Genomic DNA, 60948 nt, shown 5'->3' with positions numbered 1-60948 from the left:
GTCTCTACAAAAAAAATATGAAAAATTTAGCAGGGCATGGTGATGCACACCTGTAGTCCCAGCTACTTGGGGGGTTGACGCAGGAGTATAGCTTGAGCCCAGGAGGTCAAGACTGCAGTGAGCTGTGATCGTACCACTGCACTCCAGTAGAGACTGTCTCACTTGAGACCTGTCTCTACAAAAAAAAATTAGCCAGGCATGGTGGCATGAACCTGTAGTGTCATGATGGCATGGACCTATAGTGTCATGGTGGCATGGACCTGTAGTCTCAGTCCCCTTAGGGGGCTGAGGCAGGAGGATCCCTTGGATTTAGGAAGTTGAGGCTGCAGTGAGACACGATTGTGCCACTGCACTTCAGCCTAGAGCAAGACCTTGTCCATCAAAAAGGAAACAGAGGAAAAAGAAAAAAGAAAAGCAGGTGATAACAGGTAGACATTCTGACGACTGGAAAAGACTAGAAACCTGAATGTGATGTATATAGAGAGGAAGGGTGTGTTAGCTGAGAAAGAATAGATTTCAATGAAACAGAAGTTGTATAAGAAGCAGAACTGACATGGGAAAAAATGAGATTCCTGTTGTATGAGGATAAAATTGAGAAGTACTTCCAGACTGTAAAAACAAAACTAAAACTCCAAAGTGGAGATTATAAGAGACGATGATAGATATGGAGAACAAAGGACAGAAATCAAATGCAGGAATAAAAGACCTTTATTGTAGGAATGGGGAGCAACGCCAACAAAAAAGAAGTAATAATGCAAGGTATAAGAGAAGAAAATGTTCCTGAGTGGAAAAAGGAGCTCAGATTATATATTGAAGGAACTTACTGTTTTCCAGCAAACTTAACTTTTAATAAATGCTATATCTACCTATATACTGTTGAGACTTACAATTCCAGGTAAATTTAAACACATCAATTTACCCTGCTATAATGATGTAAAAAAATTTTAAGAGGAAAAAACCCATGATATTAAAGGAAATGGGAGAGAAGATGGAGGAAGGAGATGACACAAATTGTCAACAAAATTTTGGAAGCTGAAAAAAATAGATAGACTAGTAGTAACTGATTTAGGAGACCTGAGAAAGAAAAATGCTAAATGCCTGTGGAGACGCTAGACAAAAATAAAGCCAAATCATTCTAAAGGCTCAGGATTTGGTGGCAGCTACCTCTGAAAGTGGGGTTGAAAGTATGAGAACAGACAACTAAATCTCCTGTTTCTTACAAACTTTTAACACTCCTTCTCCCATAAATGGATAAAACCTCAAGGTTTATGCTCCAGAAAAATTAATGCAGGGAGACCCTAGACTCACCTGAACCAGGCACAGCTAAGGGTGAGGGTACTGTAGCGAAAGCTGAATGCTCCTTGCTGTCTTTACCTACGGTGCTCTGAGAATACCAGAACCAGACCTATACCTTCTAGGTAAGAGATCGGAGGTGTCTTTTCTACCACAAAATCCACAAAACCTAAATTATTTACGCTCTGGCTCTGTGTCAGGGTTTGCTGAACCTTACTTTAGGCCATAGAAATTAAAGGGTTTTTGAAAACTAAATTTTGCTAAGTTTAATTTTAGGATTCCGAATTAGTTCTCTTTATATTGTCTGAAGTTTATGGATAATAAAATGATAGAGTTTCTAAGCAAAAGGTAAAAGATTTTGCAGAGTTCTTTAGTGATGAATTCTGTGAAATTTATTCCCCTGTCAATAGAGTTAAGTTGAAATTTCCAGAAGGAAATTTCCAAGCAAATTTCTTCCCATGTTAGGGCATGGTTTTCCTGAGTTCATTCCTGTTTGAGGGGTCACTGAGCTTTCATATCTGTAACTTTATAACTTTACTAAATTTGAGTAATTCTCAGCCATTATATCATCACATGTATTTTCTACACCAATCTTATTCTCCTCTCCTGGAATTCCACTGATGTGAATTTAATGCTTTTGATATTGTCTCAAAGTCCTCATGATTGTACTCATCTCTTTTTTCCATTTTTTTTTTTCTCTCTGAAGATTGAACATGTCTATTGGCCCAAATACAAGTTCATGGATTGGTCAGTCTTTTCCATTCTGCTCTTAACTGTATCCAGTAAATATTTTATTTCAGATACTGTATTTTTCAGTTTTAAATTTCTAATAGGTTCCTTTTTATAATTTATGTTTCTTTGCTTAGATCTTCTATATTTCTGTTTGTTTCAATAGTGTTTACTTTTACTTTCTGGAAGATACACCCAAAAGCCACTTTAAGGTGTTTGTCTAACAATGTCAACATCTTGGGGTTGACATCTATTGATTATTTTTTCCCCTTAAGAATTGGTCACATTTTCTTAATTCTTAATAGGTTGAATCTTAGACATTTTGCATACTAAATTGTGAACTCTGGCCTATTTAAGTCCTCTGCATAATGTTGGTTGTTTTTATTTTAGTAGGAAGTTAACCCTGTTAGGTTTGGATGGAAAGTTCTGTCACTTTCTGTGGGCAGTAGTTCCAAAGACTTCAGTTTTTGAAGTATTTGCTATGCTCTTTGGGTCTGCTCTTTGCATGCACTATTTAGAGGTTAGTCTGGGACATAGGTGATAGGTTATATGGCAGTTCAGTTCTCAAAGCTTTTGCTATACGTTTTTTCATGTGTTCTGAAAATACACAGCTTGGGAGTGAGTATGGACTTGTGACAATTCACATGGAAGCTGGGGATTCCTTATCCCCCTCTCTTCTCTGCAGGACTTTCAATACATTCTTTGTTTCTCAGGGGCACCTTTTCATCAGTCTTTTCATAGAGAGCTGGAGTTTCTCTTACAGTTGTGGCCATCATAATCATACAGTTCTGTGTGATTGGGTCTACACTCAGGATAGGGTAATTAGAGAAAAGAGAGAGAGAGAAATAACAAGAATTCTTCCATCCACCCACACACACTGAGGAAGACTACTCCAGGGCCATTAGCTCCTCCTTCTGGAGGAACAGGTTTGCTCTCAGGGTTCTGGGTTTCTGCATCACAGCCAACGTGACAGCTCAGCTGTATGATCAGAGCTGGTCCTGGGCATGGTTTGGAAAGGACAGAAAGAGAAAAATAAAATCAAGGATTCTCCTCACACTCTCTAGGTTGCATTGACCATCTTTTCCAGACCTATGGCCAGGAAAAATGGGATTTTTTCTCAGTTTTTGCTATGTGTTCCTGCTATATAGTTCCCCAACTCAGGTTGCCTTTGGATCAAAATTGGTAGGTAAAGGAAGAAAATAACTCATGAAACTCACTGCCTCCATTTGGGTTGTTTTTCAGGTTTTGACTACTTCCCTTCACAGCCAACTGCTATTTCTATTTCTCAGAGTTCCTAGATTGTGGTTTTTTGTATTTTTTCAGACTTTTTGTTACAATCAGTGGGAGAATCAGGCTGCAACATGTCTACGAATGGGCTGGACAGTTTTTTTTTTTTTAATCTTAAATATGATAAAAGAGTTCACATAGGCTTGTATTAACTGAAATTTGGAAAAATTCTAGACAAAACTAATTATTCCTATTGTCCTTCCTTTTATGGGTTGAAGGAACAAATCTCTGTTGTACCTAATGGCCATTTTAGAACACCCTATAAATATAGTTTATTCATAAAAGACACCTTTACAGCTTTTTAAAAAATCTGACTGACTTTTGGATAGGCAAAAGAATAGTTAGGAAGAAGACAAAATAGGCTGGGCATGGTGGCTCACACCTGTAATCCCAGCACTTTGGGAGGCCAAGGTGGGAGGATCACTTGAGTTCAGGAGTTCAAGATCAGTCCAAGCAACATAGCGGGATCTCGTCTCTACTAAAAATCAAAAAATTAGTCAGGTGTGGTGGTGTGTGAGACTGAGGCAGGAGGATTGCTTGAGCCCGGGAGATGGAGGCTGCAGTGAGCTATGACCCTGCTACTGCACTTCAGCCTGGGTGGCAGAGTGAGACTCTGTCTCAATTGAAAAAGAAAAAAGACAAGATATAAGTCATATCTATCTAAAGATAAATATGCCATTATTGTTTATATGATAAACTAAAATTTAGAGACTCTGAATCATGACAAAATCTCTTAGTCTTTAAATCTATTTCTTCTTATCTCATAACTTAGTAACATAGGCTAAATGTAGATACCTTTTTAAGTGTTCATAAAAAGAAACCCTAACAGCCTAATAAAGATTTCCTTTAGACTTTAAAAACATTTATTTAATTATTTTAATTGACAAACAGAATATATTTATCATGTATGTTGTTTTGAAATGTACATTATGAAATGGCTAATTTGAGCTAATTAACATTTGTATTACCTCACATACTTATTTTTTATGTATGTAGAGCAAACACTTAAAATCTACTCTCTTAGCCATTTTCAAGATCTTTTAGACATTTTTGGCTGCTTATCTGGACTAGTTATTCCTAGAGTGTGCACATAATAACAGAATAACTTATTTCTCAGTTAATTTTCAATGTTTTCCAGGAGACAGGAAAAAAGGAGGGAACGGAACAGAACAAAACAGAGGAGATCCTCATTGGAATAGTGGTGAGTAAAAAAAAAAAAGGCAAAACTGGCTTCAGACAAATATGAATACTGTAGCAGCCTATTAATATTCCTTCTGCAAGGAGAGGAGAGAAAGCTTAGATGCAGAAAAACCCATTTTCACATATAGATATACAGCAGAGAGTTATTATAGCTGGTTGAAACAGTAGCTCTGACCTTTCACAATTTTATAAATGGTACAATTTAAAAGCCAGCATTTATTAACTCCTGAAGTATAGAAATGAAGGAGGGATGTCTTCTACATGAAACAAAACAATCACTCCATCTTAATCGGGCAAGATGAAAAATCTCCTTAAAAGGATTTCTTCTCTTTATGTTCTAAGGTACTTCTCAAAAAAAACAAAGTAGTCTCTGTAAAAAGTTCACCTAAGTGTCGGCTGTCTTGCAAATTGTCCCCAGTAAATTGTGACACAGAGAGAAGCATTCAAATTAATGTGATAGTGAGAAACCACACGGGAATTGAGCATTTGGCTTACATGAGGTTCAGTTTTGAATGAAGAAGAACACATGGAACGTCAATGGTCCATAGGCTGGTGCTTGTCCAGAGCTTGGCCAAAGGCCAGGCTGTCATTGATGATGGGCTGGTTAAACCTCCCAAGTTAGGCAGACAAAACTAAACCAATTTAGTCCCCAAAGACACAAAGATAAGGGAAAAGCCAGGAACAGTGGTGTGGTCTTGCAGTCCCAGCTGTTTAGAAAGCTTGAGCCTAGGAGTTTGACACCAGCCTAGTCAACATAGTGAGCCTCCATCTTTTAAAAAAGAAAAACATGATGAGGTAAGATAAAATAAGATTGAGGAAGAAGTCCTTATAAGGTTTTGAGGTAGTGACCTGAGACAAAGTCTGTCCGAAGGATACCATACTATGGAGGCATTCTGAAGTCCTCAACCTGCCGTGTACTGGCTTGAGGGACTCTTATTGGATCTTTACCTGTCTTCTCCCTATCGATGTTTCCTGTTACCTTTTCCCAGAGACACACATGATTTGCTCCCTCATCTCCTACTGGTCTTTGTTCCAAGATCATCTTCTCAGACCTCCCCTTCCCACCTATTTAAAGTTACAAATCTTGTTCATACTCTTGACTCAGTCTCTGCTTTATTTTTCTCCATTGCACTTATCACCATCTAACATACTACATATTTTGCTATTTGTTTACTTTCTCCTTCCTTCCACTAGAAAGAAACTCCCTGAGGGATTTTTTTTTTTCTGTTTCTGTCATGCCTTTCATATAAACAAAGGTATCCAATTTAAATCTGTACGATCAATGAATGAATTAACTGTGGCAGTGACAGTGAAGACAAAAGCCAAAAATGGAGCCTAAAAAATACTCCTACAACAAGAAGTGCCCCTTCCTCAATGAAAAAAACATTTGTTTCTGAGGTATGCTATTAGTTCCATAAGTTAGAAGAGAAAACTTACATAAGATAAAAACTACAGTGAAGAAAGAAATCAAACTGGAAGGATAAGGAAAAGGGAGAAAAAACTAAACTAAATGAAGGCAATCCAGAAGGAGGATTAAATTCGATGAAAGACTGAACCAATGAAAAGAGATAGACTGCAATGGATGAAAGAAAAGATGGCATTTTGAAGCACTAGCCTTTTATGGATAAATGTTATATTATAAGAAAGGAACATCTGAGATCTATGGGACAATCAATTATCAACTATGTAAGATACTAACAATACGAAACCACACTTGGTCTTAAGAGCAGAGGTTCCCCTTGTACATGGCAAAGGGGAAACTTCCCTTCACCTTTAGAAGGAGCTATGAAAATCAACTGACAAAAAGCAGATTAATAGGTGAAAATTTATTCATCTGTATGAGGGAGGGGATTATTCATAATCAGAGTGATTATTACTGAATAACCCAGTGTAGTACAGAAGCTTACCTATCCTTTTTCATGGAGAGTGGGCGATAAGAAATGTCAACAATTCCTTTAAGGGGCAGTAAGTCATTAGGCAGAATGAATGGACTCAGGAGTTGGGAGGCCTACGTTAAGGGAAGGGGAGCAGCAGAGCTACATGGGAACAAAGGTTGTCCTATGCAGATAAAGTTCCCCAGGTGATCTCTTGGGGCTACCCTCAGAAGAACAGATGAAAAATCTGGGCCAGCAAGGTGGCTCATGCCTGTAGCCTCGCCCTTTGGGAGGCTGAGGATGGAAGATCCCTCGAGGTCAGGAGTTTGGGACCAGCCTGGGCAACATAGTGACATTTCTCACTATATATGAGAGGGAACAAAGACAAAGTTAGGGGTTAGGGTTAGGGATCTTAATTCTGAAGCAGGTTTTAAGGCCTTACCATGTCAAAGGACCAGGAAGGAAGCACCATGTCAAAGCACAAGGAAACTTAAGTAATCTTAACATTCCTTTCTGCTGACTCCAAATTTTTAGACGAAGCTTTACTCCTTTAATCACTTGTAAATTAAAGAATATCTCAATCCATGCATAACCTGTAAGAGCTGCTTCAAGACATCCTGCCTTTTTGGGCTGAACCAATGTATACCCTTCATGTATTGATTTATGACTTTGCCGGTAACTTCTGCCTCCCTAAAATGTATAGAACCAAATTGTAATCCAACTGAGGCGGGCACAGGTTCTCAGGACCTCTTGAGACGGTGTTACCCAGGCCATGGTCACTCATATTGGCTCAGAATAAACCTCTTTAAAATATTTTACAGAGTCTATTTTTTCCATCAACAGCCCCAACACCCTCAACAACTTCTCACCTCCTTTCTCCCCTTGCCGTTTCTCCCCTCTAATCCTTCCTCTCTTTCCTTCTCAACCCTCAGGACTGCATGTGCGCACACCCACAAAGACCAAAAAATCTGTGTAGAGAAATGCACCCACACAGACGTTTATACCTAGAAACACATATGGTCAGGTTCTGAAGACCCATCTCCATAGTTCATGTCCACGTGACACAGAAAAACAAACCCATGAGGAGATAACCACAACCCTAGTTTCCATGCAAAGACAAAATAAAATCTAAAACTCAGTTAATTAAGATCAAATATATACAAAATAAAATGCACCCAGGGTAAAATAAATATTTCAGGAATCCTTCTGTTATTTCTGCATGTTATCGTTACACAGAGACACCAGCAGTTTATGCATGTTGATTCCTGCATTTTGGATCACTCCCTCTTCCAACTCCACATACTAAAATCCTCTCTCGGCTTCAAGCGCCAGCTTGAATGCCATCTTCTACATGAAGCTTCCCAGATCACTTCAGCCAAAAATAATCTCCCCTTTACAAGAGATTTATATAGCAACTTTATATAATATTTATGAGGAGATTATATACCACACACTCTCAGATACCTTGAATATTATTGTATAGATACCCATTATTTCCCACTATGCTGAAACATGTAACTTTTAGGTTATCAGAATTAACTTCTAAATACATTTATATACCCCACAGTGTTTTATTCAACAAATAGGTTTTAATGGACACCACTTTCATCTAACAGGGAAAAAGCTAAAGCATAGGAGAGGAAGGCAGCTTAGGAGAGAAATGGCGGTGCTTGGTCTCCTCTGGTAGGAGGTCAGGTTGTGGTCATGCCAGCAGTCTAGTGTTTAGGATTGTCCTTAGTGCCTCTACAACTGGTCAGGAGGGTGGAGACCAATGAGGAGAATTAGAGAGAACCAGGAGCCAGCATTCAGCTTTACAGGCAGAAAGGCTCCATTTGGTCAACGTTCTCTGTGCCAAGTGGTTTCTTTGGGATGGATCCACTGTAATTAAACTAAAAAGAGACTGAAGCATAAATCAGAATGCTAATTTACTAGTTTATAGTAAGAAATGTAACTCCAAGGAAACTGGCCTACTCCCACCTGCTGGTCAGGACATTCTCTCCTTCTAGGTCTATCTACGTTGCAAGTTCTAGGCTACTCAGAAGTGTCTGATGAATCTGTAACCCAGTCAGGGCTGTGAGTGCATAAACTAGAAAATCTAGAAGAGATTTATAAATTCCTGGAAAAAATACAACTCTCCTAGCTTAAATCAGGAAGAATTAGATACCCTAAACAGGCCAGTAACAAGCAGCGAGATTGAAATGGTAATTGAAAAATTACCAACCAAAAAAAGTCCAGGACCAGATGGATTCACAGCAGAATTCTACCAGACATTCAAAAAATTGGTACCAAACCTTTTGACACTATTCCACAGACAGAGAAAGAAGAAATCCTCCCTAATTCATTCTGTGAAGCCAGCATCACTCTAAGACCAAAGCCAGGAAAGGACATAACCAAAAAAGAAAACTATAGACCAGGTGTCCCCAAACTAAGGCCATTTATCTGACCCCCCCGCCGCACTTCAGGAAGGGGCACCTCTTTCACTGGTGGTCAGTGAGAGGAGCACAGTATGCGGCGGCCCTCCAACAGTCTGAGGGACAGTGAACTGGCCCCCTGTGTAAAAAGTTTGGGGATGCCTGCTACAGACCAATATCCTTCATGAATATAGATACCAAAATCCTTAACAAAATGCTTGCTAACTGAATCAAACAACATATCAAAAAGATAATCCACCATGATCAAGTGGGTTTCATACCAGGGATGCAGGGATGGTTTCACATATGCAAGTCAATAAATGTGAAACACTACATAAACAGAATTAAAAACAAAAATCACAGGATCATCTCAATAGAGGCAGAAAAAGCACTTGGCAAAATCCAGCATTGCTTTATGATTAAAACTGTCAGCAAAATCAGCATACAAGGGACATACCTTAATGTAACAGAAGCCATCTATGACACACCCACAGCCAACAATACTGAATGGGGAAAAGTTAAAGCATTCCCTCTAAGAACTGGAACAAAACAAGGATGTCCACTTTCACCACTCCTCTTCAACACAGTACTGGAAGTCCTAGCCAGAGCAATCAGACGAGAAAGAAAGAAAGGTCATCCTAACTGGTAAAGAGGAAGTCAAATTGCCACTATTTGCTGACAATACGATTGTCTACATGGAAAACCCTTCGTCGTTTGCCGACAATATGATCGTCTACCTTTGAAAACCCTAAGTACTTCCCCAGAAATCTCCCAGAACTGATAGAAAAATTCAGCAAAGTTCCCAAATACAAGATTAATGTACACAAATCAGTAACTCTTCCATACATCAACAGCGATTAAGCAGAGGATCAAATCAAGAACTCAACCCCTCTTTCGATAGCTGCAAAAAATAAAAAATAAAATACTTAGGAATATACATAACAAGGAGTCGAAAGAACTCTACAAGGAAAACTACAGAACACTGCTGAAAAAAATCACAGACAACACAAACAAATGGAAACATACTAATCTCATGGATGAGTAGAATCAATATTGTGAAAATGACCATACTGCCAAATGGGCTATGAGTGGAACAATCTCAGGACTGGGCTGTGACAGTCTGGTGCCTTTCCTGCAGTTGGAGGACACACCTGATGAGAGGAACTAGGTGTGTACCTGGATGACATTGGAGACCTTGGATCCAGCCTTGCTCTTAGGCTCCTGCATTTAAAAAGTTATTTTATTTTATTTTATTTCTGAGACAGGGTTTACACCTCCGTAGTGTGGGCAGCAGCACAGGCCAAATCCTGGGGCCAAGAGAGCCCAGGTGCCGCTTGTGGGAGGCTCAAGTCCTGATGATTCAGGTCCAGCCCGTGGACGGCACGAGGCTGGTAGCGGCACCTGGCACACCTGGCCGGAATTTCCCAACTGCAAGCTTCCTTTGCCCCGCCTCCCTGCCTGGCCTATTTAAGCTGTGAGCTCAGCAACAATAAACGAGACTTGATCAGACTCCTGTCTTGTCTCCATTCTTCGCGTCTCCTGCCCATCCATCCCCACTCCCTCCCTTCGGGCTCCTGTTGTTGTCCTGCAGGTCGGGCCAGTTTGGCGCCCGAACAGGGACCCGAAGTAAGAGGGACACAGTGAGGGACGTCGTCGAAGCCGGCCGGATTGAAGAAAGAAATCCAGAGGAGGAGTCACCGCGGGAACCTGCTGCGGCCTTGCTCTCTGGTAAGTGGACGACGATATTATGGGTCAGGAAATTAGTAAGCATGAGTTGTTTGTAGAAGAACTCAGCATAGCATTAAAGGCGCGAGGAGTAAAGGTGAAAGTAAACCGGTTAATTAAATATTTTGATTATATTAAGGACGTTTGTCCCTGGTTCCCTCAAAAAGAAATCCAATCTAAAATAGAATATCTTAAAACTCAAATAAAGCTTGAAACTGAACATCAGGAACTTATTGAGCAATTAGAAAAAATCAAACTAGGAAAGGTAAAAGGGGATGCGTGCATTTATCAGGTGGCTTCCCGAGAGACTTGTAAAGCAAGTAGATACCAAAAAATCCGAAAAACCAACTCCACCCAGGGACAACATCGAGCCCTGAGGGTCTTCTATCTTTTCCCTTTTTAGGAGTCAACAACATGGTATTATTTATCTTGATTGCTTTCCCTCCTTGTCTTCTTGTCTAATCGGTCTTGTTATACTCAGCAAACTCAGGAGCTTCTCAGGATCACAAATTGAGGCCATAAAGATGCAGCCCATTCAGGTCCATTACCACAGGCTGGAGATGGCAGACCTAGAGATGGAGCTTGATACCTTTCCTCTCAGGTCACCCGGCGAGCTGAACCGGTTAGCCAATGACGGGCAACTGAGGAGCATGAGTAAGGACACTCCGCCTAAGGAGGAAAACGTTTTTCCCCTCCCCATGATGGATAAGGAGTCAATGTTCTCTCATGTGGGGTCCTCTGACCTAAGACAGGCACGGTTCCCGCGGGCATAACTACCACTCAGCCTAATTTCTAAATAAAATAAAGGGGAACCTGTGGGCAGCAGCACAGGCCAAATCCTGGGGCCAAGAGAGCCCAGGTGCCGCTTGTGGGAGGCTCAAGTCCTGATGATTCAGGTCCAGCCCGTGGACGGCACGAGGCTGGTAGCGGCACCTGGCACACCTGGCCGGAATTTCCCAACTGCAAGCTTCCTTTGCCCCGCCTCCCTGCCTGGCCTATTTAAGCTGTGAGCTCAGCAACAATAAACGAGACTTGATCAGACTCCTGTCTTGTCTCCATTCTTCGCGTCTCCTGCCCATCCATCCCCACTCCCTCCCTTCGGGCTCCTGTTGTTGTCCTGCAGGTCGGGCCAGTTTGGCGCCCGAACAGGGACCCGAAGTAAGAGGGACACAGGGACGTCGTCGAAGCTGGCCGGATTGAAGAAAGAAATCCAGAGGAGGAGTCACCGCGGGAACCTGCTGCGGCCTTGCTCTCTGGTAAGTGGACGACGATATTATGGGTCAGGAAATTAGTAAGCATGAGTTGTTTGTAGAAGAACTCAGCATAGCATTAAAGGCGCGAGGAGTAAAGGTGAAAGTAAACCGGTTAATTAAATATTTTGATTATATTAAGGACGTTTGTCCCTGGTTCCCTCAAAAAGAAATCCAATCTAAAATAGAATATCTTAAAACTCAAAGCTTGAAACTGAACATCAGGAACTTATTGAGCAATTAGAAAAAATCAAACTAGGAAAGGTAAAAGGGGATGCGTGCATTTATCAGGTGGCTTCCCGAGAGACTTGTAAAGCAAGTAGATACCAAAAAATCCGAAAAACCAACTCCACCCAGGGACGACATCGAGCCCTGAGGGTCTTCCATCTTTTTCCTTTTTAGGAGTCAACAACATGGTATTATTTATCTTGATTGCTTTCCCTCCTTGTCTTCTTGTCTAATCGGTCTTGTTATACTCAGCAAACTCAGGAGCTTCTCAGGATCACAAATTGAGGCCATAAAGATGCAGCCCATTCAGGTCCATTACCACAGGCTGGAGATGGCAGACCTAGAGATGGAGCTTGATACCTTTCCTCTCAGGTCACCCGGCGAGCTGAACCGGTTAGCCAATGACGGGCAACTGAGGAGCATGAGTAAGGACACTCCGCCTAAGGAGGAAAACGTTTTTCCCCTCCCCATGATGGATAAGGAGTCAATGTTCTCTCATGTGGGGTCCTCTGACCTAAGACAGGCACGGTTCCCGCGGGCATAACTACCACTCAGCCTAATTTCTAAATAAAATAAAGGGGAACCTGTGGGCAGCAGCACAGGCCAAATCCTGGGGCCAAGAGAGCCCAGGTGCCGCTTGTGGGAGGCTCAAGTCCTGATGATTCAGGTCCAGCCCGTGGACGGCACGAGGCTGGTAGCGGCACCTGGCACACCTGGCCGGAATTTCCCAACTGCAAGCTTCCTTTGCCCCGCCTCCCTGCCTGGCCTATTTAAGCTGTGAGCTCAGCAACAATAAACGAGACTTGATCAGACTCCTGTCTTGTCTCCATTCTTCGCGTCTCCTGCCCATCCATCCCCACTCCCTTCGGGCTCCTGTTGTTGTCCTGCAGGTCGGGACACCGTAGCATGGGCTGGATTGCAGTGGCACAATTATGGCTCACTGCAGCTTCAACCTCTTGGGCTCCAGTGATTCTCCTGTCTCAGCTTCCTCAGCCTTCTTCCTTCCACAAGAAACAGGAGCATGCCACCATGACCAGCTAATTTTTTATTTTTTGTAGAGACGGGGTCTTGCTGTGTTGCCCAGGCTGGTCTGGAACTCCTAGCCTCAAGTGTCCTCCTGCCTTGGCCGCCCTGGGTCCTGTTTTAAAATTCCTATTACTGTCCTTCTTTAAAGAAAAAAAACTACTGGATATGTGAATAGTCTGCAATTTCAAACAGCTTACTTATAATCATTCCGAGTATTTATATCTTCTTAACTTGAATGAAATGGAGGTAGCATGGCCTTTAGTGGAGGTTAGAATCAACCTTTTTATCTATCTCTAAGTTGCTGTGATGGGCTAGTTACTTTACTTCTTGGTGATTCAGTTTTCTCTTGTAGAACGTGGGGTAACAATTACTGAGTCTGGCTGGTGGTAAGCACTGAATGAGGTGATGCGTGTAACGGGTCTGGCACTGAGTAATGCTACTCTGTCAGGGTTAATTACCCTTTCTTCCTTGTGTTCCTGAATTCTTTGAGCTTTATAGTTCATCATCTAGGTTAGCTAATCGGCCAAACTCACCTATTATATGAGGACTTCTCATAATATCATCCACAGAGAGTTGCTATCACCCTATTAACTGCCTCCCTTCCCCAAGAAAGCTTTTTTTTTTTTTCTTAATTGAAATCTGTCATAGATAGGAATTAACTTTCAGAACATTTAGAAACATTTTAAATGGTGAAAAAGATGCAGATACTGAAGACATTTTTGAAATAATGACTAAAATTTCATTTCATTTATTTAAATTTTTTTGAGACAGTGTCTCTGTTACCCAGGCTGGAGTGCAATGGCATGATTGTTGTTCACTGTAGCCTTGACCTCCTAGGCTCAAAAGATCTTCCCACTTCAGCCTCCTGAGTAGTGTAGCTGGGACTACAGATGCATGCCACCATGTCTAGCTAACTTTATAATTTTTTGTAGAGACGGGGTCCCACTATATTGCCCAGGCTTGTCTCAAACTCCTGGGCTCAAGTTGTCCTCCTGCTTCAACCTCCCAAAGTGTTGGGATTACAGGCATTTATTTACAGCCATTGTGCCCAGTCTAAAATTTCAGTTTTGTGTGTGTTCTTTTTTAGAAACTTGATGCTTATTTTCCATCAATCTTATTTCCATGTTGCTTAAGAGCTTGTGCAAGAACAGCTGAAGACCGTTCAGTGGTTGCTCCTACCCATTCAGTGGCCTGAGCAGTGGGAGCTGCAGACCAGTCTTCCGTGGCAGGCTGAGTGCTCCTATCTTTAGTAGGGAACTGCTGGATAGGCACAAAGGGCACCTGCATGCCTTCAGACCAGTCTGCAACCTCAAGCTGAGTAGCAGTAAACTCAGGAGCTGGAGCAGTCCACTCAACCTGAAATTCCTTCTTGGTCATAGCCTTTTCAGCAGCAGCCTGCTCTTTTTCAATCTCTTCAGGTTCCCTGTAGAAGTAGAGATCAGGCATGACCTCCCACGGATGTTCACAGGAAATGGTGTCACACATGCACAGAGCTTCCCAAGCTAGCATCCACCACATCAAACCCACTAAGTGAGCTCCCTTGTTGTTGCATGAGATGGCAATGTCCACATAGTGCAGAGCAGAATCTGTGTTACACAGAGCAATGATAGGTAGGTTAACATAGGATGCCTCCGCAAGAGGCTGGTGGTCAGCCCTGGTGTCAATAACCACAAGCAGCCGTAGCTCCCGGAAGGCTGCCTGGATCTGGTTGGTGAAGGTTCCAGGAGTGAAGTAGCTAGCAATTGGAGTGGCTCCAGTAGCAGCAGCAAACTTCAGCACAGCCCTCTGGGCAGTATTCCTGGAGAATATAACACTGACATCAGCAGGGCTTTCAATGGCAACAATGGCACGAGCTGCCAGGAGAAGCTTCTCCCAGGTTCTCTTCAGATTTATGATGTAGATGCCATCACTTTTCCTTTTATAGATGTACTATTCCATCTGGAAGTCAAGGTTGGTGCCACCTATCTGCTGCAAGGAACTTAAGGACATCCTCCTCCTTCATTCACAGGACATCAAGGGCTCTGGACATTGTGAAAGCTTCCCTTTAAGTTACGATGGGAATCCAGAACAACGCCATATGGACCCCTCAGCAGGTAGCACAGAAAAGGTAAAATTTCACTTTTATAGGAGTTTCTTTCGGATGCATTATTGAGGCAGATAGAAATGTAATTATTGTGTTTGGTTGAGTAGTAACTATCAGTAATATTTAATAGGATAACACATTTTATATAAGAATATAAATTCATTTTTGCAATCATAGTAACATGTTTTCAAGGTATAAATAAAATTTAACATTTTGACTATAATATCTTCATGTGCATATTGTTAAACCAAAAGCATTTCTACATACGTTTATTTACACATGATTCTGTCTTGTGTTTTTACTTTATTAGTAAGGTATTTTAAAGCACTTTTGGAAGATTCTGTTTTTAAATATCTTTTTACTAGGGAAAATTTCAAATAACATATCTCCATGTACTTGTCACCCAACTTCAACAACATTTTTGAATGATCTTGTTTCTTCTATACCCCCACACTATTTACCTCCTCATTTTGAAGTAAATTCCAGATATCAGAGAGTTATATCATTAAATATTTCAGTATGCATCTACATCTACACAAACTTTAAAAATGACAGAACTACCATTATTGAACCTAGAAAGTTAATAATAGTTTCTTAATATCATCAAATATCCTATCAGTGCTTTAATTCCCTTGATTGGCTTATACATTTATTTTTATTTTCTCAAACTCTTGACCTCAGGTGATCCACCTGCCTCAGCCTCCCAAAGTGCTAGGATTACAGACATGAGCCACCATCACACCCCACCAGCCATCATGCCTGGACTATTTTTATTTTCTATAATTTGTCTTTTGGAATCAAAATACAAATACAGCCCACAAACTGCAAGTGGTTTAAATGTCTCTTAAGTCTCTTTTAATACATAGATTCTGCTTCATTGCTTTAACTTTTCTCCTTATGATTTTTTTGTGGAAGAAATTAGATCCCTTGTCCATGGTCCTGATTCTGCTGATTGCATCCTTGCGTTCTATCATGTTTGTTTGCCCTCTATATTCATTACGAATTATATGTTGCTGGATCTGATTTGCTAAAATGTTAAGAACTTTTTACATTCATTGTTCATGAAGAATATTGGTCTATAGTTTTCCATTCTTGTAATGTCTTTGGATTTGGTATCAAGGCAATCTTGGCCTCAAACAATGAATTGAGAAGTATTCTCTTTAAATTTTTGAAATAATTTATGTAGAATTGGTATTATTTCTTCCTCAAATATTTGTTAGAATTCACTAGTGAAGAAATATGAACATAAATAAGAATTTCCTTGACAATTTTTTTGAGACAAGATTTAAACTACAAATGCAATTTCTTTAAATGAATTTAAGGCCATTCGGGTTATCTATTTCTTCTTGAGTAAGTTTTGATAGTTTGTGTCTTTCAAATAACTTGTCCAGTCTTAGTCCATTTTGTGCTGTTATAACAGAGTACCACAGAGTGGGTAATTTACAGAGACAGACTTTATTCTCTCACAGTTCTGGAGGCTGGGAAGTTACCAGCATTTGATGAGGGCCTCCTTGCTGTGTCCTCACATGGATGAAGGGCAGAAAAGCAGAATAGAGAGAACCCACTCCTGTAAACCCTTTTTATAGTGGCATTAATCCACCCTGTTCTCATGACCCAAAACACTTCCCCAAAGGCCCCACCTCCCAACACTGTTACATTGGGGATTAAGTTCCCAACACATAAAGTTTGGAAGGAACACATTCAAACTACAGCAGTCCATTTCATCTAAGTTGTCAATTTATAGACATTAAAAATTTCACATTATTATTATTACTTGAGACAGGGTCTTACTCTGTCACCTAGGCTGGAGTGCAGTGGCAAGATCTTGGGTCACTGCAACCTTCACCTCCCAGGCTCAAGCAATCCTCCCACTTCAGCCTCCTGAGTAGCTGGGACTATAACTGCACACCACCGTGCCTGGTTATTTTGTAGAGACTGAGTTTTGCCATATTGCGCAGGCTGTTCTTGAACTCTTGAGCTCAAGTGATCCGCCCACCTCAGCCTCCCAAAGTGCTGGGATTACAGGCATGAGCCACCACGTTTGGCTTTCAAGTTAATTTACTGTCCTTTAAATATATTTGGAATTTTGGTGAGTCACCTCTCTCATTCTCAATATTGGTCATTGGTCTTCTCTCTTTTTTCCTAAGTTCCTATGACTTTTTTTTAAAAAAAATTTTACTTTAAATTCTGGTACATGTGCCCCAGAATTTTGCAGGATTGTTACATAGGTATACACATACCATGGTGGTTTGCTGCCTCCATCCCCTCGTCACCTATATTAGATATTTCTTCTAATGTTATCCCTCCTCAATCTCTCCACCCTCTGCTATCCCTCTCCTAGCCTCCCACTCCCCAACAGACCCCAGTGTGTGATGCTCCCCTCCCTACGTCGATGTGTTCTCATTGTTCAACACCCACTTATGAGTGAGAACATGTAGTGTTTGGTTTTCTGTTCTTGTGTCAGTTTGCTGAGGATGATGGTTTCCAGATTCATACATGTCCTTGCAAAGGACATGAACTCATCCTTTCTTATGGCTGCATAATATTCCATGGTGTATATGTGCCACATTTTCTTTATCCAGTCTATCATTGATGGGCATTTGGGTTGGTTCCAAGTCTTTGCTATTGTTAACAGTGCCACAATGAACATACGTGACATGTGTCTTTATAATAGATCAATGCATAATCCTTTGGGTATATATCCAGTAATGAGATTGCTGGGTCAAATGGTATTTCTATTTCTGGATCCTTGAGGAATCACCACACTGCCTTCTACAATGGTTGAACTAATTTACACTCCCACCAACAGTGTAAAAGCATTCCTATTTCTCCACATCTTCTCCAGCATCTGTTGTCTCCTGATTTTATAATGATAGAGAGAGATCATCTAACTGGCATGAGATGGTATCTCAATGTGGTTTTGATTTGCATTTCTCTAATAACCAGTGATGATGAGCATTTTTTCATGTTTGTAGGTCACATAAATGTCTTCTTTTGAAAAATGTCTGTTCATATCTTCTGCTCACTTTTTGATGGGGTTTTTTCTTGTATATTTGTGTTAGCTCTTTGTAGATTCTGGATGTTAGCCCTTTGTCAGATGGGTAGCTTGCAAAAATTTTTTCCCATTCTGTTGGTTGCAGTTCACTCTAATGATTGTTTCTTTTGCTGTGCAGAAGCTCTTAATTAGATCCCATTTGTCTATTTTGGCTTTTGTGGCATGAAGGACCCTGTCCTTGCTGAGGCTCCCCACCTCTGAGTGATGATAGTCTTTGGCTTGGCATAAATTGTATTCAAATTTCTTAACTAGGCTCTTTGAGTTCTCCACGGTTTTCATAAGTGGAGTCAATGCCTCTGAAATTCAATCAAATTTTGAGTGTGGGGGAGGGACATAGTTTCATTAGAGTCTCAAATACAAATCCATAGCTCAGTGCCTTCTTGCTTAAGGATTATTTTTGATACTTATTTAATATAGAGGTTGCTGGACTCTGCCTCTAGAGATTCTGATTCATTAGTCTGAAGTGAAACCAGGAAATCTATATTTTTAACAAGCCCCCAGTGATTCTAATGTAAGGCCGTGATTGAGAGCCACTGGAGAAGGTAATCATTCAAAGTGCCTACCAGGGCAGAGACGTCACAAGACTAGGAGTATTGGGTGGGCAGGTGCTGCCCTCTAGTGCCTCTAGCTGCCATCTACTGCTACTTGCCAGACTCCCGCTCAGCTGTGTGAGCTCCGGTGGTTTTGCTGCCTGACACTACTCTGGGGCTTCCTAACCAACTCCCTGGAGATTCTAGCTCTTGAGCATCAACAAAGGTGCTCATCTATAGAAGTGTTGCTGCTGAGTCGCAACAACTATGCATCTCTGTCCCCAGCACCTTGGTACATTTAAGGTGTTCACTAATATTTTCTGTGTATGCAACACATCAAAGCTCTTTTGTAAGGCTTGTGTGAAGGGACAAGACTCACATCAGTGGCATGTGTCAGTTACATTTTTCTTTACAAGGCGACAGGATCCATAGTACATACGAATTGGTAGCCATGAACAATTTCTTGAAGAAATTCTATTGCAATCATTCTGGCTCTGCAGCATTATAATGAAAGCAGGGTCTGACTTAAAGCAAGTTTTCTAGAAACACATGAAGAAGAATCCTTGATAGTTGTGTAGCTCTCCAGCACCTGCAGGGACTTTTCATGTACTTCATTTCCCTTGTTTGCTGTTCACTCTCAACCATGAGGCAGGAAGGGCAAATGTGATGACCCATACCCACATCGTGAGAAATGCCAGGCTTAGCTGTGTTCATTACATGAATGTGCCCTTGTTTAGGAAGACACTGATCCCACTGTCCTGTCCCCACAAGCACCCTTGTCAATGAGTCCCAAACCAGTAAATAAACCTATGCTCAAGGCCTAACTTGCAAAAGGGCATGAGACCATTTTTAGCTCAGCCCTTGGCCCTAATTCCTCAGCTCTGAGGCAGAGGAGCAAGGGTCAGGTGAATTGCTGGAGAGGAGTTTGCAGCAGATGGTTTTAATGGCTTGGTGGAAGGTCAGAAGCTGTGGGTTATCTGTGAGGTAAGTAGTGCACTGGCAGGAGCAGGTGCAGGATTTGCAGAATGTGGTGATTCTGCCGTGAGCAAGAGGTCAGGCTAAAGGGTGATAGAACTGTTACAGTGCATAGAGGGCAGCAGCAGTTGGTTAAGTAGGAGTAATAAAAGTAATGAAGGATCTTTGCAGGTATGTTGATGACCTGCTACTAAGGAGCTGACTCAAGCTGCTTGATAACTGATTTTTGTTAACCTTTCATTCAGTGCTCTTTGGTTGAAAAACTTTTCTCATTCCTGTATTATGGAATTTGCAAGTTCAGGAAAGATGTTGAAATAGCTCAAATTCATCCCATTTTCAGGTAGGACTCTTCTTAAATTATCCTTAATATTGAAGATCTATTTTCCTTTTGTAGGTATAAGTAGGACATTTAAGAAAAATGTTCACTAATGCAAATTAAAACTGCAATGCACTTTACTCCTGCAAGAATGGCCATAATAAAAAAATCAAAACACAGTAGATGTTGGCATGGATGTGGTGACCAGGGAACACTTCTACACTGCTGGTGGGAATGTAAACTAGTACAGCCACTACAGAAAAAGTGTGAAGATTCCTTAAATAATTGAAAGTAGAACTACCATATGATCCAGTAATCCCACTACTGAGTATCTACCCAGAGGAAAAGAAGTCATTATTCGAAAAAGATACTTGCACACGCAAGTTTATGGCAGCACAATTCGCAATTGCGAAAACGTGGAAGGAACCAGCCCAAATGCCCAGCAATCAACGAGTGAATAAACTGTAGTATATTTATATTTGATGGAGTACTAGTCAGCCATAAAAAGTAATGAATTAATGGAATTCGCAGTGACCTGGATGAGATTGGAAACTATTATTTAAAGTGAGGTAACTCAGGAATGGAAAACCAAACATTGTATGTTCTCACTGATATGTTGCTGTTAAGCTATGAGGACACAAAGGCGTAAGAAAAATACAATGGACTTTCAGGATTTGGGGGAAGGATGGGAGGGGGGTGAGGGATAAAACTACAAATAGGGTGCAGTGTATACTGCTCGGGGGATGGGTGCATCAAAATCTTACAAATCACTACTAAAGAACTTATGTAATCAAACACCACCTGTTCCCCAATAACCTATGGAAATAAAAAATTTAAAGGAGAGAAAAACGTTCACTAATCCATTTGTTTGTCAAATCATTTTCAGAATATTTTCCCTTATAGCTTAGTTCAAAAAGAAGCCCTTGTGCTAATGAATTTTTTGGTTGTTTTTAAGTTATGGTAAGATATACTTAACATAAAATTTACCATTTTCATTATTTTTAAGTGTACAATTCAGCACCATTAAGGGCATTCACTTATGAATAAGATGGTTGTATTCATCACCCCAAACGGAAGCTTCTGTACCCATTAAACATTAACAATCTATTTCCCTCTTCTCCAGCCCCTTCCCCAGCAAAAGGTTGGCTTTTGCTTCTTGTGAATGCCTTGTCTTTGAAACCAGATTTTCAAGAATCTTGAGAGCAGGTAGGCAACACAACTCAAATGTCTTTGTGCCCTCGACACTGCCCAACTTAGGGTTAAGCACTTACTGAGTGTTCACTATTCCTACCAGGTGGAGGAACAAATGCTGGAGGAAGGATCAAATACCCTTTTCAGAGACTTTGTGAGGCAGAGTCTCCGTCTCCCTGGCTGCAGTATAGTGGTATGATCTTGGCTCACTGCAACCTCCACCTCTTGGGTTCAAGTGATTCTCCTGCCTCAGCCTCCTGAGTATCTGGGATTACAGGCACCTGTCACCACACTTGGCTAATTTTTTGTATTTTTAGTAGGGATGGGGTTTCACCATGTTGGCCAGGCTGGTCTCAAACTCCTGACCTCAGGTGATCGACCCACCACAGCCTCCCAAAGTGCTGGGATTACAGGTGTGAGCCACTGCCCCTTCTCAGAGACTTTGAGCCTAAGACCAACCACTCTTAACAGGGCAAGAACTTCTCAAAGAAATTCAGAAATCCTAGGGTGTTGGAGGCATGCCGTAATATTGTCAGGAGTCATGAAGTTAACATTAATGTGAGAATCAGTGGGCACAGGAGTGATAGGTACCAGGGTTGAATGGGGATAAATCCTGCTCTGCCTAAAGTTATTCAAATTCAGATTTTCATAAAACACTCTTTCAGGCAAACATTCCAACCATGGTGGATTCAACTGAAGAATCACAAGTGTGTGAACCTTAATCAAAAGTCTTCCCAATAATTCATCTCCATGAACAGGATAGATGGTATGACATCTGTAGAAGCAATTCTGGAAAATCAAGCCTTGTATGGAGCTCCAGAAGTAAGCCTCATTCATGTGCCTCCATGAAAGGTAGTGCTTACAATCTCTGCTCACCCGTCTAAGGCTGGACCACACAAACTGGTAGGATTCCTTCTTTAACTCTCAGAAAGTTATTTAAAAGAACAGCTTTGTCCTGTCCTTGATACATCATATACTGTCCTCTTTCTGAACCTCTCAATACTGACCATATATCATTGTTGGTGACATTAAAAATATGTTTCCAAGATTTAACAATATGATGCCTGCCCTATCTATCCTCAGGTTGGTTGGTTTTTGTCATCTTCCCAGTACAGTTCATAGAGTTCCTCTGATCTATCCACTATCTCTCTTATAGGACATATAGTGTGCATAGAGACTCAGTTATCTAGGGATAGGTGTCAGGCCATTGTAGTAAAGGAGAGAGTTGAGCCATAAGGGTATAGAGAGTAGAGAGAACATGGAAAGGTACATGCTGCCCCTGACCTTGGCATCTTTTGCCCCAGGCTCTGTAGCCCATACAGAACACCAGACACCCCCATGTGAACATTGAATCGCCACAGTAAGCCTCTCTAAAAACAGACAAAGGTCTGTGATGCTATCCCTGTCTTGCGGAACAGGAGGGCTTTGTGATGCAATCTGGTGGTTTGGATCCCTCTTCTGTGAGGCAGAAATGACAAGGTGTAGAATCTGGAGGCATTAGGTTTCAAGACAGTGAAAGACTAGGGAGAGGGATGGCTAGTGAGGTTTAGATCATGTTGAGTCCTACCTTTGTTTTGTGGGATGCTGGATATCCCTTATACACCTATGGATCCATCTGCATTATTGCATTAATTATTTGGCAAGTGAAAAAGAGCCGCCAAAAATTAAGGTTGGGACCTAACAGGAGCTGTTGCCGGGTAGGGAACCACTATCGCCATGGCTAAATTGATATGCTTCAAACAAGATTTTATCCCCCAGCTTTCCCTTGTTAGTCTTACTCCTTGCTTTTTTAAGGGGGTTTCCTCACTGGATACCAGAAGAGCTCCCAATCTGGGTAATTATTTCAGTTGGGGTCATTTAGAGCCACTTGATGGCTGAACTCCTTTGGCTTCTAGACCCATCCATTCTTTAATCTGTTCCACTTTTCCTTCTGTCCCATCCTAAAGTCCCCACAGAACTTATCAAAGGAATGGGGGTGGGAGGCATGGAGTATGGAAGAGCCTGAAAGTGAGTCAGAAATAAGCAAATAAGGAAAGTATTGGGGTGAAAAGGATCTAGAAAGGAAAGGTAGAAGAGTATATAAAATTGAAACACAGAAAAAGACTGGGAAATATTGATGAGTTTCGTTTCATTTTAGATATGGGGAAAAATGGGGTAGCAGCTTTATGTTTAATGTTTTTGTCTTTAAGTGTCACCGAAGAGTCAAACAAAAGTCTAGAGATACAACATCAAAAGGTAAAGTCCCAGTCTCTCCTCTGATTCACTTCCACTGTGGATAAGGTTCCCATGGATCCTGGCCCTCTATGACCCCTGTGCTAAGAGCCAGGTGCTCTAACCACTGCAGGCTCTAGTACCCCAATGGGACAGTTTCTCATGAAACACTTCCTTGGGTGGAAAATCAAGGGATTAAAAAAATTCTCTATCTTTTCCTCCTGAGAATTAAGAATGAGGAAGTAGGGCAGAAGTCCTCAACTGAGTCATTTACTAGTTTTACAACCCTGCAGAAGTCACTTCAACTCTCAGTCTTGTTCTCCACAAAATGGGCATCTGATGATCCTTCCTCACTCCCAGTATGATGGTGCAGAACAAATGAGACAAATCTGGAACAACACATTGTAAATGGTTAAGTTGTACACAGATGTGACTTTGTGTTCTGACTCTTGGAGGTTTCAGTATCCTCTCGATAAAAGGCCTTCAACTTTTTATAGGATGTCCCTGAATCCTCTCCTGTTCCACATAACACTATCTCCTGTTTCCTCAGCTAGGAGAACTTCCCAGGAAGAAGCCGAGAAGTTGTGGAAGCTGCTCTTTCTCATGAAAAGGTAATCTCTTGTTCTTTGCAGTCTCCCAGCTGCAAGCCTGGTCTGTGATAATTTCTCAGCTTGCCTTGGGGTAGAGATGAGAAGAGGGATAATGGCTGGGAGGGAGACATACACAGTGGAGGCTGGTTCACTAGTTGACAGAGTTGACAGGACATGGGGGCTGGGCCAGACATCTCAGGAGGGAATAAGAGTCACCCAATTCTGCTTTGGGCTACGGTCACAGTAGTTCTGGAATTCAGGCATGTACTAGTGCATAATTCATAAAAGACTCTACATGGGGTTGCATTCAGCCATGAGATAAGTTATTCAGTCAAGGGGAATTTTGGATAAAGAAGTCATCCCTTTCTTACTCTCTTTGTTCTCTCTCCTCTGAGTCTGACTGGACTCTGCTGACATTACCTCCTCTGGTTCTGTCATTAGGGAGACAGCCCTCAGATGGCAGCCTATCATCTTTTCTTCTTAATAATTCTCGAGAACAGGATTGATTCCCAAAAGTTGTTGGGTACACCAGCAGGGATACCAAATAGCCCTCAGAATGCAGAGGTCCTACATGAACTTCAAGCTCAAATACCAGGCTTTGGCTTTCTTAGCCTCAAATGAAATTGGTCTGGGTTCTAATTGGTGATGTTCCTGGTGATGCACCATCAGCTAACCACCTGGCTCGTTTCTCCTAGTTCAGCTTTTCAACATGATCAACAGAGAACTGACCCCAGGTCCCAGCCCTCTCTGAGGGCTGTGCCCTGCCATGGGTTTTCTGAGGCCTTGCCCAACAAGCTCCAGACCTTCAACCCAGCTCACCTTGCCAAATGGCATTTTTTTTCTTCTCTTTTCTTGCTTTTTATTTTTTATTTTTATTTTATTTTTGAGACAGTTTCACTCTTGTTGCTGGGCTGGAGTGCAATGGCACGATCTCGGCTCACTGCAACCTCCACCTCCCAGGTTCAAGTGATTCTCCTACCTCTGCCTCCTGAGTAGCTAGGACTACAGTTATGTGCCACCATGCCTGGTTAATTTTTATATTTTTAGTGGAGAAAGGGTTTCACAATGTTGGCCAGGCTGATCTCGAACTTCTGACATCAGGTGATCCACCCATCTCAGCCTTCCAAAGTGTTGGGATTACAAGTGTTAGCCACTGTGTCTGGCCTCCAAATGGCATTTTCTTAGGAAGAAAAGCAGAGAGATAGACAATAAGAGAGTGTAGGCCCCAGGATTTTCAGGTCTAGGAAAGGACAGTGCCAACCCTGTCCCACACTCTTCTGAGAAGCCAGATGTCACTCTATCACTAATGTTTGTCATGTTTCTCTTCCCAGTCAGGGCTGGCTTCCTCAGGAAGGAAGTGTGCGGCGAATCCTGTGTGCAGATCCCTGCTGCCAAATCTGCAATGCTATGGCTCTGGAGATTCAGCAATTGCTGGTGAATGAGAACAGCCTGATCTCCCTGACTTCACTGGGGCCATCACAGGGCTCCTCTTGCCTAGAGGCTTTGTCCACATCTAGTGCATCTTTTGAGCAGAGTCAGGATCTGGGTACCGAGAAATCCAAAGAGCATTCACTGGCATCTGTAACAACAACATTGTCACAATTAACAGATCAGAAATCTTTAACCGAGTCAGCAACCCAGTCAGCTGGTACAGACAGCATCCAAGATTCCTGGGCTGATCACTTTCGGCGAGGTCAGAGATCTCAAGTCCCTGCTGTGTCCCAGGGCATGGGATCTCTGTCTTCAAACTTTGAGAAGCATGGAATTCCTCTGAGCCAGCTGGAGAGCAAGAAAAATAACTCCCAATTTGTCCTGGAGAACCAAGGTCAGGACAAATTTGAATACTAGATTCCCTTTCTTTCCCTGAACCCAGAGGTCCCAAACCTAAAACAACACCCTATGACCCTGCATTCCTTTAAACTGCTACTGCAGTGTCCAAAAGGTCCTGAGAAATCTTCAAGCGCAAGGATATTAATGCACATATTTTCACAATTGAGGGCTCCCAAGATCTGTGGAGGAGTTTCTGTGGAAGCTTATGCCACACTGCTTCTAATATTCCAAAGGGTGGAAAACAGACAGACAAACAGCCATTTCTTTCACCCTGAATGCCATCTCTAAGGCCTCTGTTGAAGAGATGAGCTTCCATCCCCTTGACTCTGGGTTTCATGGGAGGCTAGCTGGTCCACTCTAGCTTTCAGGGTTTTTGAAGGATCCACTATGGACTCAGAGCAGAAAAATTCCTGTGAACAAATCCCAAACCCCATGGCTCTAGCTTCACCCTCTCCCCTCTTTGAGCTTCTAAGTGGCCTCTGTCCATTTCCTGGGGGATGCACTGAGGCCTCGGTGTGCCACATCTGTAGCTACCTTACTGTGGTTTCTCTTTCTCGGTAAGTTCCTGGTCTGCCTTTAGAGATTTCCACAACAAGGGAGCCCTTGGCCCTTTCTCTTCAATGATTTCTCCTTCATCTCTATACTGAAAATCCTCCCCTCCTTCCCCACCTTTTTCCCCACATTCTCCATCTGACCACTGAGAAACCTAGATCAACTTCCTGTATCTGACTCAGGCTAAGTGAAAGCCTTGGAGTGGCACCTGCTGTAGAGGCAGCTCCAGGTTCAGTGGAGTTTGCCAGCTGTTGTCCAGAGATCTCTGTAGACACAGGAAATCTTATGATGTAAGCCCTGGGACATGTTGCAGACTTTCCCACTAGATCTAGGACCTCTTTGATTGGGGAAGTCCATGTCAGTCTTCAAGAGGGAGGCAGCATTCTCCTAGCACATGCCCAGAGGCTGCTAGGATTCCATCTCCAGGAGCAATTGAAATAGAGGGTTGATTTACCATTGCTGGGACCTGATCCAAAAGATCCAGCAGTCTATCCAGTTGCTCCTGTGACCCGATGACCTGCCCTGGAACAGCACAGCCCTGACCTATGGACAGTCTCCCCAGCATGGAGCACTAGAGGCCAGTGGGAATAGTGGCCTACCCTAATCCACTGTGGCAGCAGGGCCAGTCCACAATTGTTTCCTCAGGCCAAGGTAATGTCACAGAGCAAACAGATCATGTGTGGGGAGCTACACATAGATTACAAATGTGGGAAGATCTGCTAGGGTATTGTCCCTGCCCACATCTGCCATTGCTGGGACTGCAAATCACTGGATCTGCGGTATTCCAAGGGCCTGGGCAGCAACTTGGTGCCCCTGTCCTCTAGAAAGCAAACACCTGGACCTGGGAATGACACATATCGGCCCCTACACAGATCAGGAAGGGACATTCTCAATACCAACAGGCCCTGACCAGCAGCAACAGGCCTTACCAGATGCTGTTACTGATGATCCTGAGCTGCCCAGAGCCTGTACCACAAAGGGATTGAGAAACTTGAGACAAGTTTTGGCCTTTCTGTCAGGGCTGCGGTCCAGGCAGTCACTCACCAATCCACAATCACAGACTGAGCCCATCAGAGCCACTGATTCAGTCTCATCTGAACAGCAATATATAAACCCTGGGCCATGCTTTCAAGACACCAATGAGGCTTGTGCAGATAATGTACAAGTGTTCTGGACTGAAATACAAGCTGATGGAGATGGTACCACTAGAGAGGCAGACAGATCCTCACAGCCCCTAATCACTCAAGGCACCCATCTTGGCCAAACTCAGTATCTACCTGAAAAAGGAATTCCTTGAGATACATTTGGGAAGTTCCCAAAGACAAGGGAGTCCAGGGAAGAAATTTCGACCATCCCAAAGAATATCTCCACTCAGGGATCCTTTAGGAGTCTAAAGATTGCTAAACCAAGGAAAAGACGTTGCTCCAGAAACTCCCCATCCCACTAGCAAGCTCCAATCCTGTACCCTCTGTTTGGTTGAGCTTATTCAACTTACTCTAACAGTTTTGCAAATTATTCTTACTTGGTCTTTTTGCCCCAAGTAATCCTGGAGGATGCTCTGGAACTGTCATTGCCCCAGATCCAGAATGGGTTGGCCTAAAAGAATAGCTTACAGTTGAACCAAAGACAGTGCCGCAGAGCTACACGCTCTGTTCCAGAGCAGTACCCCATGCCCACTGGGTTTCTGGGATCTCATACCCAGTGGGGGCATGACAGAGGCCCAGGTATTTTGTGTTCAGCTGGAGGCTAGAGTGAACAACCCAGTCTGGAGGGCCCTGAACCTCTTAGACCAGGTATTTGCAAGAGTGAGGACAAGTCCCTACCTCAGGAGAGAAAACAGATGACTCAGTGACATTCGATTATGTTCAAAGCAGCTTGGAATCACAGAGAAGGGGGTACAGCATTGGAGCTCTCCCCAGCCAGAAAGAAAACCCATTCTGCCAAGGTTCAGGGGCAGTAGGGGCACTTCTAAGAACTTCAGAGCTCAAAACTGGCCAAATATATCTCCAGGATCTTTCTCAGGTAAAACTTCAGTTTAGCTAAGATGGCTGCCTTGAGCAGGGACTAGCAAGGATCCGTTTGGATCTGTAGAAACCCATTTCCATCTTTTCAGGGCTGGCTACGGTTATTTCACCAGCTTCCCCCTACCCTGAGTTCTAAGAGCATCCTCCAGGATTACTTGGGGCAAAAGAACCAGATAATAATTTACAAAGCTGTTAGAGTAAGCTGAATAATCTCAACCAAACAAAGATTCCTGAGAATGCCAACTTGGAGCACCCAGAGCTTAAAGGGCCAACTTACTGGGCCAAAATTTTGCAAGTACAGTATTTGAAGGGGTAAATTTTTTCTGATCCAAAGTTTTCAGGGTTAAATAGTTCAGGGCCATATTTTACAGGGCAACCTTTGCAGGGCCACACTTTCTAGGGCCAAGTGTTGCAGGATCTGGTAAGGGCAGTCCATACTCACAAGAGTGCCATCCTTCCAGAAGCTCCAGAAGTTCGCTTGGATAACAAGATGAAGCTGTTTCTGCACTGGATTAACCCTGAAATGAAAGATCGAAGGCATGAGGAATCCATTTTCCTTTCTAAGGCTAAGAGAGTGACCCAAGACAGGACAGAAAACACCGAGAAGAGTCCAACTGTCACCAAAGATCACGTGTGGGTCGCTACAACAGAGAAGACAACAGAGGACCCTGAGGCTCAGCCTCCCTCTACTGAGGAGGAAGGCCTGATCTTCCGTGATGCCCCCCAGTACCTAAATAATCTGTTCTAGTGATACTCCCTTCAGTCCAGCCAATCCTGGGTCCTGTGCCACTCCTACAAATGCTCCAAACTCTGTCCTCAAATTACTTATGCCACTCAACCAGGAAATCTATCCCAGGTCTCAACTCACCTCAGCAGAAGGCACTGGTTTATACAAGAATACTCATTCCAAGAAAAAGGAGTTCATAGGTTTCTGAACCTCCGCAATCCCCTGAAAAAGGCTTTCATTGTCATTTCCATTAACATGCATGTGAAGCAGGGCATTCTCCAAATATACTTTATACCTTTAAGCAAAGAGCCACCTGTTTCTGCCTCTTCATTTTCAATGTGTCATATGAGAGAGAGAGAGAGTAAAGGACCTAAAAAGTACTTCTTATGTGGTACAGAAGCTTAAATCACATTTTATTTCAGATGGGTCAGCATTCCACATGACTCCTCCCAGCCCTGCCCTAGAATGTGGATAAAGGGACTTGAACAGGGGCATTGTTTTAGGGGCATTGAAGGTAAAGGTCAGGCTTGAATTCTTATCACGGTGTCCCATGGTGTGTTGGTCCCAGAGGAGCAATGAGGACATGGTGGTAGTATAAGAAGCAGTGGCCAGGAGTCTAATGCGTTTTTGGCCCACAGGCAAAATTCATTGATGGCTTCTATATAGTGTATGCCCACAACTCTAAAAGGACTGTCTTTTAGAGTGCCATGGTGCCCCTTCCTTTAGGAGTATTTATCAAAAGCACACGGCTAAATATGGCAGATGTCAAAACCAGATGATAGAATCTCCCTGGCTTTTCCCTGTTGTTGTTGAGATCTTTAAGGGTAACCCACCTGAGAGTCTGCTCTAGTCCTGTGGCCTGTTCCAGCCTCCATTGCCTTTCATTTGCATGGAATGAATGCTGCCTGGAATGAAGACTAGTTGATGAGGAGGTCCCTAAAAGGGTCACAATAAAAACAACTTTGAGCTGAGTCTTGCATTCAACAGTTCAAATATTCAAGTACTTACTAAGTGTTGGGCACTATGTCAGGCACTTAGAGAGATAACAGTGAACAATTCACAGGCCTTGTCTCATGAAGCTCATGAACTCTGGGATAGACAGTCATGTAAAAACTCATTAAAAGCAATAAGGTGAAAGTACATAGGAGGGCACTTAATCTGGTTTTGGGGAATGTTCGTGAAAAGCTTCCTAGGAGAGATGATATGTAGGTTGAGTTCCAAAGGATGAGCAGGTGCTAGTCTGGAAGGAGGTAGGGAGTGGACAGGCTTCCCCAGGCTGAGAGTACAACAGGAACAAAGGCACAGCGTCAAACAACAGCATGCCATGTCAGAGAATGCTGACTCACGGGAGAAACCCCTGTATAATTTTTAAAAAGTACATTAAAACGTTTAAAGGATCAGAATGAGGTTGTCAAGCTGGAGAATGAATGGAATTCATTCACCCATTCTTCACTCCTTCAATAAAAACTAAACACCTATGATATGCCAGGCACTTTTATAGGCACTGGGAATACAGCCGTGAACAGAAGAAGAAAAAAAAGATCTGATTTCTCAAGGAGCTTACGTTAGAAGCATGCCTGGGAGGAATAGAAAAGAAGTATAAATAAAAACATAGTATATAGAAGGTGACCAGATATATGCAAAAAATCAGGGTAACAGGATTAGAGAAGACTTGAATGGGAATAGAGTTTTAAATAAGGAGCTCAGGGCAGATCTCACTAAGAAATTAACATGTGAGCAAGGACTACAAGGTGATGAGAATAAACCATGTAGGTAAATGAGGAAGAGCATTCTGGTCAGAAACTATAGCTAATGCAGATGCCTGGAGGTTGGAGGATGCCCAGCCTATCAGAAGGAACAAGGAAGCCAGTGAACCTAAAGCACAGTAATAAAGGAATAAAGGGAGAAAGTGGTAGAGGATGACTCCAGAGTGGTAAAGGGCCACATGGTATAAGGCCTGGTAGCTCAATGCAAGGAAGCTGGCTCTTACTTTGAGTAAGTTGGGGAGCTGTTAGGGGGTCTGCTTAGATCTGACTTATGTCTTTAAAAGGATCACTTAGGTCATGGTGCTAAAAATAGAACACTGGGGGTATAGATTTCGGTAGAAGCAGGGAGATTCATTGTAAGGTTACTCCAGTGATTACAGCAACAGAGATTACAGGCATTTAGGTGCTGGATTCAGTTTGAAGGTAGAGACAATAGGTTTTACCGATAGATTGGATGTGGACAATAAGAAGAAAAAAATGTCAAGGATGACACCAATGTTTTTGCCCTGAACAACTGGCAGGATGAAGTTGGCATTAATTGACATGGGAAATACTGACATTGGAGTAGGTTTGGTCTTACTGGGTGATGGGAGATGGGAAGTCAGGAGTTCACATTTGTATTGTATGAGATGAATATATGTTGCTTAGACAACTGGATCATTTGAGCCTGGAGCTCAGGGAAGAGCCCAGGCTGCAGGCAGATAGACAGCTAGATAAAGATAGGTAGGTAGGTAGGTAGGTAGGTAGATAGGTAGGTAGGTAGGTAGGTAGGTAGGTAGGTAGATAGATAGATAGATAGATAGATAGATAGATAGATAGATATAAAACCATAAGACTAGATATGACCACCAAGGGAGTGAGTGTAAATGAAAGAGATCTAAGGACTGGTCTCTAGGGCTCTTTATTGCTAAAAGATTGAGGAGGAGAAACACATAGGCAGAGGAGACTGAGACACAGCAGCCAGCAAGATAGGAAGAATGCTAGAAGAGTAGTATACTGGAAGCCAAGAAAGGAAAGTGTTTCAGGGAGGTGACCAACAGAATGAGAAGTTGCCAGTCAGTCAGTTAAGATGAGGACTTGTAGTTGACCATTAGATTTAGCAATATAGAGATCATTAATGACCTTGAGAATAACAGCCCCAAGTGAGTGATGGAGGAACAGATGTGACTGGAATGGATTCAAGAGAGAATGGAAGGAGAACAGTTTGTGACTGCAAGTGTAATCAACTCTTTTAAAGGCTTTTGTTTCATAGAGGTGCAGGAGAGCACAGTGGGATCCAGAAAGAGTTTTTGTTTTTTGTTTGTTTGTTTTTGTTATTTATTTAACTTTAAGTTCTCGGGTACATGTGCAGATCATGTAGGTTTGTTACATGTGCCATGGTAGTGGTTTGCTGCATCCATTGCCCCATCATCTATGTTAGGTATTTCTCCTAATGCTATCCCTCCCCAGATCCCCACCCCTTGCTATTCCTCCCCTAACCCCTACCATCCAGACCCAAGTGTGTGATGTTCCCCTCCCTGTGACTGTGTGTTCTCATTGTTCATCTCCCACTTATGAGTGAGAACATGCAGTGTTTTGTTCTGTTCTTGTGTCAGTTTGCTGAGAATGACGGTTTCCAGATTCATCCATGTCCCTGTAAAGGACACGAACTCATCATTTTTTATGGCTGCATAGTATTCCATGGTGTATATGTGCCACATTTTCTTTATCCAGTCTATCATTGATGGGCATTTGGGTTGGTTCCAAGTCTTTGCTATTGTGAACAGTGCCTCAATAAACGTACATGTGCATGTGTCTTTATAATAGAATGATTTATAATACTTTGGGTATATACCCAGTAAGGTTGCTGGGTCAAATGGTATTTCTATTTCTAGATCCTTGAGGAATCGCCACACTGTCTTCCACACTGGTTGAATTAATTTACACTCCCACCAACAGTGTGAAAGTGTTCCTATTTCTTCACATCCTCTCCAGCATCTGTTGTCTCCTGATTTTTTAATGATCACCATTCTAACTGGCGTGAGGTGGCATCTCAATGTGATTTTGATTTGCATTTCTCTTGTTTTTTTTTAAGACAGGAGATGTAGTCTATTGGATGGTTGGATGGTGATAGAAAAGATCCAGTCAAGAGGGATAAGCAAGACAGCAAGGGGAGAATTTCTGGACAAATGTTGTGGTGTGGAAGTGAAGAAGTGAGGGCAAGTACCCAAATCAAAGAGCTGGCTTTTACTAAAAGCAGATATTTTGCTGGTGGTAGAGAGAAGTAGAATTAATGATGGAGGACATCATGGATTAGAAGAAAGAATCTCTCCACATATAAGGGAGTGTGGGCGCAGACCCAGAGGGATGAGTGAGGAGCTGGGAAGGGACACGGCTCTGGGAAGGAGGAATGGTATGGAGAACCAAAGGCCGAAAACTGGGGGTAGAAAGGGATTCTGGAAGTTACCATGGAAAGTTTCTATTAGGGCCCAAGCAGTTGGTGGCAGAGTGAGAGTGTTGGTGGGCAGGAAAAGGCAGTCAAAACTGCTGCTGATATCTATGCAGCAGGTGCTCTTGGAATACTGTGCCATCAGGAGAGATCACAGAGAAAGCTCTAAATGCATGGAGCCTGAGCAAGAGCATGGGGCTGGAGATGAAGAAACAGGGCAGGGGTGGCATCCTAGTGCTCAGTGAGGTGAGGGACCAGGGAGGCTGTATGGGTGGGAGGAAAAAACAGAAGCAGGAAGACAAAGAGGCCTTTGGCCACCTGATATCCCTGAGAGGGTGGCACCTTTGCATTCTACTTCCAACCTATCACAGAAGAGCCAAGAGCTGAAGAAAGGGCAAGACGTAAAATGACTTCTTTATGACATGTTGTGAGGGACAGTTGGGATGCCTCTAGTTCCTAAGGAAATTCAGCATCACTTACCATCCCATCGTGAAAAGGAGGACAATGTGTCCACTTCTAAAAGGATGCAGAAAGCCCAGATAGGAAGAAGCATGGATGTGTCTGTCTTCTGAATGCCGATTCTGTGCCTAAGGGATGGGGGCCCAGTCTCTAGATGGCCTCCAGGCCATGGAGGCACAAGGTCTAGGCCTACTGAGCCAACACTTAACAGGTGTTTGCATAAAGCATCACCAAAGGTCAAAGTAGGTTTTGTGTTAAGCACATCCTGCCTGCCTGGTGGGAGCTGGGTAGAGAGCGATGAAGGAGGAAGACACAGAGTGAAAGAAGGTGACTCAGAAGGGTCACGGCAGCATCAGGTGGGAATCCGGGGCCAACGTGCACACATTTTGGTTTATGGTGGGTGGAGCAGGTCCTTCCCACGGTCCCGCACAGTCTCCTACCTGCCCACAGAGATTCTGATTATGGTCATTTCAGGCAGCAGGCCACCATGATTGCTCGACTTTCGTACCTGGTCACCCCTAGCAGGGAAGTCATAGAATATGCTGAGTGCAGAAGTGAATATAGAAGCATCACCTTGCTTTGTTCAGTCCTGTCATGCCAGTCCCTTGCCAACATGGGACTGGGAGTCCCTGAGCAGGAGCAGAAACTCCTTGTTTTGTTCAAAATTCCATCTTGTTGGAGATCCTCAGACACAAGGGCTCAGTTATTTCCACCATCCACTCAAATTCTAGTCCCTCTCCCCAGTGGGGCTTGGGGTAAAAGTCTAGAGGGACTAGAGGGACTAGAAGACATCCTCTGCCACTAAATGTCCACATGCTCTGAATCTCATCCTCTTTCAACAGCCTCATTATCCCTTAACTAATCTTCCCATTGTCACCCTGTATTTGCCCTTGCCTGTCCAGGCTGAATCCCTGGAAAGACATTAATAATGGATGAACACAGAGTGAAAAAGAGCTGTTATAAAATACTCATATCGTGGTCTTCCTTTTAAAAATTTATTCTTTTTTTCTTTTTTCTTTTTTTTTTTTTTGAGACGGAGTTTCGCTCTTGTTACCCAGGCTGGAGTGCAATGGCGCAATCTCGGCTCACAGCAACTTCCGCCTCCTGGGTTTAAGCAATTCTCCTGCCTCAGCCTCCCAAGTAGCTGGGACTACAGGCGTGTGCCACCATGCCCAGCTAATTTTTTTGTGTGTATTTTTAGTAGAGACGGGGTTTCACCATATTGACCAGTATGGTCTCAATCTCTTGACGTTGTGATCCACCCGCCTCGGCCTCCCAAAGTGCTGGGATTATAGGCGTGAGCCACCACCCGGCCAAAAAAATTATTCTTTAGAGCAGTTTTAGGTTTTCAGAAAAATTGAGTGGAAAATATAGACAGTTCCTATATATTCCCCTCCTACCACTGACCCACATACACACTTTCCCTATTATTAACATCCTGCATTACAGTATACACTTGTTATAGTTGAGGAGCCAATACTGATAGATTATTAACTAAAGCCCATCATTTACATTAGGGTTCACTTTTAGTGTTATACATGCTGTGGGTTTTGACCAATGTATAATGACATGTATCCGCCATTACGGTATCATACAGAATAATTTCACTGGCCTAAAAGTTCTCTGTGCTCTGCCTATTCATCCTTCTCTCCCTTCCCCCAAATCCCTGGTAATCACTGATCATTAAAAAAAAATTGTGGTAAAAAAATATATAACACAAAACATATCATTTTAGCCATTTTTAAGTGTAGAATTTGGTGGCATTAAATACATTCACAATGTTGTGGGACCATCACCACTATGTATTTCAAACACTTTTTCATCATACCAAACAGAAACTCTGTATCTACTAAACAGTAACTCCCTAATCCTTCCAACAAACCCTGAGACCCTGGTAACCTCTATTCTACTTTCTGTCTCTGAGAATTTGTCTATTCTAAGTACCTCATATAAGTGAAATAATACAATATTTGTCCTTTTGTCTCTGGCTTATTTCAGTTGGTGTAATGTTTTCAAGGTTCATCCACATTGTAATGTGTCAGAATTTTTTTTTTTTTTGAAACAAAGTCTGGCTCTGTTGCCCAGGCTGAACTGCAGTGGTGTGATCTCAGCTCACTGCAACCTCTGCCTCCCAAGTTTAAGCAATTCTCCTCCCTCAGCCTCCCAAGTAGCTAGGATTATAGATGTGTGCCAGCCAATTTTTGTATTTTTCATAGAGACAGGGTTTTGTCATGTTGGCCAGGCTGGTCCTGAACTCCTGACCTCAGGTGCTCTGCCCACCTGGGCCTCCCAAAGTGCTGGGATTACAGCAGTGAGCCCCAGTGCCCGGCCTTGTGTCAGAATTTTGTTCATTTTCATAGTTAAATAATATTCAATTTTATGTATATACTACATTTTGTTTATCTATTTCTTCTTTGTTTCCACATCTTGGCTATTGTGAATAATGCCACTAGAAACGTCAGTGTGGAAGTATCTGAGTCCCTGCTTTCTTTTCCTTTGGGTATATACCCAGGAGTGGAATTGCTGGATCATTATGGTAATTAATAGATAAATTGCCAAACTGTTTTCCTCAAATGGCTGCACCATTTTACAATCCCACCAGCAATGCACCAGGGTTTCAATTTCTTTTCATCCTCAAGAACATCTGCGTTCTGGGTTTTTCTTACATTAGTCATTCTAAGGGGTATGGTGTATCACTGTGGTTTTGATTTGCATTTTTATAATGAGTAATGATGTTGAGTATCTTTTCATGTGCTTATTGCTATCTGTGTATCTTCTTTGGAGACTGTCTATTTGAACACATTGCCCATTTTTGAATTGGGCCTTTTGAGTTTTTTTGTTGTTGACTACGGATTTTTAATGTCTCCATAGTTTTGTCCTTTCCAAAACATCACATAGTTGGAATCACATAGTATGTAGACTTTTCAGATTGACTTCTTCACTTAGTAATATGTACTTAAGTTTCTTCCATGTTTTTTCATGGTATGACACCTCATTTCTTTTTAACACTGAATCATATTCCATTGCATGGATATACATACCACAGTTTATCTGTTCATCTACTGAAGGACATATTGGTTGCTTCCAGTTTTGGCAATCATGAATAAAGCTGCTATAAACATCCATGTGCAGGTTTTTGTGTGGATATAGGTTTTCAATTTATTTGGATAAATACAAGAGAACCTAATTGCTAAATCATATGGTAAATGTATTAGATCAGAAGGTCACAGGGATCCCTTTCTGTCATAAACATCTGGAATGCTCATGCTTTCTTTCAAATTCTTTTTAAAAGTCCATGGACCTAACTGGAACATCCAGCTAGGGACTTGAAAGGAGCATGTATTTGTGTGTGTGTGTGTGTGTGTGTGTGTGTGTGTGTGTGTGAGAGAGAGAGAGAGAGAGAGAGAGAGAGAGAGAGAGAGAGAAAGAGAGAGAAAGCTTTTGCTTAGGCTTTGATCTGGGAGGTTCTTTGAAACGAGAGGCTAGGCCTACAAGGCCTCAGATACCGCCCACATGCTTCATGAGCACCAGATGTGCTGTATGCTTAGGTGAGGAAGCATGTCCCCAACTAAGAAGAACAGACACAACTGGTGGGAGAATGCAAAACTGAACACAGTCCTTCACTGCATACATTCCACATGACCAATTCTCATTGTCACGGCTCCAGTGTTTTCCTCAGAAATCTTTCATGGCATGTTTTCCAATTTTTTTCACTGTGACCCACAGTAAGAAATATAGTTTGTGAAGTGACCTGCACATACATTTTTATAAATCTGTAACCAAATTCAAAGTTTTATGAAACAATCCTACTTTTATTACATGTGATGCTCCCTAATATTTTCTATCCTATTTCATTAAAACAACTCCAAAGGTGACTCTAAAATGATTTTGCAACAATAATGGGTCTGGACCTACAATTCGAAAAATACAGCCTTAGGGTCATTTTCCATTTTTTATGAAAGAAATACACTTTTGTTGTTTTATTTAAAGATGGTTACCTTTAAAAGACAAGAAGAATATTGTGGAGTATAGGTAAGCTTTGTCCTTGACTGGAGTGATGGAAGAACATAATTCTCAAGGTTAAGATATGTGATCGCATATTCTCCCTTTTTCATGGAGTCTAAAAATCAAATCAATTGATCTCATGGATGTAGAGTAGAAGGATGGTTCCCACAGGCTGGGAAGGGTAGTAGGGGTTTGAGGGGAAGGTGGGGAATGGTTAATGAATATAAAAAGATAGAATTAATTAATAAGATCAACTATTTGATAACATAATAGAGTAACTATAATCAGTAATAATTGTGTATTTTAAAATAACTTGAAGAATATATTAATAATTGGATTGTTTGTAACTCAAAGGATAAATACTTGAGGGAATGAATGCCCCATTCTCCATGATGTGCTTATTCCATATTGCATACCTGTATCAAAACATTTCAAGTACCCTTTAAATATATACACCTACTATGTACCCACAAAAAATTTTAAAAATAATAAAAACATTTAAGAAGAGTCTATGTGACTGAAAGATCTAGTGAAAACAGACACTATTAACATACTTTTGACTGGATAAAACCCTGTACTATGTGAGAGGGTGATTCATTCCGACCTGCAGGCATATCTAAATGAATGTTTGTTGGAGCATTGTTTATTGTGATTAAGAGGTAAAAACAACTTTAATAGGGGGATTACTAAATAACTTGTAATATGCTCATGCTATAAAAAAAAAAAAGAAAAAAAAACCAGAGTCAATCCAACAGTAATAAAAAGTCTGGAGCAATAAATCTCAAATGGTGAATTGGTTAGATCCCGGGCAGGCAGTAGGGTACATATAAGAAACTCCAGAAAGAGGGGAGAAATGAGTGGATTCAAAAAGCATATCCATTATAACATACATCTTTATGTTTGAAAAACAAACATTAAAAGCTGTTACTTTTTTCTCACTTTGTAATATAGACTACAAAACAGCAGAGCTTCACATTACCTTCTTAGTTCTTAGAGATACACAAAAGACACTAGTGCTTTAAATAAGGGTGTGCCCCTTCCCAGAAGTTACATCAGAAGTTTTAGGGAGCAGTGATAAGACTTATGTTTTAAAAAGGTGAGAAACATTTGTTTGAAGACCTGGTAGAAACACACTAAATTCACTTTTTCAAGAGTTACTCCTTGGAGGAAAGTCAATGGTATGCACATGTTTCTTATTGCTTTTTTCAGATAATATAAAAAGAGTTATTAGACAAAGGAGAGCCAGATAGGAGGGTTATTCTATAAGTAAATGACTCACTAAGAATACCTCAACAAACAAACCACGGGCACCTTGTAACACACTCTAGTCCTGCTATAAACTGTTAATTCTCTGTAAGGATAACAAGAATCACTATTAAGGAATCTCAGCTGTTAATGATTTAATTGCAGTGGTTTGGGGAGTTTGTCGTTAAAGGAATTACAATGAAGACTAAAGCCATTAAAACAAACACAACTCTTCCCACTCTTCCCACAAAAACTCAATAGTTTCCAACCATGACCATCAGCTCTAGGAACACTTCTGTTCCTTTTACCTGAGAGGGCTCAATTTTCTAGGCTTCCTTATGCTTGTAAAGGCAGAAAATGTGTAACAGAACCATTAAAAAGAAAACATCAAAAGTCAAACAAGATCTCAAGTCTTTAAAGACAGGCTTTTACCATGTTGCCCAGGCTGGACTCAAGCTCTTGGGCCCAATGGATCCTCCTACCTTAGTCTCCTGAGTAGCTGGGACTACAGGTGTGCTGTAAGTCATTTTGAATTGACATGACTTTTATTCTCAGAGTAAACTGAGAACACAACAGATTTAGGCTCCATGAATGAGGTTAAAACCTCTAAAGCTTAAGGGAGGAAAGGATCAAGCCTATATATAAAAGACAACTTTAATAAAAGTGAAGGTGGCCAAATAGCTAAGATGTGTGCACGGCATATTTGAGAAATTAACAAATTCAATTCCAACTTCTAGAGAAACAAATGATAGTGGTTAGTGATTGATATGCTTTGGTTGTGTCCCCACCCGAATCTCATCTTGAATCATAGCTCCCATAATTCCCACATGTTGTGGGAGGGAGCTGGTGAGAAATAATTGAATCACATGGGTGGATTCCCCAATGCTGTTCTTGTGGTATGGAATAAGTCTCACGAGGTCTGATGGTTTTATAAGATTCCCCCTTTGTTTGGCTCTCATTCTCTCTTGCCTACCATCATGTAAGATGTGGCTTTGCTCCTCCTTGACTTTCACCATGACTGAGAGGCCTCCCCAGCCATGTGAAACGGTGAGTCAATTAAACCTCTTTCCTTTATAAATTAACCAGTCTCGGGTATGTCATTATTAGCAGCATGAGAACAGGCTAATATAGCAATGGATAAAAACAAGTGCCTAAGTAGTCCTAGCCAATGCAATAAGACACAAAAAGGAAATAAAAGGTATACAGATTGGGAAGGAAAAAATGAAACTATCTTTGTTCACACATGACATAAGCATCTATGTAAAACATTAGCAAGAACAGACAGAAAAATCTTCTGAAACTGATAAGCAATTACAATAAGGTTTCAAGATACAAAGTTAACATACAACAGCCAATTGTTTTCTGTATGCCACTAATGAACAAATGGAAGCTGAATTTAAAAACACATTTGCATCGGCACTCAAAAGAAGAAAAGAAATACATAGGTATAAACCTAACAAACTATGTACCAGATGGTTATGGAGAAAACGAATAAATATATACATGTGCAAAACCCTGATCAAAGATATCAAGGAAGAACTAAATAAATTGAAAGATATTAACATTCATGAATAGGAAGACAATATTGTCAAGATCTCAATTCTTCACAGCAAGCTATTTTATGGATATTGACAAATTGCTTCTAAAGTTTATATGCAGAGGTAAAAGAAGACTGACACTACTCAACGTGAAGACTTATTATAAAGCCACAATAATAAAGACAGTGTGGCAGTGCTGAAGAACAAACAATGGAACACAGTAGAGAGCCCAGAAACAGACCCACGGAAATATAGCTGATCTTTGACAAAGGAGAAAATGGTGCTGCAACAACTGAACATCAATATGCAGAAATGAATCTAGACACAGACCTTACATCCTTCACAAAAATTAATTCAAAATGAATCACAGACCTAAAAATAAAACAGAAACATAAAAAACCCCAAAAGATGACAAAAGAGAAAACCTAATTGACCTTGGGTACAGTGATGACTTTTTAGGTATAACATCAAAGTCATGATCTGTGAAAGAAATAACTGATAAGCTGGACTTCATTAAAATGAAAAATGTCTTCTCTCTGAAAGACAATGTCAAGAGAATGAGAAAACACACCACATACTGGGAGAAAATATTTGCAAAATATACATCTGATAAAGGACTGCTATCCAAAATATACAAAGCACTCTTAAAACTCAACAATAATAAAATAAGAACTGAATTTTAAAATGAGCAAAAGACTTGGACACCTTACCAAAGAAGGTATACAGATGGCAAGTAAGCATATGAAAGATGTTCCACACCACATGTCGTTAGGGAATTGCAAATTAAAACAACAAGATATGACTACATAGCTATTAAAATGGCCAAAACCCAAAACACTGACAATAATAAATGCTGGCAAGGATGTGGAAGCAACAGGAACTCTTGTTCATTGCTGGTGGGAATAGTATAACCACTTTGGAAAACAGGTTGGTAATTTCTTGTAAATCATAAATACATTCTTGCCCTATGATCTAGCAAATGAGCTTCTTTGCATTTACCCAAATGAATTAAAAACTTATAGTCACACAAAAACCACATGGATGTTCATAACAGCTTTACTCACAATTGCCAAAACTTGGAAGCAATCAAGATGTCTTTCTATAGATGAATAAACTTTAGTATGTCCATACAATGCAATATTACTCAGCACTAAAAAGAAATGAGGTATGAAGCCATGAAAAGACACAGAAAGTGGTCTTTGGGTTGATTTCATGTCTTTGCTATTGTGAACAGTGGTGTGCACCTGTAGTCCCAGTTACTCGGGAGGCTAAGGCGAGAGGATTACTTGAGATCAGGAGGTCAAGGCTGAGTGAGCCATGATTATACCACTGCACTTTAGCCTGGGTGGCACAGTGAGACCCTGTCTCGAAAAGAAAAGAAAAGAAAGGAAAAGAAAGGAAAAGAAAAGAAAAGAGAAAAGAAAAGAAAAGAAAGGAAGGAAGGAAGGGAAAGAAAGAAAGAAAGGAAGAAAGAAAGAAAGAAAGAAAAAGACACGAAATAATCTTAAATACATACTGCTAAGTGAAAGAAATCAATCTGAAAAGGCTACATACTGTATGATACGAATTATATGACATTCTGGAAAAGGGTAAAACTATGAAGACAGTAAAAGAGTTGCCAAAGGTTAGGGGGAGGAATTAATGAATAGGTCGAGCACAGAGAATTTTTTTTCTGGACAATGACGCTTTTCTACATGATACTGCAGGGGTCGATTTACACACACACATATACACACTTTATACATTTATGTATAATGACCATACGTTATATACTTATTTTAAAAACCCATAGAATACATACTCCCCAAGAGTGAACTATAATGTAAATGATGGACTTTGGGTGATAATGATGTGTCAATGCAGGTTCATCAGTGGAAACCAGTTAGGACTGTAGTGCAGGATGTTGATAGCAGGGAAGGTTTTGGGGGGTTGGGGGCATATGCAAGTCTTTTGTGCTTTCGACTTAATTTTACTGTGAACCTAAAACTGCTCTAAAAAATAAAGTTTATTAGTTAAAAAACAAAACAAAACAAATACCTCGTGAGAAAGGCCGGCTGGAGGAAGTCCTAGGAAGAAGAAATTGTAAAGAAATAAAGTGACAAAGATGTTACAAATTATGCCTAATGATTACTTATATGATGGAAAACTAGGGATTTCTGCCTTCCTAGCAAGGATGAAAAGTCAGAGAACTTGTGGTGAGTACTCAAAAATAACCTCAAAAAGTGATATAAGAAGGTACAATAGGGTCATCTGGCTATATGAACTTAAAGAAAATTAAGGCAGATTATAGCCTGAATCTTTCCTTGGTACTGTTGCAGCCAAAAACAAAAGAAAACAAATTAAAAGCCTCTCTAGATGTATCTATAAGGTAGTAAGATATATGCAGGCAGTGTGTATATGTGTGTGTATGCATGTAAAACACACACATTTCTCTGCAGAGAAATTGCTTATTTGTAAGGGTAAAGTGGGAGGCAGGGGGAGCTGTTCTGCAGCAGGAGAAGGAGAAGACATTCATATAGCCAAGAAACATGAAAAAAAGCTCAACATCACTAATCATCAGAGAAATGCAAATCAAAACCACAAGGAGATGCCATCTCATGCCAGTCAGAATGGCGATTATTAAAAAGTTAAGAAACAACAGATGCTGGCCAGGTTGTAGAGAAAAAGGAATGTTTTTACACTGTTGATAGGAGTGTAAATTAGTTCAACCATTTTAGAAGACAGTGTGGTGACTCCTCAAAAATCTAGAAGCAGAAATATCATCTGACCCAGGAATCTCATTACTGGGTACACACCCAAAGGAATATAAATCATTCTATTATAAAGATACATGCATGCATATGTTCACTGCAGCTCTATTCACAACACCAAAGACATGGAATCAACCCAAATGCCCATCAATAGTAGATTGGATAAAGAAAATGTGGCACATATATGCCATAGAATACTATGCAGCCATAAAAAGGAATGAGATGATGTCCTTTGTGGGACATGGATGGAGCTGGAAGCTATTATCTTCAGCCAATGAATGTAGGAACAGAAAACCAAACACTGCACATTCTCACTTTTAAGTGGGAGCTGAACGATAACACATGGTGGGGAACAACACACACTGGGGCCTGTCATGGAGGGCTGGGAGAGGAAGAGCATCAGGAAGAATAGCTAATGGATGCTGGGCTTAATGCCTAGGTGATGGATTGATCTGAGCAGCAAACCACTGTGGCGCACATTTGCCTATGTAACAAACCTGCACATGTACCCTGGAACTTAAAGATGAAGGAAAAAAACAAAAGAGAAGGAAAAGAAGAAATAAAAAGGCATTTAAGGAACTTCCCTCCTTTACCTCTTTCTATAAGGATAAGTAGCTGAGAAAGTCTGATAAGCAGCCTCCCAATCAGCTGCTACCAGAGTTCTCTCATACTGCTATGTTACATGCAAATATAAAAGAAAGATTTGCTTTCATTTGATTCTTGATATGGGAGTGACAACTTTTTGGAAGACTCAAAAGTATATGACAGTGATTTCCTATTAAAAGTAAGAGAGCTTCATTAGTCAAAAACAAAGTAAAAGAAGCCTCTGAAAAGGAGGATGGGTGGAAGAAACCACAGAGGGTTCAACAGGTAGAAAACAAAGCCCCAGTTTTTCATAGATATCAAGACAGAGGAAAACATGTCGAGATAGTTCTCACTGCCTTTCACACTGCATATTTTCTATATCTTTGTTGAATGAATGTTACAAAGATGACTGGACAATATAAAATGTTTGAGATAATAGTGTCAGAATTATTTTTCTCAAATTGGGCCAGAAAGACTGATCAAATCTATTCTTCAAAAGTCAATTCCAGGAACTACACAGTCTCCAGCTCATCACACCCACTCTTTCTCTCCAAAAGTAACTGTGAGCCAGAACTGTGAGTCAGGGCTAGCAAGGATGAGAACAGGTAACCCATATGCTAACTGTAGGTGCTTTTTCTGATCACAGAGGGGAGCTATAAAATTTTGGAATTTAACCAGTTTCTATGACCACAATGATTAGAAAAGAGAGACCATCACTACCGAAATCAACAGTTCCCTGTATTTATTTTGTATCCTTTAGACTCCTGGCAGGGCACAAGTAGGAAGCTTTGAAAATGCATATCCTCTGTCTTGGGTCTAAGCTGGAGAAATTTAGTAACAGTATCTACACGTACAGGTGAAAATTTTCAGAATGGTTGACAATTGGTTCCTAAAAACATGTGCCTGAAGAATTGTTTAAGAGCCTTATGAAAAGCCACATATTTAACAAAGAAGTTGACCAGCCACAAGGATATGGAAAACCAACAGAACCAGGGTCTGTAAAAAGTACAGAATGCATGGTACAAATCCTGAGCTCACTGTTCACATCAGCATCAATCTTGAGACTTTTAACAAAAACCATAAAAAGGAGTCCCTATCCTCTGTGGTCTTTGAGGAAATCCAAGCCTCAGGGGGTCTGATTTTTCTCAGGTGACTGGCTGTTGCTTTAGGAATCCAGTGCCTCACTACAGTGCTCCTGGAGCCTGTTCCTGCTCAGCCATTCTGTCACCTGGTAGTAGCCTACAGGCTATTTTTAGTTTTCGTATTTGTTGACCCTGAAGGGGTCTACCTGGTACCTCCCGACCTCTCTTCATTACCTCTGTTTGTCCAAGAAAACATGGTCACCTAGACTGCACAGGCTACACTGAGCAAATGTTTATAAAAGCAGCAAACAAGTGGATGGTGATATGTGGGGTATAATAATCACATTAAATGAGGACTGAATCTGTTCATCAGGGACCTAGTGCAGAGAACAGGGAGTGCCTCTTCATTTTGCTGAAAAGCTTTGCTTCCTAACCACCAGATGGTGTGATGTCCTTTAACTGTTGCTCTGCTTCTGTGGGAAGTCAGCACTGTGGTTTTTAATGAAGACTCAGCCCAGAGCCCCGGAGGCTGAAGAGCATGCCATAATTTTGTTCTCATGTACATTGAGTTTTTGGGCTTTCAGTAAAGATTATACAGCAGCAGGACTTTCCTCATGCCTTGTAATCTAGAGCTGAGGCCAGGAGGACTCACTTTCAGTACCTGAAAAACCCAAAATAGCTCTGTTAATTTAGGATGGCCATGCTTTCCTAGGATGACTGAGGCTAGTGCTGCTGTGCTGAATAAACAGGGTGAATGGAGGAACAGATGGTCTACAGAGATGGAAACTAAAAATAGCATGTAAGTTACTGCCAGGTGACTGGCTAGGCTGGCTAGCAACAGGCTCCAAGAGCCCTGTAGTGAGGTACTGGACTTCTAAAGCAATAGCTAGTCCCCGGAAAACAGACAGACCACTGGGCTAGATTTCATCAATGAGCACGAGTATCATGAAGGAGGTAAAAGGACACTCTTTTTTAAAACGGCTTTGGTTAGAGTTTTATCAGGGTTGATGCCACCCAGATGTGCACTGTGCTCAGGGTCAATGCTGTGCATTCTGCAATTTTTTTTTTTTTTTTTTTTTGAGATGGAGTCTCACTCTGTAGCCAGGCTGGAGTGCAGTGGCATGATCTCAGCTCACTGCAATCTCTGCCTCCTGGGTTCAAGCCATTCCCCTGCCTCAGCCTCCCGAGTAGCTAGGACTGCAGGTGTACACCACTATGCCTGTCTAATTTTATGTATTAGTAGAGATGGGGTTTCACCATATTGGTCATGATGGACTCAATCTCCTGACCTCATGATCTGCCCGCCTCAGCCTCCCAAAGTGGTGGGATTACAGGCATGAGCCACCATGACCAGCCACATTCTGCAATTTTTATAGGCCTTGGTTCTGTTGGTTTTTCATACCCTTGTGCCTGGTCACCTTTTATGTAAGGTATGTGGCTTTCCCTGAGGTTCTCAGACATTCTTTCAGGCTCATGCTTCCAGAAGTCAATTTTTGACCACCCTGAAAGGTGTTCACAAGCTATATCTTCAAAGATGAGTAAGAGATTCTGTAATGGATAAAGGAAGAAAAATTATTCCAGGAGGAGGGGAAAAGCACATGGAAAGGAAGGCCCACAGCTCTATAGGGACCCCACTGTGGCTTAAACGGTGTGAAGCTTGCTTTAGAGCTGGGTAGAAACAGGCAAGGGACTCTGCTTTCACATAAGAATTATCATTAGTCCAAAGAGTTGGTTGTAAATAGTATGCTTAAAGTATTTGTTTAGAAGGCAATATATTTGGATTTCAGGAATTAAACATAATCTGACACAGAGAATTGGATTTTCTGAGGACAGGGTGGTAGCCCCACCTCCTGATATTCATGACATTGTATAATTCCCTCCCTTAAGTAACTTGTCTTTGACCAATCGAATAGGGCAACACAGGTAGTGTCACCTTCCATGAGTAGGTTACAAAAGATTATTACTTGTGACTTGCTAGCAGACTTTCTATTGCCTTCTTTGGGTTCACACTTTTATGAAGCAGCTATGCTGGAGAGGCCCACATGGCCAGGCACTAACGGTGACCTGTGTCAAACCGCCAGTGAGGAACTAAAGCTCTCAGTTCAAAAGAGCATGAGGAACTGAATCTTGCCAACAATCACTGAGTGAGCTTGGAAGCAGAACTTTCTCCAGTTGAAACCTCAGATGAAACCACAGACCCTGGGCTGATACCTTGATTCTGGCTTGTGAGAGACTGTGAAGCGGAGGACCCAGTTAAGCCAGGTATTTTAGTTTTTGTGTATCCATTGCATGTTGTTTGATTTAAGGTTACTACCATGAAGCTTTCATTTATTATTTATTAATTTTAATTTTATTTATTTTTGAGACAGAGTCTAACTTTGTCACCCAGGCTGGAGTTCAGTGGCATGATCTTGGCTCACTGCAACCTCTGCCTCCTGGGTTCAAGTGACTCCTGTCTCAGCCTCTAGAGTGGCCGGGATTACAGGTGCCCACCACCATGCCTGGCTAATTTTTGTGTTTTTAGTAGAGACAGGATGGTCTCTAACTCCTGACCTTAGGTGATCCGTCAGCCTAAGCCTCTCCAAAGTACTGGTACTACAGACATGGGCCACCACAACTGGCTCCATGAAGCTTTCAAATACTATCTTATAATCCATCATTTTAAGCTAAAAACAACTTACCATTGTTTGCATAAACAAAGAAGCAAAAAGAAAACTAATAAAAACTCTGCAGCTTAACTTAGTCCCTCTGCTTTTTAACTTTTTGTTGTTTCTATTTATATATCATACTGTCTGTTTTGAAAAGTTGTAGTTATTATTTCTGATTTATTCATCTTTTAGTCTTTCTACTTAAGATAACGGTAGTTTACACACCACAGTTAGTGTTATAATCTTTTTGAGTGTACTTACTAGTACTGGTGAGTTTTTTACCTTTCGGTGATTTCTTTTTTTTTTTTTTTTTTTTGAAACGGAGTTTCACTCTTGTTACCCAGGCTGGAGTGCAACGGTGCGATCTCGGAACCTCCGCCTCCTGGGTTCAGGCAATTCTCCTGCCTCACCCTCCTGAGTAGCTGGGATTACAGGCACGCGCCACCATGCCCAGCTAATTTTTTTGTATTTTTAGTAGAGACGGGGTTTCACCATGTTGACCAGGATGGTCTCGATCTCTTGACCTCATGATCCACCCGCCTCGGCCTCCCAAAGTGCTGGGATTACAGGCTTGAACCACCGCGCCCGGCCTCGGTGATTTCTTACTGCTCATTAATATCCTTTTATTTCTGATTGAAGTGCTCCCTTTAGCACTTCTTGAAGGACATGTCTGGTGTTAATGAAATCCATCAGCTTTTATTTGTCTGGGAGTTTTTATTTCTCCATGTTTGGACGATATTTTCACCAGATATTCTATTCTAGGGTAAAAGCTTTTTTTCCCTCAGCACTTAAAATATGTCATGCCACTCTCTCCTGGCCTGTAAAATTTCCACTGAAAAGTCTGCTGCCAGATGTACTGGAGATCCATTGTCTGCTATTTGTTTCTTTTCTCTTTCTGCTTTTAGGATCCTTTCTTAATCCTTGTCCCCTGGGAGTTCATTAGATGCCTTGAGGAAGTCTTCTTTGGGTTAAATGCACTTGGTGTTCTGTAATCTTCTTGTACCTGGATATTGATATCCTTCTCTAGGTTTGAAAATTTCTTGGTTATTATCCCTTTGAGTAAACCTTCTACCTCTACCCCTTTCTCTACCTCTTCTTTAAGGCTAATAATTCAGATTTGCCCTTCTGAGGCTATTTTCTAGATCCTGTAGGTGTGCTTTATTGCTTTTTATTCTTTTTTCTTTTGTATTCTCTGTGTATTTTCAAATAGCCTGCCTTCAAGCTCACTAATTCTTTCTTCTGTTTCATCAGTTCTGCTATTAGAAGGCTGTGATGCATTATTCAGTTTGTCAGCTGCATTTTTAACTCCAGAGTTTCTGTTTGACTCTTCTTGATTATTTCAATTCCTTTGTTAAATTTATCTGATAGAATTCTGAATTCTTTCTGTGTATTATCTTGAATTTATTTGCATTCCCTCAAAACAGCTATTTTAAATTCTCTGCCTCAAAGAACGGATATCTCTGTTTTTCCAGGATTGGTCCCTGGTGCCTTATTTAGGTTATTTTGGTGAGGTCATGTTTTCCTGGATAGTCTTGATGCTTGTGGATGTTTGTCAGTGTCTGGGCATTGAAAGGTTAGGTATTTATTGTAGTCTCTGCAGTCTGGGCTTGTTTGTACCTGCCCTCTTTGGGAAGGCTTTGCAGTGCTTCAGAAGGACTTGGGTGTTGTGATCTAAGCTGTCTGAATTAGGGGCACCACACACTCAGTAATGCTGTGCTTCTTGCAGACCTGTACAGGTATCACCTTGGTAATCTTGAATAAGATCCAGAAGAATTCTCTGGATTACCAGGCAGAGACTCCTGTTCTCTCCCCTTACTTTCTCCCAAATAAATGGAATCTCTCTCTCTCTCTCTCTCTCTCTCTCTCTCTCTCTCTCTCTCTCTCACCACCTGGGGGTGAGATGACACAAGCACCCCTGTGACTACCACCACTGGGACTGTGCTGGGTCAGACCTGAAGCCAGCACAGCACTGGGTCTTGCCCCAGGCCTGCTCTAACCACTACCTGGATGCTGCTATGTTTGCTCAAGGCCCTAGGGCTCTACAGTCAGCAAGTAGTAAAGCCAGCCAGGCTTGTGTCCTTCCCTTCAGCATGTCAGGTTCCTCCAAGCCCCCAGTGAGTCTAGAGATACTGTCTGGTAACCAGAGCCTGCAGTTGAGAACCTTAGAAATCTTCCTGGTGCTCTGTTCTACTGTGGTTGAGCAGGCACCCAAACCACAAGACAAAGTCCATCCCACTCTTCCTTCCCCTTCGTTCAAGCAGAGGAACCGCACCCCCTGGCTACCACACTCCCAGGCTAATGCTGATGTTCACTTATGGCCCAGGGACTCTTCAGTCAGCTTGCGGTGAATGCTGTCTGGCTTAGGACTCACCCTTCAGGGCAGTGGGCTTCCTTTTGGCCCAGGGCAGGTTCAGAAATGCCATCCAAAAACCAAGGCCTGCAACCGGGGACCCCAAGAGCCTGCTTGGTGCCCCATCCCTCTGTGGCAAAGCTGGTACCTAAGATACAAGACAAAGTTCCTTTTACTTTTTCCTTCACTTTTCTCCAGCAGAAGGAGCTTTCCCCCATAGCCACCACACCTGGGAATGTGCTGAGTCTCACCGGAAGTCAGCGAGTCTGTCTCACCCAAGGCCCACAGCATACTACCTGAGTATTGCTGCTAGTTATTCAAGGCCCAAAGGCTCTTTACTCAGCAGGTGATGGGTCCTGCCAGGACTAGGTTGTTCCCTTCAAGGTAGCAGGTTCCCTCTGACCCAGGCTGCGTCTAAAAATGTTGTCCAAGAACTAGGGCTTAGAATGGGGTCCTCACAACTCTGACTGATGCTCTATCCTAATGTGGCTGAGCTGGTAACTAAACTGCAATACAAAGTCCTCCTTTCTCTCTCCTCTCAAGTGGAAGAAATGAACCTCTTTTGGAGCCACAAGCTGTGCTGCCTGGGGTTGGGGAGGGGTGGTGTAAGGACTCCCTTGGATGCCCTGGCTGACTAATGTACCTGAAAGAGACAAGGAGAAGGAAACCAAGTCAGAAAAACATACCTCAGGATATCATCCAGGAGAACTTCCCCAACTTAGAAAGACAGGCCAACATTCAAATTCAGGAAACCCAGAGAACCCCAGTAAGATACTCCATGAGTGCTCGCTTCGGCAGCACATATACTAAAATTGGAACGATACAGAGATTAGCATGGCCCCTGCGCAAGGATGACACGCAAATTCGTGAAGCGCTCCATATTTAAAAAAAAAAAAAAAAAAAAAAAAGATACTCCATGAGAAGTATCAACCCGAAGACACAAAATCTGCAGATTCTCCAGGGTTGAAATGAAAGAAAAAATGCTAAGAGCAGCCAGAAAGAAAGGCCAGGTCATCTACAAAGGGAAGCCCATCAGGCTAAAAGCGGACCTCTCATTGGAAACACTACAAGCCAGAAGAGATGGGGGCCAATATTCAACATTCTTAACGAAAAGAATTTTCAACCCCAAATTTCATATCCAGCCAAACTAAGCTTCATAAGCGAAGGAGAAATAACATCCTTTTCAGGACAAGCAAATGCTGAGGGAATTCGTCACTGCTAGGCCTGCCTTGCAAGAGCTCTTGAAATAACTGCTAAATATGGAAAGGAATAACTGTTACTAGCCACTACAAAAGCACACTGAAAGTATACAGACCAGTGACACTATTAAGCAACCACATAAACAAGTCAGCAAAATAACCAGCTAGCATCATGATTATAGGATCAAATTCACACATAATAATGTTAATCTTAAATGTAAATGGGTTAAATGCCCCAATTAAAAATACAGAATGGCAAGCTGGATAAAGAGCCAAGCCCCATTGGTATGGTGTCTTCAAGAGACCCATCTAATGTGCAAAGACACATATAGGCTCAAAATAAAAGGAAGAAGAAAATTTTACCAAGCAAATGGAAAACAGAAAAAAGCAGGGGTTATAATCCTAGTTTCTGAGAAAACAGACTTTAAACCAACAAAGATCAAAATAGACAAAGAATAGTATTACATAATGATAAAGAGTTCAATTCAACAAGAAAAGCTTGTTATCGTAAATATATATACAACAGTACAGAAGCACTTAGATTCATAAAACAAGTTCTTAGAGACCTTCAAAGAGACTTAGGCTCCACATGATAATAGGGGGAGACTTTAACATTCCACTGACAATATTAGACAGATCATCAAGCCAGAAAATTGTAACAAAGACATTCAGGACCTGAACTCAGCTCTGGATAAAGTGGACCTGATAGATATCTATGGAACTCTCCACCCAAAAACAACAGGATATATATTCTTCTTATTGCCACAAGGCACCTACTCTAAAATTGAAAACATAACGAGAAGTAAAGTACTTCTCAGCAAATGCAAAACAATGAACATAATAACAAGTCTCTCAGACTACAGCATAATAAAATTAGAAGTCATGATTTAAAAACTCACTCAAAGCCACACAACTGCATGAAAATTGAACAACATGCACCTGAATGATTCCTAGGTAAATAATGAAATTAAGGCAGAAATCAAGAAGTTATTTTTGAAACTAATGAGAAAAAACAGATAATGTACCAGAATCTCTGGGACACAGCTAAAACAGTGTTAAGAGGGAAATTTATAGCACTAAATGCCCATATCAAAAAGCTAGAAAGATCTCAAATCAATAACCTAGCATCACAACTAAAAGAACTAGAGAACCAAGAACAAACAAACCCCAAAGCTAGTAGAAGTCAAGAAATAATGAAGAGCAGAGCAGAACTGAAGGAGACAGAGACACACACACACACACACACAAAAACCCTTCAAAGGCCGGGCGCGGTGGCTCAAGCCTGTAATCCCAGCACTTTGGGAGGCCGAGGCGGGTGGGTCACGAGGTCAAGAGATCGAGACCATCCTGGTCAACATAGTGAAACCCCGTCTCTACTAAAAATACAAAACAAAAAAACAAACAAAAAAAACATTAGCTGGGCATGGTGGCATGTGCCTGTAATCCCAGCTACTCAGGAGGCTGAGGCAGGAGAATTGCCTGAACCCAGGAGGCGGAGGTTGTGGTGAGCCGAGATCGCGCCATTGCACTCCAGCCTGGGTAACAAGAGCGAAACTCCGTCTCAAAAAAAAAAAAAAAGTACATTTTGGCCGGGCGCGGTGGCTCAAGCCTGTAATCCCAGCACTTTGGGAGGCCGAGGCGGGTGGATCACAAGGTCGAGAGATCGAGACCAACCTGGTCAACATGGTGAAACCCCGTCTCTACTAAACATACAAAAAATTAGCTGGGCAAGGTGGCACGTGCCTGTAATCCCAGCTACTCAGGAGGCTGAGGCAGGAGAATTGCCTGAACCCAGGAGGCGGAGGTTGCGGTGAGCCGAGATCGTGCCATTGCACTCCAGCCTGGGTAAGAAGAGCGAAACTCCGTCTCAAAGAAAAAAAAAAAAACCTTCAAAAAAATCAACAAATCCAGAAGCTGGTTTGTTTTGAAAAAATTAATAAAATAGACTGCCAGCTAGACTAATAAAGAAGAAATGAGAGAAGAACTAAATAGATGCAATCGAAAACAATAAGGGGGATATCACCACTGACCCCATAGAAATAAAAACAACCATCAGAGAATACAATAAACACCTCTATGCACATAAACTAGAAGATCTGGAAGAAATGAATAAATTCCTGGACACAAACACCCTTCCAAGACTGAACCATAAGGAAACTGAATCCCTACAAAGACCAATAATAAGTTCTAAAACTGAGGCAGTAATAAATAATCTACCAACCAAAAAAAAAAAAAAAAAAAAAAAAAAAAAAAACACCCAGGACCAGATTGATTTACAGCTGAATCTTACCAGAGGTACAAAGAAGAGAGAGTGCCATTTCTACTGAAACTATTCCAAACAACTCAAAAGGAGGGACACCTCCATAACTCATTTTATGAGGCCAACACCATCCTGATACCAAAACCTGGCAGAGACAAAACAAAAAACTAAAACTTCAGGCCAATATCCCTGATGAACATCAATGCAAAAATCCTCAATAAGATAGTGGCAAACTGAATCCAGCAGCACATCAAAAAGTTTATACACCATGATCATTTTGGCTTCATCTCCAAGATGCAAGGTCGGTTTAACATACACAAATTAATAAATTTAATTCATCACATGAACAGAACTAAAGACAGAACCACATGATTTTCTCAATAGATGCAGAAAAGGCCTTTGATAAAATTCAACATCCCTTCATTTTAAAAACACTCAATAAACTAGGTATTGAAGGAACATACCCCAAAATAGTAAGAGCCATATTTGACAAACCTATAGCCAATATTATACTGAATGGGCAAAAGCTGGAAGAATTCAGCTTTCCTTTTGAAAACCATTACAAGACAAGGACACCCTCTCTCACCACTCAGATATCACAGATAAAGGGGTAGAAAGCTTATTTGAATAAATAATAGGAGAAAACTTTCCAAACCTAGGGAAATATATAACTATCCAGGTACACAGCTGGGTGTGGTGGTGCACATTTATAATTCCAGCTACTCAAGAGGATCACTTGAGCTGAGGAGTTCAACACCAGCCTGGGCAACATAGTAAGACTCCATCTCAAAAAACACACATGTACAGGAAGGTCAAAGGTCTCCAGTCAGATTCAATCTAAACAAGTCTACACAAGGATATATCATAATAAAACTGTTATAAAACAAAAGGAGGATTCTGAAAGCAACAAGATAAAAGAAGCATATCACACATGAGAGTTTCAATAAAGCTAACAGCAGACTTCTCAGCAGAAACTTTATAGGCTTGAAGAGAGTGGGATTATGTATTCAAAGTGCTGAAGGAAAAGAAACTGACAATGAGCTATACTTTGCTCCGCAAAGCTGTCCATTAGAAATGAAGGAGAGATAAAGACAAACAAAAGCTGAGGTGTTCATTGCTCCCAGACCCATCTTATAAGAATTGCTACTCAAGCCTGTCATCCCAGCACTTTGGGAGGCCGAGGCGGGTGGATCACGAGGTCGAGAGATCGAGACCATCCTGGTCAACATGGTGAAACCTTGTCTCTACTAAAAGTGCAAAAAAAAAACTAGCTGGGCGTGGTGGCGCGTGCCTGTAATCCCAGCTACTCAGGAGGCTGAGGCAGGAGAATTGCCTGAACCCAGGAGGCGGAGGTTGCGGTGAGCCGAGATCGCGCCATTGCACTCCAGCCTGGGTAACGAGAGCGAAACTCCGTCTCAAAAAAAAAAAAAAAAAAAAAAAAAAAAAAAGAATTGCTAAGGGGAGGTCTTCAAGCTGAAAGAAAGGATGCTAATTATTAACATGAAAACATACGCAGTTGACCTTTGAACAATTCAATGGCTGGGGCACTGACACCCCCATGCAGTTGAAAATCTGCATATAACTTGGACTCCCCAAGAATTTAACTACCAATAGCCTATTGTTGACCAAAAGCCTTACCAATAACATAAACAAAATTAACACATATTTTATAAATCACATATATATCTTATATTCTTACAATAAAGTAAGTTAGAGAAAAGAAAATAATAAGAAAGAGAAAATATATTTACTATTCATTAAATGGAAGTGGAACATTATAAAGGTCTTCATCCTCATTATCTTCATGTTGAGTAGGCTGAGAAAGAGGAGGAAGAAGAGGGATTGGTCTTACTGTCTCAGGGGTGGCAAAGGCAGAAGAAAATCCATGGATAAATAGATCCCATGCAGTTCAAAACTGTGTTATTCAAGCACCAACTGTATAAAGCTCTTGTGAAAACAAGTACATAGTCAAATTGAGAATACTTTAACACTATAATGGTGGTATATAAATAATTTATGTCCTTAGTATGAAAATTAAAAGACAAAATGTAAATTGTCACATCAAAAATGTAAATTAGGGGGTAAACATGTTGATTTTTTTTAAACAAAGTTAACCTGTTATCAGTTAAAGTAATCAATTTTAATCATAACATGTTATTGTAAGCCTCATGGTAACAACAAAGCAAAAAAAACTAGACTAGATACACAAAAGATAAAAAGTAAGGAATTAAAGCATACCACTAGAGAAAATCATCTAAACAGAACAGAAGACAATGAGAGGAAATAAAGAATGCTCTACAAAACAACTAGAAAACAATTAGCAAAATGGCAGTAGTAAGTCCTTACCTATCAGTAATTACTTTGAATGTAAATGGATTAAAATCCAATGAAAAGACATAAAGTGGAAGAGTGGAGTAAAAAAACAAGCCCCAGCTATATGCTGCCTGCAACAGACTCACTTTACCTTTACAGACACATAGAGATTGAAAGTGAAAGGATGGAAAAGATATTTCATACAAATGAAAACAAAAGGAGAGGAAGGGTAGCTATACTTAGATAAAATAAGACAAGGTCATTATATAGAGAGGTCAATTCATCAAGAGGATAAAGTAATTATAAATATAGTATATATGCACCCAATATTGGAGTACCTAAATATATAAAGCAAGTATCAATAGGTCTAAAGGTAAAAATAAGACTAGTAAAATAATAGTAGGGGACTTCAGTACCCCCACTTTCAGCAATTGGGCAGATCATCAGACAGAAAATCATTGAAATCATTTCCAACCAAACACTGGACTTAAACTATGCTTTGGACCAAATGGACCTAACAGACATTTACAGAATATTCCATCCAACAGCAGCCGAATGCACATTTCTCTCAAGCACACATGGAACATTATCCAGTACAGATCATATGTTAGGCCACAAATAACAAATTTAAGAAGACTGAAATAATGTTAAGTATCTTTTCCAACCTCAATGGTAAAAAACTAGAACTTGTTAACAGGAAGAATTTGGGAAATTTCACAAATACATAGAAATTAAACAACATGCTCCTGAATAACCAACGGGTCAAATAAATCACAAGAGAAATTAGAAAATATCTTGAGACAAATGGAAAAGGAAACACAGTATCAAAACTTATGAGATGCAGCAAAAACAATTCTAAGAGGGAAGTTTATAGTAATAAATACCTACATCAAAAAAGAAGAAAGGTCTCAAACAACCTAACGTTACACCTCAAGGAACTAGAAAAAGAAGAAACCAAGCCCAAAGTTAGTGAAAAGAAAGAAATAATAAAGATTAGCGCTCAAATAAATGAAATAGAGACTAGAAAACAAAAAAAAATATGAAAAAAATGAAGAGTTGATTATTTGAAAGGAAACCAAATAGACAAAGCTTTAGTTACATTAAGAAAAAAAGAGAGAAGACTCAAATAAGTAAACTCGGAATGAAAGAGGAGACATTACAATTAATACCACAGAAATACAAACAATCGCAAGAGCCTACTGTGAACAATTATTCACCAACAAATTAAATAACCTAGAAGAAATGGATAAAGTCCCAGTACATACAGTCTACTAAGAATGAATCATGAAGAAACAGAAAATCTGTACAGACCAACTAGAATTATGGAGATTGAAACAGTAATAGAAAATCTCCCACCAAATAAGAGAAAAGTCCAGGACCTAATAGCTTCACTATTGAATTCTACCAAATAGTTAAGAACTGATACTGGACTAGCATGGTGGTTCACAACTGTAATCCCAACACTTTGAGAGGCTGAGGCAGGAGGATTGTTTGAGGCCAAAAGTTAAAGACCAGCCTGGGAAATGTAGTGAGATCCTGTCTCTAAAAAAATAAAAATAAAAATAAAAAATTAGCCAAGCATGATGAGATAATAAATTTGTGTTATTTTGAATCACTAAATTTTGATAATTTGTTATACAGCAATAGACAAATAAAATGACATTTAACACAATCCCAGTGAAAAATCCCACTATAGAAACTGAAAATCTTATTCTAAAATTAATGACCTATAATAGCCAAAATAGCTTTGAAAAAGATTACTTATTCCACCTGACTTCAAGACTTAGCATAAAAACTACAGTAATTAAGACAATGTCACTGACATCAACATAGACTAATAGATCAATGGAACAAATAGAGTTCAGAACTAGGCTTATACATATATGGCCACTTTATATTTTTTAACTTGTTACAATGTTTATTTTTGTGAGATACACACTTTCCAAAAGATCTGCACTGTTCATACAGTAGTGTTTTATAAGCCACATTAATTTTTTTGTGTAACAAGTCATAAGGTTCTAAGTTGTTTGGCAATCTAATATTTTTACATTTGTTAGAGCTCATAATGTGGTCCTAGACTCCTAAAAGCCATCAGAAAAATTAGTCTTATTCTTTTGGAATCAGTTTACTAATAAGGATGGCAACAATCCAACATTTACGGATTTCTAGACAAGTAGCATCCTTTACTACTTTTTGGTAATTGCTTTTCCATTGGTTTCTAAAAAATTAACAAAATAGAAAAAATATTTGTACAGATGCTTCACTATAAAAAATACATGGATAACACATAAGTGCATGAAAAAATTATCAACATCATTATTAATTAGAGAAACACAGATTAAAACCACAATGAGATACCATTACACACTTATTACAATGGCTAAAATTAAAAAGGATCATACCAAGTATTGACAAAGATATAGAAAACCAAACTCTCATACACTGCTGGCAGGAATGAAAATGGTACAACCACCTTGGAAAACAGTTTGGAAATTTTAAAAAATTAAACACACACAGTTTTAATCCATGCATGCTGCTATAACAAATACCACAGACTGGGTAACTTATAAAGAACAGAAATTTCTCTCTCACAGTTCTGGAGGCTAGATATACAAGATCAAGGTGCTGGCAGCTTCCGTGTCTGATAAGGGCTCAGTCTCTGCTTCCAAGATGGAGCCTGGTTACTGCATCCTCCAGAGAGGACAAATGCTGTCATATGGTGGGAGGGGAAAACAGTTCCTTCACATCTTTTTTATAAAGTCATTAATTCCATTCATGAGAGCAGAGCTTTTATGCCCTAATCACCTCCCCAAAAGCTCCAACTTCTAATAACATCACCTTGGTAATCACAAAGGTTTCAATACTTGAAATTTGGAGGGACATATACATTCAAATTACAGCATACAGCTATCATATGATCCAGTCATTCTACTCCTGAGTATTTACCCAAGAAAACCAGGAATATACGTCCATATAAAGACTGGCACATGAATGTTCATAGCAGCATTATTTTTAGTAGTCCCAAGCTGGTAATAACCAAAATGTCTATAACAATCGAATGGTTAAACAAATTGTTATACAGTATATGCATACAATAGAATCTACTCTGCAATAAAAAGGAATGAACTAATAATATACAAAACAACATGAATATATTCAAATAATTTGACTGAGTGCAGAAAGCCAGACATAAATGTATATATACTGCATGATTACATTTATATAAAACTCTAGAAAAATGTAAACTAAACTACAGTGATGGAAAATAGATCAATGGTTTGGAAGAGAGAGGAAATGAAAGGGGTAAGGAAAAAGGATTACAAAGGGACATAAAGAAAGATTTGAGGATGTGGTAATCTTTTTTTTTTTTTTTTTTTTTTTTTTTTTTTTTTTTTGAGACAGAGTTTCGCTCTTGTTACCCAGGATGGAGTGCAATGGCACGATCTCGGCTCACCGCAACCTCCGCCTCCTGGGTTCAGGCAATTCTCCTGCCTCAGCCTCCTGAGTAGCTAGGATTACAGGCACACGCCACCATGCCCAGCTAATTTTTTGTATTTTTAGTAGAGAAGGGGTTTCACCATGTTGACCAGGATGGTCTCGATCTCTCGACCTCGTGATCCACCCGCCTCAGCCTCCCAAAGTGCTGGGATTACAGGCTTGAGCCACCGCGCCCGGCGGATGTGGTAATCTTGACTGTGATCATGGTTTCACAAGTATATACGTATGTGAAAATTTATCAAATTGTTCACTTTGTGTTTGTTTGTTTTTTGAGACGGAGCCTCATTCTTGTTGCCCAGGCTAGAGGGCAGTGGTGCAATCTCGGCTCAGTGCAACCTCCACCACCTGGTTCAAGCGATTCTTCTGCCTCAGCCTCTGGAGTAGCTGGGATTACAGGTGCCTGCCACCACTCCTGCCTAATTTTTGTATTTTTAGTAGAGATGGGGTTTCACCATGTTGGACAGGCTGGTCTTAAACTCCCGACCTCAGGTGATCTGCCCGCCTCAGCCTCCCAAAGTGCTGGGATTACAGGTGTGAGCCACTGTGCCCGGCCTAAATTATTCACTTTAAATATGTGTAGCTTATTGTACATTAATCATACCTCAGAAAAGTGTTTCTAATTACTAGATTCTAGACAAACATTTAAGCAACAAAAATGAAACTGTGGTAGAACTGAAAACAGAGATTTGAACAGATACTTGTATACCAACACTCATTGGAACATTATTCATGATAGCAAAAAGGTGGAAACCACGGACGTATTCACCAACATGGAAGAGAGGCACTCTTAAAATATTTTTTAGAAGTGTGAATTTCAGGCCGGGCGCGGTGGCTCAAGCCTGTAATCCCAGCACTTTGGGAGGCTGAGGCGGGTGGATCACGAGGTCAAGAGATCGAGACCATCCTGGTCAACATGGTGAAACCCCGTCTCTACTAAAAATACAAAAAATTAGCTGGGCATGATGGCGCATGCCTGTAATCCCAGCTACTCAGGAGGCTGAGACAGGAGAATTGCCTGAACCCAGGAGGCGGAGGTTGCGGTGAGCCGAGATCGCGCCATTGCACTCCAGGCTGGATAACAAGAGCGAAACTCCATCTCAAAAAAAAAAAAAAAAAAAAAAAAGTGTGAATTTCTACAACTGGAGAACAATTAGGCAACATAAACATTGAAAATGCACATACCCTTTGACCCAGCAATTTCACTAGAAGAAATTTTTCCTACATAGATACCTATATATTTATGCAAAGATATCTATATCTATATCTATATCTATATATGGTTTGTGTCAGCATTTTTAGAACAAAATATACTAAATATTCATGAATATGGCATTGAAGATGAACTGTGTTTCATCCATATCAAGGAAAATATTAAAGACATTAAAGAAAATTATGTGCTCAAGATATATTTATTTTATTAAATGAAATAAGACTGTCATCCTAGCATTTTGGGGGGGGGGAGCTCAGGTGGGACTTAGGAGGCTGAGGAAAGAGGATTCCTTGAACCCAGGAGTTAGAGGCTGCAGTGAGCTATGATTGTGTCATTGCACTTGAGCCTGGGTGACTTTGTCTCTTAAAAAGGAGAAGAAAAAGAAGGAAAGAAGAGAGAAAAGTATCTATACTATGCTTCCCTTTGTGAATAAAACATTAAAATTCATTTTTAAATCTATGCTAGATTAGTCTGGAAAGATACACAAGAGCCTGATAGAAGTGAT

General features: G+C 41.0%; 1 protein-coding gene, 1 non-coding gene and 1 pseudogene across 2 annotated transcripts; 2 read left to right on the top strand and 1 right to left on the bottom strand.

Annotated features, from left to right (window-relative positions):
- Positions 1-1679: 1679 nt before the first annotated feature.
- Positions 1680-15025, bottom strand: LOC141583749 (small ribosomal subunit protein uS2-like; annotated as a pseudogene).
- Positions 15026-22714: 7689 nt separating this feature from the next.
- On the top strand, positions 22715-29128 carry SPATA31F3 (SPATA31 subfamily F member 3). Its single transcript, XM_074395004.1, has 5 exons — positions 22715-22870; positions 23363-23408; positions 23935-23995; positions 25306-25799; positions 28842-29128. The coding sequence occupies exons 1-5, from the start codon at positions 22727-22729 to the stop codon at positions 29126-29128; spliced, it is 1032 nt and encodes a 343-aa protein (XP_074251105.1). The 5' UTR covers positions 22715-22726.
- Positions 29129-50745: 21617 nt separating this feature from the next.
- On the top strand, positions 50746-50849 carry LOC120366438 (U6 spliceosomal RNA). Its single transcript, XR_005581105.2, has one exon. It is a non-coding gene; the product is annotated as a U6 spliceosomal RNA (small nuclear RNA).
- Positions 50850-60948: the final 10099 nt, after the last annotated feature.

The sequence above is a fragment of the Saimiri boliviensis genome, chromosome 2, assembly GCF_048565385.1.
Source record: "Saimiri boliviensis isolate mSaiBol1 chromosome 2, mSaiBol1.pri, whole genome shotgun sequence".
Classification (NCBI taxonomy): domain Eukaryota; kingdom Metazoa; phylum Chordata; class Mammalia; order Primates; family Cebidae; genus Saimiri; species Saimiri boliviensis.
The sequence above is the reverse complement of the archived record's forward strand: the minus strand, read 5'-3'. Positions and strand labels throughout refer to the sequence as shown.

Excerpts from the sequence above, each read along its gene's own strand:
- SPATA31F3 (XM_074395004.1), top strand. The coding sequence starts at position 22,727 with ATGTTGAGTCCTACCTTTGTTTTGTGGGATGCTGGATATCCCTTATAC. Across the intron at positions 22,871-23,362 it reads CTAACAGGAGCTGTTGCCGG|TGTCACCGAAGAGTCAAACA; the intron begins GTAGGGAACCAC and ends TTTGTCTTTAAG. Across the intron at positions 25,800-28,841 it reads ATTTGTCCTGGAGAACCAAG|AAGCTCCAGAAGTTCGCTTG; the intron begins GTCAGGACAAAT and ends CCATCCTTCCAG.